At 40.9% G+C, this 51820-nt stretch overlaps 7 protein-coding genes and 1 pseudogene across 10 annotated transcripts; 5 read left to right on the top strand and 3 right to left on the bottom strand.

Moving 5' to 3' along the window:
• Positions 1–21801: 21801 nt before the first annotated feature.
• LOC120903709 (alpha/beta hydrolase domain-containing protein 17B-like) lies at positions 21802–24359 on the top strand. Of its 3 annotated transcripts, XM_040313307.1 has the most exons (6): positions 21802–22580; positions 22643–22664; positions 22735–23110; positions 23364–23738; positions 23816–24162; positions 24243–24359. In XM_040313307.1, the coding sequence occupies exons 3-5, from the start codon at positions 22833–22835 to the stop codon at positions 24030–24032; spliced, it is 870 nt and encodes a 289-aa protein (XP_040169241.1). In that variant the 5' UTR covers positions 21802–22580; positions 22643–22664; positions 22735–22832; the 3' UTR covers positions 24033–24162; positions 24243–24359. The 3 variants fall into 3 exon arrangements, with proteins under 3 accessions (XP_040169241.1, XP_040169239.1, XP_040169240.1); XM_040313305.1 differs by having other exon boundaries at positions 22643–23110; XM_040313306.1 differs by having other exon boundaries at positions 21802–22664.
• Positions 24165–28681, top strand: LOC120901070. The gene is made up of 2 exons (XM_040308776.1): positions 24165–24182; positions 24323–28681. Exons 1-2 carry the CDS (start codon positions 24165–24167, stop codon positions 26090–26092), a joined length of 1788 nt encoding a protein of 595 aa, XP_040164710.1. The 3' UTR covers positions 26093–28681.
• Positions 28682–28834: 153 nt separating this feature from the next.
• Positions 28835–31835, top strand: LOC120903701 (senecionine N-oxygenase-like). Its single transcript, XM_040313289.1, has 2 exons — positions 28835–29109; positions 29198–31835. The coding sequence occupies exons 1-2, from the start codon at positions 29107–29109 to the stop codon at positions 30527–30529; spliced, it is 1335 nt and encodes a 444-aa protein (XP_040169223.1). The 5' UTR covers positions 28835–29106; the 3' UTR covers positions 30530–31835.
• Positions 30672–32480, bottom strand: LOC120903700 (annotated as a pseudogene).
• A 948-nt stretch (positions 32481–33428) lies between these two features.
• On the top strand, positions 33429–35711 carry LOC120903703 (senecionine N-oxygenase-like). The gene is made up of 2 exons (XM_040313291.1): positions 33429–34652; positions 34724–35711. Exons 1-2 carry the CDS (start codon positions 34103–34105, stop codon positions 35425–35427), a joined length of 1254 nt encoding a protein of 417 aa, XP_040169225.1. The 5' UTR covers positions 33429–34102; the 3' UTR covers positions 35428–35711.
• A 568-nt stretch (positions 35712–36279) lies between these two features.
• On the bottom strand, positions 36280–39957 carry LOC120903702 (senecionine N-oxygenase). Its single transcript, XM_040313290.1, has 3 exons — positions 39774–39957; positions 37227–37785; positions 36280–37162 (listed from the first exon to the last, which is right to left on the bottom strand). The coding sequence occupies exons 1-3, from the start codon at positions 39786–39788 to the stop codon at positions 36459–36461; spliced, it is 1278 nt and encodes a 425-aa protein (XP_040169224.1). The 5' UTR covers positions 39789–39957; the 3' UTR covers positions 36280–36458.
• Positions 39958–42917: 2960 nt separating this feature from the next.
• LOC120903693 (kinesin-like protein Klp68D) lies at positions 42918–48013 on the top strand. Of its 2 annotated transcripts, none has more exons than XM_040313272.1 (4): positions 42918–43133; positions 43742–43929; positions 43996–45700; positions 45793–48013. In XM_040313272.1, exons 1-4 carry the CDS (start codon positions 43098–43100, stop codon positions 46318–46320), a joined length of 2457 nt encoding a protein of 818 aa, XP_040169206.1. In that variant the 5' UTR covers positions 42918–43097; the 3' UTR covers positions 46321–48013. The 2 variants fall into 2 exon arrangements, with proteins under 2 accessions (XP_040169206.1, XP_040169207.1); XM_040313273.1 differs by lacking the exon at positions 42918–43133 and adding an exon at positions 43300–43455.
• Positions 48014–48157: 144 nt separating this feature from the next.
• LOC120903712 (N-terminal Xaa-Pro-Lys N-methyltransferase 1) lies at positions 48158–49176 on the bottom strand. The gene has a single exon (XM_040313309.1). The coding sequence runs from the start codon at positions 48973–48975 to the stop codon at positions 48178–48180; it is 798 nt and encodes a 265-aa protein (XP_040169243.1). The 5' UTR covers positions 48976–49176; the 3' UTR covers positions 48158–48177.
• Positions 49177–51820: the final 2644 nt, after the last annotated feature.

Here is a 51820-nt window from a genome sequence, read left to right as displayed (position 1 = left end):
TAAAACATGGTTTTAAGTTTTGTGTCGGATGCACGGGGATTAAAACAATTCAAACAACAACCAAGACTTAAATGCATCGACACACAAATTATTATAAAATCTGTATTCACTATTCCTAATACTACAACGGGCCCGCTTATCTTAGCCTAGCTCTACCGAACGAATGTGTATGCTCTCTCTTTCTTCGCTCCCTTATTCTCCCTTCTGCTCCTCTGGTCAGCGACCCGGGAACTCACGCACATCCTTTCACGCACACATCATACGACAGCCGTCGACTGCTGTCGGCGAGTGGCGCGTCCCGGTGGACAGAACTGCGTAGTCAGGTTGGACCACAATATTAAAGAATATGTTAAACACTAGCGTTTTCTCTTCATTGCTGGTCTGAACAGGGTTTGCATACGTTTTGTAAATTATTTTCCTTTTTTTTGCAGTAATTTTGATACATGATACACTAGGGGGTTATCATCATCATCATCATCATCATCATCATCGTCAACTCGTGCGACTTCACAACATGTCCGTCATGGGTTCAAGCGCAGAATAGACCGTACCCCCATACGTAGGAATGACTATCCTGCTACGGGTAATAGATAAGTGACTAGAGGCCAAGGCCAGTAGTGGTGTACAGGCAGGCCTTGAACGACAATGATTGTTGTGCCAAAGAAGATTCGTCATCGTCCACTACCGGATGAGAGTGTAGCATGTCTGCTATACAAAATTATATAATAATAGAACCATGTGGAAACTATCACATTTCACAGATCAAATTACACTTAACCAACTTTAACACATCCAGTCAGCCACAGCTACAGTAATAAAAACCCATTTTGAGACATACCAGATAAATGCAGCACATGCAAAGATAAAATCGAACAGTGATTTATCGTACGAATTCATAATCGCTGGCCGAAATAAAAATAATTTTAGAACGGCCTATTTTATCGCAGCAGCGTTTGTATTGTTGACATATAGTGCAAAACATTTCATGAAACGTTCAAGTATTTTTACGATCCTACGATCGTTGAAGGCTTTCCGATGAGTACGTAATATGCATAATAAAAATGTTTAGCCACAAAAGCGGCTTATATTGATCATGCTGAAACCCCCCAAATGAACATTTTTTTAAATCGTGACAAAGGGAATTATCTGGATTCACTCTAATCCCTAAACAATCATTTTTTTAGCCTCAGCAAACATAAAACTTTTTTGTTATAATGGAAACATAATCATTTCAGGGTGCTAAAACAATATCGAAAGAGTTACTACACCACATACGCTTACATGAATAAATAAACAAATTCATCGAACTAATTTGTAACATAACAAAATTATTATGTTTACTTATCTTCGTAAAAGATACCTGCATTGATTGTACGTTTATTCTTTTGTTTTAGTCATGGCACAGAACAACAATACGATGAAAAGGAAAAATGTTCCAATTACCACCGCATCTTCCAGAGGAGATAGTTCTCAGACCGCCTTGAATGAACATATTCATATAAGCAAATCGGCAATACATGGAAGTTTATATCATCTTCACATAGCAGCAGTAATCCTGTTACGGGCATATCATACACAACAAAAAAATAAAGACTTCAACTTCAACATTACCGTGGAGGATCCTCATGCCGGAAAATTTGACGATGTAGTTCTACGTTACTCCTCTCAACAGGTAAAATATGGGGCAGTTTATCTGCAAATCAAACATAAAGATTTGTCGAATTCTAAACACCCATTACCAAACAAAAAATCGAAAACTACGCCAACAATTACCAGAGCCGCTTTGTTGGATAAGGGAAAAACTTCAAATCCACCGTATTCGATACCCGTCTATTTTTTATCTTTTGTTGAAAGTAATCATAAGATGGAACAACAAAATTATTATTTCTTATGCACCAACGCGCAGATCGACGATGACATCATTCAATACTTTTCTCAAGTAATTCCTAGTGAACATTATATTCTTCAATGTTATCAAGATCTTGATGCCACTTTTTATCAATTCAATCCAGATAACATTTTTGGCCAACTTGAATTAACCATTAAAACAGTCAGTCTTGACAAACTAGGCAAGCTGTTGGCGAAATCAATTTATAACAAACAGAAAATAACTCTTGATAATCCGCTATACAACATGTATGCCGCATTGATAAGTAGAATTGTTGAGCAGTCTAATACAGATCTGGCATCTCCACAGCACAGTATCTATAAATTTAAAAAAGAGTTTTTAGAAGCACCAGAACAATCAACCTTTGCAACGCTACGTACGGCTTTAGTAACAGAATATAAAAAAAATCTTAAAGTAGGAAAAGAGGTTTGGTCCGATGTGGATGAGAAAAAAATCTGGTTGGATCCTAATTTTTCGATAACAGCAGTCAATGATATGTTCGATATGATAAACAAAGATGAGTCGGAATACGCAAAGATTGATGCAAAAATAAAGGAGTTTTATGGAAAATTCATGTTAGTTTGTAAAGCAACGAATGAACTTACGCTTGAAAGTAACGCTAAAAAAATATTAGCAACGTTAACTGATACTGAGCTAAATGCCACTTTTAATAACATGCATCTTTCAATATTGGACGCTATGAAAAAAGCAAACGGCTTACAACTTGACTCGATTTATTTAAATAACATATTCAAAAATATTAAGTGCAACACTTGTTACATTGAATGGGCTGATTCCACTAAACAATATATAGAGTGCCTAAACATAATATATTCATTTGTTCAGATTAATCCTACGTGGCTGCAAAAATCGTGTTTCTATAGTTATATTGATAAAAAAATTACTGACAAAAATTATTATTATTTTAGCTCGAAAAATGTACATCTTAGTTCCATCATTATAATCCAAACTTTACAACTGTTGCAAATCGATTATTTATTTATTGACACTTCCAAATTCCATAATACCGACACGCTGGAACAACATCTCCAATATATTCTTAGATATATCAACGAGGTAAACTATGCTTCACATAGCATTATCATCATCTTAGAACAACACAATTCATCAATAAGTGAAATGTTAAACAAATATCAACATAGATTGATATTACTGGCTAAAACTACAGAAGATAAACAAACACCTGAGGAATGTTTGCTCGTCCAAGATCTTACGCAGGAATCGTTAAAAATGCTATTCATGCATAACGATAAGTTAAATCTTTTCGGAACATCAACTTCTCTAACCAGTATTGTCCGCATGACGGATGATCTATCCGTCTTGCTGGATGTATTAAATTTTGCAACATCCACAGGTCGTGAAGAAAGCAACAACATAAATAATCGAAGCTACAATAAGATTAAAAACAACTACATTCATCGTCATTTACAACATTATCCAGCATCTATAATACAGGAGACTCAAGTAAAACATGATTTTAATAAGTCTTTTAATGCCCTAAAAAGTTGGTTTGCTCATAAGACACTTAGTTTTCATGACATTTTACATAAATATCAGAATGAACCTATATTTCATGATATAGCCGCATCCATTACAAATAAAACCCATTACCTTGAAAATGCCCCTGACATGGAGCACAAGTGCAAATTATCAGTTGTTCTGGATGAAGCCGGATCAGGAAAATCAACCTATTTTACTTGGCTAGCATGGTACTTATCAAAAGAATACCCGTCGATGTTTGTAGTTAAATTAAATGCCATCGAATATTCTTCCGAATTTGATCGATTGTCTAAGGGCAATGTAAATGACCTAAATGATATTGAGGTGATTAGAATATTGTATCAATTCATTTTTCTAGCCGTTACTGATTCAAGTCAATACAAGCAATCGGAGGGAGGGATATACAATGATTGTGCAAGCAGTGCATTTTGTTTCGATTTACAGCAATTTTCTAACGGTCAGATCAACCTTGATGAAAGCAACACTAAGAAGCTTAAATTAGAGCAACTAATACAACTACGCCTTTTTTGCAATAAATTCAACACAAAAAAAATAGTATTATTATTGGATGGATACGATGAAATAGTGCCTAACTACTCGGCAATCGTAATCAAGTGCCTGAAATCGTTTGCTTCGTATGATGGAATAAAAAAAATGTTTTTATCTAGCCGTCCTCATGAATTTCAAGATGATCTTAAAACATCATTTGAAGATTTTAAGATGTTTCAATTAAAGCCATTTTCGCGAAACGACCAAATACTTTCGTTGCATAAGTTTCTTTTGGATCAAATGACTGAATATTACCAGTGCGATGAGGACCATAGAATAGTATTGCTTGGGATTGCCTATCTTATTTTGGATAACTGTTTGAAGGATTTAGTTATTGCTCCGTTGTTATTGCAGATGAGCATAGAAACATTTTTACCAGTTATAAGACAACATGTAAATTTTCATTCAAAAACTATATCTGGGAAACTGTTTTCAAGCGAAAAATTTGACACGCTACAGTTGATGAAGTCTTTTGTAAGTCGTAAATTGGATATACTAACAAATGAAAAATCAGGATTATCAGAGATTTCTTCCAAGACCGTAGTTGCAAGGTGTAATAGAGATATAATTATTCAACTAATTCTACGACAACACTCTACACTAGCTGCATACGTTATCTTTGATAATAGTTTCACAAACGATTCGCTGCGAAAACAGGAAATAAAAGAAATAATTGCTCAGAATGTGGAAAAAACTGGAATTATAAATGGTGTAATATATGGTATGCCAATGTTTGTTCATAGAACTTTTGCTGAATACTTTGCAGCTACTTGGTTGTACGAAAATAAGGACAAACTTCATAAAGAAATCTACTTCAGATCGCAAACATTTTGGATGCGACATTTGAACCAAACACGAAACTTTTTCGATCGAATGATCGTTGCCCAATTTCAGGAAAGTGAACACCAACACGAACGAATTGCACATAAATTTCACTTAGCTGTGCTCAACAAATCTAAAGTACAGGTAGAGACGCTTATATCGATGGAACCTACTCTTATAAAAGCTAAAGATGCTGCTGGTCGAATTCCCTTGCACTTAGCTTTGCAGTACGATAATGATAAAATTCTGCAGTTACTGTTAAACAAAATGGATACCCATTTGGTGAATGTGAAGGATAATCTTTTTCGCTGGAGTGCACTAGATTATGCATTCGTTACAACCAATAAAAATGCAATCAAATCTCTTTTACGTCACGGTGCCACTGTCAATATCGACAACTTATTCCAACAACTTTTTTCAAATGACGTTGAAAATTTGATAATCAATACTTGCTGTTATATCAACCATATACCTTCTGCTGACGACGCCCGACAATTAGCAATTAATGTTGTTCAATATCTGTACCACAACAAGCACGTCGACATTCGGGTTAAACGCGCGAATTTGAAAGGCTTGTCAATTTTGGAATATTGTATTACGAAAAAGATGTTCGAATTATTTAAACAGTTTATTCTGCACCACGTAGATGCACAGAACTACTTGTGTAGTATTTCCAACCAATTGATGATAACAGCAATCAATCATAAAGCTTACGATATCGTATGCTTTGTAATTGATAGTCTTGATTACTATCCTCCCGAAATAAAGAATACTTCATATATATTCACGGCAGTTATCACTGCTATCAAGTTGGGTCTAATGAAATCATTCAAGATTTTTCTTGAACAGTTATGTTTTCGCTTGAACATTTCCTATGCCGATGATAACATAGACGATACCTTTACGGCAAATAGCACTGTATCCTTTCACGTAGACACTGCTAGTTTCCCAAAGGGCTGTTGTGTGCGCACCTCTAAAAAAGTTCTTTTACCATTGCCAGAATATGACGAGCAGAATACTTTAAATAAAAATTATCTTTTCGAAACACTCTTGGCTAGAGCAGTGCAAGAAGGAAACGTTCAAATGATAAGACACATTATTGCAAAGCATGAAATGATTGTCACTAACAGAACTATTGTAATGGTAATGCGCTTACTACCTAAGGGAAAACGCGTTGTTCATGACAAGTCTTACGTTGCTTTTAAATATCTATTAGACAGGACAGCCGATCTATACACAATCGATAACGAGGGACGAAATCTTTTACACATGACCATTCAAAATGGTTGTTTCTTCATGGTACTCTGTTTAATAGATGCCAAATTTGACCGAACATTAATCAACACTACCAATCAGTGGAATGTGTTTCATTACATCGCTTCAAGTGAATCAAGTTACAATAATAGGGCGCTTCAATTGTTTAAATATTTTATGCTACTTGGCGATACTGAGCGGTACGACACACAGGATGTTTTTGGAAATAGTGTCTATGAAACAGCTATAATCAATGATAATTTTGATATTGCTCGAGAAATGGTAGAAACAAAACTTACAAATTCTTCTACACCAGAGCGAATTGTGTTTTTGCTTGATACTGTAGAACGGCTTGTGGAACTAGATAAATTAGGCAGCGTTACGGAATATTTTAAATACTTATTTGAATATGGAGATAATGTGTGGAAAGAAGTGTATGATACTATCTATAATCGTATACCTATAGTTTGAATTATGTATGATTTTTAAACTAAATGATGAAGTACATATTGATGGTTTCCAGGCATTTTAATAGGTGCCCTTTTGGCAATGAAAATCAGTAACCAGTAAAATTTGTGTAAAAAAATTGGCATGTTTACATGATAATTTATCAGAGAAATGTTCAAATCCGCCAAAGTTTGATTGTAAAATTTAATCAAAACACCGTGAGAATGGTTAGTAAAAATAAAATATAGCTTTCTTTTACAGCTGTAACAGCCAAATCGTATTGTAATAGTATTTAAGTAAAAAATAAGTAAATAAATAAGCAATAAATAAAATAATGATTTATAACTACATAATGAACGTTGCTCTCTCACTCTTTTATGTATTGTAATGTTGTAGGTGTACGGACGTGTGTTCAGTCGAACGTCCAAACGGAAAAAGAGAGTCCGCTCGGGTTTATTAATTTCTTTTATACAAATTAACACTAACACTTACAGATTAAACTTAACGCATCTAACTTAACGAATCTAACTTAACGAATCTAGCTTAACGAACCTAAATGACCTAATTAGATAAGAACGCGGCTACACTACAGTATAATTCTTCACCGTGTTCCGTTTTTTATCAGGGCAATGAAACAATTTTATACTAAGATTTTCAAAGAACACGCAAGAACACAAAGTACAACAAAAGAAACAAACCAGGGATGCATAATAATTTTGTTGCACGTCATTTACCGAGACAGTCGCCAGAAGTGAAACATGGATTGGCCTCTAGAGGGGCGGATTAAGCAAACCAAGTAGCCGCGAAAATGGAACCCCCCCCGCTCACTAGTTAAATTGCTACTCAATCTGCCTCTGGTTGAGAATATTTGATTCAATCCCTTGTTCGACGTAAAAGTGTAAGTGAAATTCTAAACGTCAAGAATGTCGATTTTCCCCGCGAAATGACACAACTGTGTTTTTTTTTTTGCTATCCGACAGCAAATCTTGTAGACATGAGATAGCACAACAATTGATACATGGTAGTTTTTCTTGCTCCAATTGTTGTGTTATTTTTATTTAGCATTTTTAAACGATGAAAAACTGTGCTATTTTGGTGTTAATGAATCATAATCGAATTTTCAACATCATTTGGTATAGGTTCTGTTCTCTAGTTTACCTATACAATCATATTGAATGTTGGGCGGTCTTTTTTCGGTCATCGATAAGCAGTTGTTGAGTTTTGGACAGTGATAATAAATATAGTGATTATTTGATTAGTTGATCTCCGACCGATCTCCGACAGGTCTCGCTTCAGCTGGTTCAGCCATCGAGCTTGCTGTGTCTTCTGCCCCTGTTCAGGAACTGGCGATCGCTGTCGAACACCTTCTCGATGAGTCCGACATCCTATAACGTACCCCAGCCATCGTATCCTGTCAGCCTTCGCTTCCATCAGGATGCTCGGTTCGCCGTACAACTCAGCAAGCTCATGGTTCATCCTTCTCCTCCACGCTCTATGCTCGAACACACCGTCAAAGATGGTCCGGAGGATGCGTCGCTCCTTGTCGATGATGTCGATGTCATCCGCGAAGCCAAGAAATTGGAGAGGCTGGTAGAGGATCGTGTCACAGATGTCATTGTTTAGCCCCGCGCTTCTAATGACACCTTCCAGGGTTATGTTGAAGAGAAGACAAGAGAGTCCGTCACCTTGCCTCAGACTCCTATGAGATTCGAACGATTCCGTCGTCAAGTTCGATACTCTCACCTTGCATTGTACCCCGTTCATGGCAGCATCTAACAGCCGGATCAACTTCCCAGGAAAGAGGTACCGCTGCATGATGCTCCATAGCTCCTTCCGGTCTATGGTGTTGTAGGCCGCTTTGAAGTCGATGAACAGGTGGTGCGTTGGGATCTGAGGACGTCACCTGCTGTCAACAGTGAGCCCTCAGGATGAGGCAGCGGTCTGTCCACAACAAGGAGATTTCCTTCGGCATCCCGGCACACTCGCACGGAGCGATTCAATCTCCTGTAGTACAAGCGGATGTCCCCCGACTGGGCTAGCTGCTACAACAGCTGTTCGTCTGACTATTCAAAACGGAGCTGCTTGGCCTGGAAGATCAGGGTTTGCTGTTTCCTCAGTCGTCTGTAGATCTCCACGTGCTGACGGGTTTCATGCCGTAGCATGCGGGCGCGCGCTGCATTCTTCTCGGATAGTGCTCGTCTGCACTCTTCGTCGAACCATTCCTTTTTCACTCTACGTGGTAAGCGGCCGATCTTGTGTTCGGATGTAGTGCTGATGGCTTGTTCCGATCCGAGGGGCATCGCGTCGATGTTGTAACCGGTCGGAAGCGCTTCCCCGAGCGCTATCGCGTATCCCTCCGCCAAATCAACACACTTCAACCTGCCCAGGTGGAGCCTGGGCTGACTCCGTTGGTTGTTAACCACGGAGAGTTTCTGGCGCAGCTTTACCATGATTAGGAAATGGTCCGAGTCGATGTTTGCGCCTCTATAAGTTTTTACGTCGATAAGATCCGTGAAGTATGTACCTCCCGTCAATCAGAATGTGGTCGTTATGGGACATTGAATTACCGCTAGGGTGTCTCCAGGTGTACCTATGGCGGCGTGTATACTGGAAGAAGGTGCTGCGGATGCTCATGTGCTTAAAGGGGCAAAGTTTATCAGCCTGAGGCCGTTGTCGTTTGTCAGCTGAAGCTGAAAGCTGTGTTCAGCGGGCGCTGAATGTTTTGGACGACGGTCATACTCCCTCTCCAGCTGCGTATAGAAGGCCTCCTTCTCGTCATCGGTGCTCCTAAGGTGCGGACTATGCACATAAATAATGCTCATGATGAAGAATCCGCCACGAAGCCTCAACCTGCACATCCGTTCGTTACGGGCACCACCCGATCACTCTCTGCTGCATCGCACCTAGCACCATGAACGCAGTATCGAGCTCGCGCGTCTCTCCATCGCTCTGGTAGATTGTGGTGATCAGCGCCACCTACATGTGAAACACCATGCGTCAGAGCTTTAGAGCTTTAGCTTTAGGTTGAGAGCTTTAGATTAGCGCAGGCGTAAGTAGTACAGGTGTAGGTATAATATGAGTGTCAAGGAATGAGAGCCTAGACAAGCGAGTTAGGCTAGTTAAGAAAGTCAGGAGAAAGGGATCGCTCTCTTTGTGCTAGACCGCCAGGCTGAACGGACGCGAGTTAATAAAATAATAGTAATTTCCTCCGTATCGACACTGGAATATTACATTGGTGACCCCGACGTGATCTCGCGTGATAAAAGTGTAAGTACGAAGTGCAGTGATAAGTGGAAATCGCCCCGAAATAGTGACTGCAGAAGCGCAGAAGGTTTTTTTTAACCTCAATGGGCATCCCCTAACGCAACGCACAGCACCGTACTCGAAACGAACACCCGTTCGCCATCGCTAAATTGACCACGCGGTCAAGCAACAGCACGAAGAAGTTCTGGAAAGTGCGGCACCGCAAACCTTGCTGACGTCGTCACACATCGTCAAGCAACATCCACACGAGTGCACTATACACTACGATCACCGTGAGAAGTGCATTTGGTCCGGTGTTCCGCAACAGCATAATCAGCTGAATTGTGACCGTGCATATGACAGTGCTGCGTCGGAGGCCTTGCCTTGTCGACCAAACATCACTACAGCGCAGCGCGCAACAGCAGCGTTGTAACCGTTTCGCTATATTCGTCAACCACCAATCCGACGAACTTCGGCCGCAGCAGTAGAGAAGAGAAGTGTGGTTCAACGCCCGCACGGCCTCTCACCAGCACGCAGCAACAGTGAAGAAACGCCAACTCTTGCACTCGTTGCTCCAGCACAGGGCAAATATCATCGATAGCGGCATATAAGACGTATTCGCCCGTATCCCATTTCGGACCCAGGCGTGTGCATTCCGTAGTATCGCGGATAAACGACAGCCGGCGTGCAGCCGCTGGATCAGCGCAAGAAACCACGTGTACCATCGCCATCGCGGTACACTCCATCGCAGGAAACCACGTGTACCATCGCCATCGCGGTATACCTCATCGCAGTTTGGTCGCAGCCATCGCGGTACATTTGCATCGCAGCCTCATCGAAGCCATCGCGGCACGTGCATCATCCCAGAGGAGTAAGATTCCCTTCATCATCATCACTTTCCGTGACACGTTTTTCACGGGCATCGGTACGTAATCGAACATCCAGAGACGAGGACCATCGCAGTGTGCCAACCGTGAAACCCATCAGCTGTGATAGACATCGAGTGCACCGTTCCGCGGAAAGAGGACAACGATAGAGACCGCGCACCGTACACGGTGCGCACAGCATCCCCGAGCAACGTTTCGCCAGGGGGCGTCAACCATCAGCGGTGAGCTCGTTCCAAAACATTTTTATTATTATTTTTTTTTAAATTTGTAAAATTATAAATACAACCGTTCAGCTGGCGAAGGAGTAGGCGATATAATATTGTACACCAACACATATATTCTAAACATATATTGATTCACAACATTACCATTATATTCACACAAAAACATTTTTCAAATATTACACGCATTTATTACCATCACATACACATTTATAATAAGACACACACCTTTATATACACGTATTATTTCATTTAGCATTTTTTTTCTCTCATTTCGAATATTTTTCTATTCATATTTTACAAATTACTTTTTACAAGAACACATTTGGTAGCGTTTAAGAATACGTAACGCGAAAGATTGTATAAATTAGAGATATTTTCAATAGGAATTTTAGTAGGCAGGTAGTAATGTTGCCAGTTGGAGAAAAAAATCTTGCTGAAGCTGGTGTTTCGGGGGTTCGGTCGGCCCCAGACTCTCCTCCGGTGGTGGAGCGCATTTCAACAAAACTACCGCAATTTTGGGAGGAGGTTCCAGAGGTTTGGTTCGCTCAAGCGGAAGCGGAGTTTGAGCTTTCGAAAATCACTCGGGAGCGTACGCAGTATTCATACCTTATTGCTGCACTCTCTAAAGAGGTGTTGGGGAAGGTTCTCGATATAATAAAAAATCCAGATCCGATCAAACCATATTCCAATTTAAAGGAGCAATTGTTGAATAGGTTGACAAGCAGCGAGGAGACTCGTTTATCAAAGCTCCTATACCATGTTGAAATTGGTGATCGAACTCCATCAGAGTTCTATCGCCATATGATTCAACTCGCGGGAAATTCGACAGATCTATCCATGGCACTTGTAAAAAAGCTGTGGAAGTCGAGGTTGCCCAAATCTATCGAAGTTGCATTGATAGCAGTTGATAGCAAAGATCACATCGAACAAATGCGGATTGCCGATAGATTGTGGGAGTGTACACACGGTGAGGGAATATCCGAAGTGCACGCTAGAGTTTCAGTGCCACAGGATTCTCTGGCCAATATACTTCGTCGTGAAGTTAACGAGCTAAAAGATATGGTGAAGAAGATGACATTCAATTCCAACCAGGGACCTCGCAACCGCGGGCGGAGTGTTTCCAGGACAAAACAGAGCATCCGACAAAGAACCCCATCTAACGTAAGGAAGCACCCGTTTTGTTGGTATCATTTCCGTTTCGGAAATGCCGCCAATAGATGCTTGGAACCCTGTAATTTTACAGCGTCGCAAGCAGCTAATGAAGCGCGGAACAAAAAAAACTAAGTGGCTCACGGGAGGTGGCGGATCTCCCAAGGGCAAACAACAGTTTTTCCTCCACGTCTATTTATAAATGATGAAGTAACTTCATTCACATTCCTAATAGACACGGGAGCTGATGTATCCGTCATACCAGTTAGTTTGGTCGGAAAAGCATACAAACCAACAGACATGGTACTGCAAGCAGCCAATGGTAGTACTATCGCGACATATGGTACGAAGCTGTTTCAGTTAAGTCTCGGTTTAAAAAGACTTTTCAGCCATGTTTTTATAATTGCGTCCGTTAATCGACCTATCATGTTGCTACGGTACTGGCACACCGTTAATTGCTGAAAAACTGAACTCCAAAGTGAACCATCAAAACTGATGCAAGGTCAAAGTCTCTAAAAAAAATGAATAATAAAAAAACTGAAGCAAGTGAGATTTGAGTAATGGTCGATGGTGTTGATACCCGCGTATCTGACCACATGCCCATCCATATAGATTTTTGCTCGGAATGTTTGAAGGGTAGATAGGCCATGATTAGATCAAGTCAGTTGAAATACATTGCAAGAAAAGTCAGAATTCAATAGTTGAATGTGTTGTGGGCAGCCGTGCGTGCCGACCGCTGGACTTGCCGTGGCAGTTGCGCTGCCACCGGTCAACGTCCAGGGGGACGACAGTGTGTACACGCACACTGTCGTACACACTAAGCGCGCAAGGCTTAGTGTGTGCCGAGCGCCGAGCAGAGTGTGCACGAAGGCCGATCGAGCAGGAGCTCTCGGCAGAGGCGCTCGGTGCGGCTGGCGCGCGGCCTACGTTTTAAAGTGTTTGTTCAGTATGTATTTTATTTATATCGTATGTTTAATATGTGTTTAAATAAAGTCAAAGAAAGCAGTTCATAACAGAATGCTTTTTAGTTGGCATGCTATTTGCTAGTTGGACACTCAATATAAGGCTGACAGTTTAATTAAAAAGCATGCGTTTTTGTGGAAAACCCGGTTAGAATTCACTAATGGCCTGCCGAAACAAATTTCACAAAAAAATATATGGAAAAACGTGCAAACTAAAAAGCACATACTCAAAAGTAGGCAGGGAATCGAAGTTCAACCAGTAAGTTCATACTGTGCAGTGGAGCGCCGTTTATCCAGGCTCATTGGAACACGACCTCTTCCGGATATGCGAATAACACGGATAATGAGTCAAAGGATATATTTCAGCACACATTTATGATTTTTTTTTTGAATGCCAAAGCTCCCGACCACGCTGGCTTTCGCTGGGAAAACATCAAAGAAATACAGACCATTTTCGGGGATAGTGAACACACGTGAAGGACAGTGGCGGATTTAGGCCCTAAGCGGTAAAAGAAGTTGAGGCTCCCTGTTGGGTTCGAGCGAAGGGGGGGGGGGATATTGCATTTGGCTTTGTTTCAAACTCACCATAATGTTTGCTGGCGAGGAGGGGGGGAGGGGGTTATGATCCCTCGACCACTCATAAAATTAAATTATTTATTTATTTACTTATTAATAATTTAATTTATTTATTTAGGTATTCAATACCTAATCCCTAACTTATTCCCCTAAAATCTGCCTTAATCCGGTGTCGCCAAAATTGGAAATTTAAAAAATATTCTTTAAATGTGTTGGTCGTTAAATTGAAATCAAATTGATAAGACCATGTATTGAATTACCTTGACATAGCTGGTAACAGCTTATTGTATCCGTGTAAGGTATGCCTGCTCTCACCAAGCAAATTATGAGAGCGAAGAGGTCTCGAAGGCACGTAGATGTTGCTCTTCTCGAAGAAACAACGTCGAATTACAACGGGTTTACGGGGTTTATCGGTATTTTATTATCACCACGTAAGAGAACAGGATGGTGTGTGTGCCGAACCGATCACTTCGGTGTCGATCAAAAAAGAGAGAGAGCCGTTACCACATTGCCACTACTTATACGTGCCTCGCGCAGGCACTCCCTAGCTTCGGTTTTGCTATAAACTAAAGCATGCGTTACACTACACTAAGCTAAACATGCAGAACCCATAACAACGCGAACGATAACTTAGCATGGTTGTAAGTCCTCTGAATTGGTCGCATTATAAAGCAAGTCTTGCAAACTTCCGTTGTATTGTCTCTATTGTGTTGAGCATCGTAGTGCAATTCGGGAACCAAAGTACTGAGCAGTACATCACCAGCACAAAAGACAAGTAAACAACGACATAAGACTTAAGACATAAGACATTATCGGAATTGTCGAAAGATAAAACCTAGCATCTTGTATGCCTTGTTAACAATGTTGTCAACGTGTAAATGGAAATTTAAACTAGAGTACAGTGTAACACCTAGATCACAAATTTCCTGATGATGATCTAACACACTGCCTAACAACGAATGAATATATTTGATCGTTTTTCGCTTGGGGAGATATTTGATTGCGCCAGTCTTAGACACTTTGACAAGAGCCACCTTGTACCGATGCATTAAAAAGCTATGAAGTTCCACCAAGTTCGGCACACCTTCTTAACAAGCCTTCAAGTTCCTTCGTAATTCTAATACATCAGGCTAACCAGCCACAAGGTTCCACTGCGTACGGCGTGCTTGTTAAAAAGCGCCATAGATCGGCAAAGTACTTTGTATCTCCTAATCAGCCAGAAATTACGACGATTCGGAACGATTTTTCGTTAAACAGCCCCAAATCAGCTATAAAGTACGAGCGAAATAACAAATGATGATGATGATGATGATGATGATGATGAGTCCCACCTCTTATCCCGATAGTATTGAGAGGAACGATTGTATCTTATCGATAATTGTGTTGTTGTGAGTTAGTAATTAAGCAAATAATCAAATCATAATGCAAGTAAGTATTTCAAGAACGTAGTGGCTACAAAACTTATATTCCTCTTTATGAAGCAGTCATGGTCGTGTCGTGATTTTCGCTCATTTTTACATTTTATTTTTTTCGTTTGCACTTGCCGATCTATCCTCTACGCAATTAATCACAAGACTGCCTCAACTCCTCCTGTCAGATTCCGCGCTTTTTTGTTTTCGCTCGCTTCTCTCTCGGTCTCTTTCCTTTTGTTTGGTCTCTCTCTCTCTCTCTCCGTCTTTCACCTCATTTCAAATTTCTATGCGCTGCCCGGTAGGTAATACAGTTTCCTCCCGTCTCCTATTTTCTGACCTTTCCGCGACGCTTGGATATTTAATTCCTGCTATACGCCTCTCAACTCCTACAGGTCGGTCTCAATACATGGTACCTGCTTTCGTTTTTCTTGTATAGCCGGTTCAACCTACAACCAGCTAATGGCGATAGAGAACCACTTTCAAAACTATCTCACAGCGTACTTTTTCCTTAATCCGTTACTGTACAATTTATGACGATTCACGTTTCGGGTTGCATTGGACCAGACCACTACCCCCAGGAAAGTTATCAAATTATATATACTACTAGCTGGCCCGACAAACTTAGTTATTCAAAAAAAATTAAAATATTCCATTATTGATTTGTTACTGATTATTTACTTGGGATAGTTGTATCGTGCCCGTATCCCCTCAAGATTCGATCATCGAGTGTAAACCACCAGGCACCTCACACCAAGTGTCAAAGTGCCGCATACAACACAACAACAATCCTGCTCTTTGTATGGGAGTTAGGGTTAGGTTATGGGAAATCATTATTAAATTATGTTTAGTGTAACATCTGAACGATTTTTAAGTCTTAAAACCTATTCTCATACTACCATAAGATGTGTGCAAAGTTTCGTTGAAAATGATCCAGCCGTTTCGGAGGTTGCTCGCAACAAACACCGTGACACGAGATTTATATATATATATAGAAGATTTTTCGTGCGCGTGTCTCAATGCTATATCGACTCATTCTTTTCTTTTATTTTTGTTTTTATGTTTACTTATTTATTTATTTTAACTTTTTTTTAATTTAATTTTAAAAAGATATATAGAAAGAGATAAAAGCAAAAAAAGCTAAAATCATCATCATCATCAAAGCTGGTGATGACAAGTGAGGTTTACACAACAAGTGACTAAAACATTTATTTATCAATTTATATTTCATTCACGCTTTCGCGGATTTCGTCTTTTCTAAATTAATCTACTTACTTACTATTGTCATAACAGTCATACTTCATACGATAGTGGCCTTGATGTGAGTTGCACACAGTCTCTTAAATTGGGGTATAGTCTCTGCATTACAGACCACTCTGGGCATCATATTAAAAGTTTGTATGGCTTTGAAAAACAAAGAGTTCATTGCTGATGCTGTCTCAACCTTAGGAACTCTCGGGTCTGCTGCTCTTCTTGTGTTGTAGTCGTGCACATTTAATCCTCGAACAACCCGATCACAAAGATATTGAGGCAAGTGACTGTTCAGGAGTTTATAAATAAAAATCATTGTTTGGTACATTACCCGCTGTTTCACCGACATCCATTTTAGTGTATCCAGCATAATCAATGACGACGTATACCATCCGCATCCTAGAATAGCTCGCATTGCTCTGTTTTGCAGTTTTTGCATTCTTGTCATTTGTCCTGCATTAGCCATAAAAATAATTGACGGACAAAAATCCAGATGTGGAGCCATAAGAGACTTGTAAAGCTGTATCTTTGCAAAAACGCTTAAGTCTTTTTTTACTCGACAAATAATCCCACATTTTTTCGCCATTTTCTTAATGATATTATCAATGTGGCTTTTAAATTTCAGTTCTTCATCTATTGTGACTCCAAGATATTTTATTTCTTTAACTCTCTCTATGGCCTCGTCATCAATATTGATCTGTAAGTCAAAGAGGGTCTTGGTACGGGACAGCACTAACATTTTAGTTTTTTTTTTGCATTTTATTTCAATTGTTTGTACTTCAACCATTGATCTAGCGAGGCCAGATCCTCATTCAGATCCGTTGTTGCTTCTTTTACAGAGCTACAAACAGTGGCGGGTCAAGCCTCTTCGAGGCCCTAGGCAATATGATAAACGGGGCCCCTTCACCAAATTCTTTGAGGGGGGGGGGTTTGGTTTATGAATCATACACTGAAAATTTTATAAGTTGGCTGCAGTTACATTTTTACAGAAAGCTATTGAGTAATACATGGTTTTATCGTTTCACTGAGTATCAGTAAAACAAATTACTGAAAATGCAGCTGATGGATGGGCTTAGTCCTATTCTGACAATCCGAACAAATCTGACCGGCCATGATCGGAGTCTATACTCAAAAGAAGTTAAAGGTCGAAAAGTTATCGTTTTCGCTAAGCTAGTTACGTTTGTCTTTTATTAACAAGAACGATGGTTCTAAACGATATTTTCTTTCCTACTTTAGGCCGAAAATACACGGACCGGAATTTCGCGGCCGCGGAATTCCGCTTGCTGAAAAATGTATGGATATGACAGTTCGGGAAAGTTGCTGTTGACACTTTGTATATGGGTTTGACAGCAGGCGGAATTCCGCGGCCGCGAAATTCCGGTCCGCGTATTTTCGGCCTTACAGTTTCCAGCTCGTGTTTCATAATACGGACGATTTGATTTAAAATCGTCATCGTGAGCATAACATGAAAACAATATTTTGCTTTTACGTTAGTGTTTACCTTTACAATGAATACTGAAGTACCGTCTTGCTTCGAATTACGGCCACTTCATTTTCAACCGGTCAGAGCAATAACTTCTTGCACGCTGGAAAAAACAATATTTTCATTCGAAAGTAACTGGAAATACCTTGTATTGCAATATGTTTGTCTCAAGTACTCCACGGACCACAGGTTGGAGACCACTGCTTTAGATCAGCTGCTTTCAAAATGATCGAGCGGTGAGGGCCAGGGGAATGCATTTTTTTACACATATATTATTATATTATTACAGTTAAAACACAAAATAACTGGTTTATGATATTAAACAATGCGATTGGTTATTGGTTTTCTTAAATTATTATATCATCCAAGCAAGTTTCAAATTCATTTTATTAAATTACAATAACTAAAATTGATTGTAAAGATTCTTCAATTAAGAGTCTGCAGCATAGTGTGCAAAAGTCATAAAAAGTTCAAAACAATTAAGCAAAATCGCAATATTGCTTCTTAATGTACCCTTCCTTCCATGTTGCAAATTGTTTTCAGGATATATCTGAAGATGGTACAAAAACCTTAACAGCTGAAAAATTATCGAGACAAACGTACAATCGTTCAGTACTATTATGAGGCCACGGACAAGTAAGGCCAGGTCAGACCAATTGATAGTGCATTTCTTTAAAAAAAAAAAGAGCTCCAAGAAATCGTTGCATCCTTAAAAGCAATAGTGTGTAACCATTGTTCTCGTAAAATCAACAGTCAGGTTTTTATGGAATTATTCGTTTCTATTTTCTAATTTCTCCTCAAATTTGACCATATTGATTGGTCCGACAATCCATGTTATGATGATCAAATTTGGAAGAGTTCATATTCGATATGAATTGTCTTATTAAAATATGTTCAGTTAATTTTTAATGAATAGGATCTTCCTATCTTTCAAAATCGCGCAAATATTTTCTCGGGCCTGACTGCATATTGTGGCGGGCCGGACTTTGCCGACCGCTGCCGACAGCTTAATTAGTTCAAACTTTACGCGATCATTTATATCGATTTTTCTTTTCCGTCGACCCTTGCCGATTTGACCCAAACCCTTCAACAGCTTGCCTTTCCACCATCACTTCGTCCAGACCACAATTTTGACTGGGGCCCCAAAGGTTAGCCGGGGCACGAGTTCTTAGTTTTTGCGTGATAACATAGACACAGGCCAAATTAAAGAGCGCACACATCGACATCGGAATCGATTCTTGAATGAAACCTCCACAGATAAAAAGAGCGTGCTTGGTGTCAGCCAATTTTTCTTGCTAATTTCTCCGGCTACGAACCGTTGTGTTGAGATCGGTTTCGGAGCCTTTTAATGTCGTATGTGCATGTAGTTTGCGTGAGGCATCTCTTGTAACGGATTTCGTTTTATCCAACTCGCGCGTAGCGTTCAATGCATTTGATCCATCGCGTTGGGCCAACGATGATGAAATGATATTGTTTTGAGCTGTGGGCATGTATCGCAGCGTTCTACGCTTCCAACTAAAGTGCACATGTTAAACAAAAATATTGCACATGTTAAAAAGGCAAATGTTTTCTGCCTCTGATAGTAAAATGCTTCTGAAAAATAAAATAAATATGCTTCTGATAGGTCTGGCAGTAATAGTAAATCTGATTGTAAACATAACCCCCGGGGGGAAAATGGGGGTATATTAGGTTGACAACATCAAATGGAAGGGGCCCCTCAATCGACGGGATCATCAACGGGGTCCCAAATGGCCGAGGCAATGGAGATTGTTCTTCGTATTATGACTGTGTATGGCTGTATGTAGATGCAGCTGTAACGGTTTTTGGTCTTGTTGTATTCGCAAAAATTGAAATAGTCGATAAAAACCATATATAAATGAACATGGTCCATAGGTTCCTTGAGTATTTTTATACCCTTCCCCCCTTCCTTCTGGTTGAAACCTTTCCCATTTCCCCTTCTCTTCGGTCCACAAACTTGATGTGTTCCATTAGGGCCAAGAATGAAAATTTTAGTTTTTGCATTAAAAGACATACACAATCCACTGTCCCAGGCCAGGAATGTGAATACCATTTTTCGCGTGAAAACAGCTGTCTGCTTTCGGCACAAAATCGCAAAGCGGTAGCAGGGGCCCCGTATACAAGAACAATACGGTTCATCCCAGCCAAGAGCGCACACAATGACATCGATTTAACCATTTCTCGAGTGAAACCTCAACCCACTGAAGCACCGTTGACCAAACGACCTTCCTAGGCTTTTTAAAGCGACGCGAGCTTGGTGTCAATTTTTCCTGCTAATTTCTGCGGCTACGAGCCGGTGTATTGAAATTTTGTGTAGGGTCCTTTAAATTTGTGTCTGTGTATGATGTGTGCTTGTGGCTGTTGTAACGGGTTTTCTTTGATGTTAAACGCAGCGTTCTGTTCTGTGTTCTGTGCGTTGGATTTTAGCAGCAAGTGTCTCCGCGTTTTTTTGGTGATCTCGTGCACCGACCATCCACACCAAGACACCAAATGCACGGGGCCCCTTATTGACGGGGGCTCCTTACCGACGGGGGCCCTTACCGACGGGGCATCCTTACCGACAGGGGCCCTTACCGACGGGCCCCTTCATCGAAAAGTCCACATAATCGTTGGGGCCCCGTAAACCACATTTGAGTTTGGCTTCAGTATAGCTGTAACGGTTTTTGATCTTGTCTTCACGCAAAAAATTGTATGTAAATAATGATAAGACATCATTTTAATATTAACATGGCCCAGTTCCTTTTTGGACATATGAATACCACCCCTTCCCGATTTCCCCTATTTGTCAGTTGACCACAGAAGTTGAGCAGGACCCCGCGTGAAAATTTAAGGTTTTGCGTTAAAAGCAGGCACGCCACGATCTCAGGCTTGAGATGTGAATACCATTTTTCGCGTGAAAACAGCTGTCTGTTTTCGGCACACATCTGCAAAACAAGTATAGGGGCCCCCAGCCAAGCGCAGGCACGTTTCATCCAAGCCAAATTGAAAAGCGCACACATCGATATCGATGGAATCGTTTCTCGAATGAAACCTCTACCCACTGGAGCACCGTTGCTTGCTTGATATTAGTCAATTTTTCCTGCTAATTTTACCGGCTACGAGCCGGTGTATTAATATTGTGTTTCGGGGCCTTTAAATTTTTTTTGGGTGTGTTGCATGCTTGTGTTGTGTAACAATACATAATAAACAAAATAGGACCAAGCACACTTCCTTGGGGGACTCCCAATGAGTTTTCAAGAGATTCCGATGTTGTGGTTTTAAAACGAGTTCTCTGAGTTCTTCCTTCTAAATAATTTCTAAACCAATTGTTGTGGACAGACCGCTGCCTCATCCTGAGGGCTCACTGTTGACAGCAAGGCTGTCATCCTGTGACGTCCTCAGTGAGGATCGCGGCGCGAGAAGGACCAGTCGTCCTCTCCCCGCATTGCGTGTGTGTGTGCGTTGTTATTTATATACGTGTTAAATGTATTACCATACCAAAGAGTAGAATAAATCACATATTCTGTTTGTGCCGTACAACCATCTACGTCTCATTTGTGCGGACACAACACCAATCAAGTTCTTGTCCCACAATACCGAAGTTTTTTAAGGCATTGATTAACACGTTGTCTGCCACGTCAGCCACTATGGGTTTTTTTCCGATCGGGCCACGTCAGCCACATAGTGGCTGACACATTACACATTGTAAAAGACGTGTTACAAGACAATAGGTGTTCTTTCACAATGCTTTTCTTTCACGGTTATTATTTCTCAAAAAAATGATTCAAATATCAAAATGAGTTTCTATTATGTTTTCATAAATAAATGAGAATGAACAATAATTAAAAGATCTTGGAGTTCATTTATTCATCCTTTACTTTTGATGCACAATCTTAAAACACTCATCACAAAGTTGAGGTTGATCGGGACAGCTTGGAAAGTACGTAAACGATCTTTTCACAGTTTCACGTGCGTTTCATCGGCCCATGCTTTGCCTGTCATTGTTGTAGCATCGTTTGCATGCGCGTACCAAAGCGTTGCAAAGCGTTGGAGTCGGAATGTCACCGACTTTTGCGAGAGGTAAAGAAAGGGAAGGGAAGGGAGGGGAGGGGGGTTCCACGAATGAAATTCCATGGAATAAGCCCAACAACGACATTGTGGAGCGACTGAGACAACAAAGAGAATTGGTGAATTTGATTTAAAAGGGAAAAAATGCAAAAGCAAATGCATTCGTTTCAAAGAGTGATTCCGTGGCCTGACTTGGCAGTTCAGTGGGCATGTATGGTGGCAGACAACGTGTTAACAAAGGTCTCGATATTGTTTCAAATGCTCTTTTCAAATCTAAAAAGACAGCTAATGTTATATGTCTTTTGTTTAAATTGGTTTTCCACTTCTCAAGTACAAGGTTCAGAGCTGTTTCACAGGAATGAGATTCTCTATATCCGTTGTAAGGATATAGAGGATATAATACATTTCCATACATTTTACATATTCGATTTCCTGCTCGATTGATGCCAGAGCGCCGGCTAATGAGGCTTCATTGAAACACTTTGTGTGTACTGTCCCAATCTGTCGGAGTTTAGAAAGGGTTTGTCGGTGGCTGTCATGTGTCAAAGACGACAAGAAAAAAAAATACTTGGATAACAAAAAACAAGAAGTTTTGATTGCTCGTCCGTATCATTTTCGCTTTACATCTGTCGATCGGTGTTTAACTGTGTTGGGTGAAAAAAATAAATAACAAAAACAATTAAAACTTCTTTCGGTGTTCCACATTTGTAAACAGTTGTTCTGACGCGAGACAAACATATCTTAAACTACATCCGTTGTGTGTTTCTTTTCGTATTTAACAAGTGTGATTTGAGAAATAGTTCATGGGTCCATACCCTCTTCAATAATCTCCCCCACCATTAGTGTTGTTGTGAGTGAGAAAATTGGGCGAGACGCAACATTTGAAGAGAGTTAATTATCCTTCTCCACCAGGCCTACGACTAACCATCCAAACGTAATAAACACAAACGCCAAACTGGAACGGGATAGGAAAGCTAAAGTTAACAAAAGTTCCTCTACCTCAGCAAGAGTCGAGCGGGGCAGATCGGCAGTGTTGGAGGCGTCGACGACGACGACGACAGAAGAAGCGGATACAAACGCTACGAGCGTCGACAAAAAAAAGATGAACGGGTTAAGTTTCAGTGAACTTTGTTGTTTGTTTTGCTGCCCTCCGTGTCCAGGACGCATTGCATCGAAGCTGGCCTTCTTACCGCCAGAAGCGAGCTACGATCTGAAACCGGAAGCGGATAATACTAACAGCAAGTTTACCCTGACGCTACATGATAAGGCCGACTGGCAGTATACCGATCGCGAAAAAGAATGCTTCGAAGTGTTTTACGCACGATCTGCTCGCGGGAACAGAATCGCATGTTTATTCGTCAAATGTAGCGCTAACGCACGGTACGTAAAAATATCAATTCCGACATTCGTATGCACGAGATATCTATGGATATGGTTAACGAAATGTGGAATAATAGCTATCATCAAACAAAACATTAATGTTTCATTTCTGTAACATAACATTTCTCTCGATTGAGGATTATACAATTCAATTAAAGAAAGTATCATGACCATGATTGCATCGTCACTGTTTACTTATTCCATACTTGCCATACTTCATTCCTGAGATTGAAACACTTTATCTTTATTTTAGATTTACACTGCTCTTTTCCCACGGCAATGCGGTAGATCTTGGGCAAATGACTACGTTTTTCATCGGATTAGGTCAACGGATTAATTGTAACATTTTTAGCTACGATTATTCCGGCTATGGTCAAAGCTCCGGAAAACCGACGGAGAAGAATCTTTACGCAGATATCGACGCAGCGTGGCACGCTCTACGAACACGGTATGGCATCAGTCCTGAAAATATAATTCTTTACGGACAAAGCATAGGCACGGTTCCCACGGTAGATTTGGCCAGTCGCTATGAGGTTGGTGCGGTCATTTTGCATTCCCCTCTGATGTCAGGTATGCGAGTAGCCTTTCCAGCTACAAAACGTACGTGGTTTTTCGATGCATTTCCCAGGTATGGTTTGCTGTAATGTACCTACAGTAAATGTTCACATATATTAATGAGCTTATTATGCATTTCCTTTCTTCTAGCATTGATAAAGTGCCGAAAGTAACATCACCCGTTCTGGTAATACATGGTACCGAAGATGAGGTGATCGATTTTTCCCACGGTATGACCATTTACGAAAAGTGCCCCCGAGCAGTGGAACCATTATGGGTGGAAGGGGCCGGCCACAATGACGTGGAAATGTACAGCCAATATTTGGAACGGCTAAAACAGTTTGTGTCCGTTGAGCTGGTCAACTGACAAAAGCTGAACAAACGCACCAGCGGCAATAGCAGTGGAAAGCGAACCAAAGGTGATGGTGACGGCCGAAAGGTGGCAGAAAACGATGACGATGATAATGAGGAAGACGAAGAAGAGGATTTAAATACGGGTATGTCGTTGCTCATGATTGTAAGTGGTGTTTTGTTAAATGTTTTATATCGTTATTCGTTCTTCATTGACCCATAACAGATGATGAAATATTGAATGCATCAATTACATTAAGTTCAAACTCTACTAATGATGCATCCGCGATCGAAAAGCTTCTCTAGCATCAGGAGCCTGGCGGGGAGAGCGAATTTAATTTTGCTTCCTCCGCCCCGACAGCCCCTAGCGTTAGTATACCAGTCACTCGTTCCGACGGAGATGGCAGAGATACGGTTGAGGATCAGCTGCCCCAAAAGCCGCCGACGCCGCCTGTTTCTGCTCACGATCAACAAAAGGCAAGCCAACCACAAAATGGTGCTGCGAATGACCATGTTGTAGGAAATACGAAAGCGACCGTGCACATCAATGGTGTGGCGGTGGATCACTTTCATCAGAACTCCGATGTAGATGAGGATCGACGGTCGCTGTGTCAGAATAGTGATGTGCATGGTTTCATTTCGTACTCATCCGACAGCAGCATGATCGAGTTAAATCTAAAGTTCCGCAAGTGTGCTTGCAATGAAAACATTATCAACACCTCCAAAGAAAACCTGCAACAGATGCAACGAACCAGTCCAACTGGAGCGGCAGCACCAATTGATGGCTATGACGTTGTCAATGCTGCCATTGCTGGTACGGAGAGCAGTATGGTCGGGAAGGAACCTAAAAGCAAAAGAATATTAGCATTAAACAAGGATAATTTGAATAGATTAGTGCGCAAACTGAACGACACTACGAATAGCTCATCCTCATCTTGTACAAAGTGTAGATTATCATTAGACGTCAAGAACATTTTAAACGGAATAGGTAATGTAAAGGCAAAACACGCCACAGCAGACGCCGTTGGGAGTGACAGTGTCGGTCGGTCGCCTGGTGGAGAAGATTCTAACTCCCGCCGTGCTGCGCTTCCACTAACCATCGACGATTCAATGCTCGGACTGCGTGCAGACGACTCACTGCTAGGAAGCTCAGCTTCCCCGCTACCCTCGCCACTACCTTCGCCTAATTCGCCGTTACCGATCATCGGTCCGCTTGAGCGACGTCATAGCGAAACGGTCGAACGGCGATCAATTGGCATACAGCACGCATCGAAACAATATCGTAAAAAACCGCCATTATTGCGAACACATGGCCGTAGCATAGCACAAGCAGAGGAAATTATAATCATTTCCGATGAATTCAGACGACAATCGTTGCGCGATCAGCAAACCATACGGGTACAGAAGAGTCCGAAAACAATTTCCAAATCGATGGAAAGCATAGACAAGCGAAATTCTATGTCACTGTCCCTTCGGCCGGTGGCAATCAGAAGCTTTCAACTGCCCAACACTGTACGTGGGATAGATCCGGCCGATGAGATGCTAACGATAGTGGTCAATGCCGCCGAGACAACGGGCGCCAACGATACAAAAACAATCTCAAAATCAGTTGATGATATGGCACTCGGCGGAGGACAGGGAGTAGAAGACTCCGCTCAACCGAAAGCATCTGAACCTGCTGGAGATGACGTCGAGTTAATCTTCATTTCGGATGAGTTTGTCAAACGAAAATCAAAGTCAAGCTCGGATGTTATCATCGTGGAAAATGCTGCTGATCGCAGGAGGGAAAGCAGCAGGCGTAAAAAACCCATCAAAACCTTGTCGGTTGCTGGCGTCGAAGGCAGCAACGCGGAAAAGAAAAGACTTTCCTCCAACACGGCCCGAGCCTCTAGCACTGAAGGACGGATTGTGAAATCCGCAACCATACCGGTAGCCGCGTCTAAAGTGAAAAACGTCCGTCGCAAAACAACTATATCCAACTCGAATAGTTTCCTTACCTATGAGGAGCCTTTCTCTCCAGAGACGCTTGAAAGTAAAGACATTGGTCAACTATTTGCAGATGCATCGGTCGAGTAATCTTAAAGAAACATGAATGATTGTAATAGAGTAGAGCCTGCAAATTTAGTGCAACAAACGAATCCTCGCTAGTTATACTTCTTGAAGTTAGCATGCGTATGTATGTTTGCAGATTACTGGTGAAGGATGTTGTTAAACATGTCTGTGAATCTTCCATTAATTATGTATCCTTTGTTATCGCACAAATTTAAATGGTAGAAAAAAAGCAATTATAATGATTGTTATTTAATTGCGTTTAGCCAATCGAATAGACTATGCTCATTGTTTACAGATTAGTATTACTTACACTTTCCTATAGTTTATCTCAATGCTTCCCGGAATAGAGCCTTTCCATTTGGTGTTCGTTTGTTGCAATGTTGTTTTGAAGCAAGTATAGATTAACTCCCTCAGACAACGTTTCTAAAACGCTTTATTGATTTTACTGCAGTGCAATTTGTGGGTTCGTATATGTTGAGCACATTGTATCATTTATTACTCAGTTCACCCAATCATATTCCAAAGGGACTGATGATATCGACTGATAAATGCATGTAAAAATACTAAGTATAAATCATCCTGTATGAGGAGTAGTAAACAAATCCGATAAAACAAAACATTCGAAAAATATGTAAAAAAAAAGTAACACAGCAATAGGTGGAAAGTTCTCACAACGCCATCATCCATCGTACAATAGTAGTATACAAAAAACAAAACAAAAAAATACCAAACAATAACAATCACACACGCACATACGCAGCCTAAAAAACAACGTATAAATTAAAATGACTGTAGAAATTGGATCTGTGAGCACTTTAAATTAGTCTGACGCTAATATTGTTTTACAAGACCCTTTTTTCAGATTTGATATCAATGTTAAGCACCGATAAAGCCGTCCTTCCATTTTTGAGTTCTATTTGTTGTTTGTTGTGCAGGCATGTTTGTTACTATGTCTGACACACGAATGCAGGTTAAGTTGTGCAACTATCACGGTTAGAACGTACAATTCAAGTTAAAGTGGAGCAATTGAACATTTGTACAAACAAATCGTTTGCAAATCGCTATTAATCCTGATCGCTCAAGCACACGTACACTGCAAGTAGTCAAAAGTTCGAAACATAACGACAAAAGTATAAAGATAACTCATTTCGAATTTGTATTTTTTAAATTTAAGTGCATTATTTAGGTTTTCATAACTTGTGTGTCTCGTGCAATGATATGCAAGTGTTATTTATAACACTGAAGCGTTACGTTTATAAAGCAAACAATTTCTCGGTAAACTGAAGCGGCGATACACACGTTATCTGTAGCATCTTTTCGAGATAACCTATGCGTTTAACAGCTAAAATGAACCCATTTTGCATAGTAACAGACGTATTACGAAATCTTCCATTCTCCCCGAAAAACTTCCACTTCTAGCCAGTTCTACATCGAACCAGAACAAGAATTGGCCAGAAAAGCAACAATGCGTAAATTTGATAAGAATACATACGCAAATGAGGAAACATTTGCAATGAAAGTACTCTACACCATCAAAAACTTCTTAGATATGAATATATAAGCATGTACACTACTGAGATTAAGTGGTTTATCTTCATGCAACGTTTAAACCAATGGCGAGCCAGCCACCAAAGACTCCTAAAGACACAAATAATAAGAAAAAGCTCCCCTGCGTGTCGTTTCTTCTGTAAACTATTCGGCTCTCGTGTGATAAGTGATGTAGATTTTGGATCGTTTGTAAGAATACCTTGATACGATTGTATGTTGTGACTAAATAGCCGTGTTAGCTTGAAACAAACAAGCTAGTGTTTTTTTTTTATTGTGGAGAATTTTTAAATTTTTGATCAGTGTTTTAAAGACTTTATCTTATGAGCGAAACGTACCCCATACATGTATTTCAGGTGTTGTAAAATTCTAATTAGAGAGATGAAGGGTTACAGTTGTTGGAGAACAAATGAAGATAAACAGTGCATAGACTCATCATATTATCCTTATAAAATATATACATTTTCTTGTTCATGGTGTGTTTCAGTTTTACAAATATCCATTAGCTAAAGTTTATGAAAAACAGCTCTAGATGAGTGCGCAACAGAAGCTCAATGTAGTAGGTAAATAAAGTAATTCAATGAGAAAGAATACGACACATGTTAACAGAAAACAAAACGAACATGCTTTCACATCCACCGACAGGACGTTCAATTAATGAATCCAACTTTTGGACTAGCTCTGGTGGGTCTACCTGCCATATGAATCAAAGAGAAGTTAAATCTTGGCGTAAAATGCGCGTAATTAATTCCCAAACATGATGTAGTGAAATTTTGGAAGTGATGTATAAAGCATGTAAAGAAGTTTCACACAATTTCACACAAGGCACAGCAATCCGCATGGTTTAATCCGACGAATGTACAGTTTTCAATCCGAAGCGTGCACTCAATTGATTTTCTTGTAGTGAGAATCGATTGTTTAATAATAAGAACACACTGTTAACAACCTAAGACCAACGCATACAGCATTCGTCCAACATAGAAGGAATAATTATATTCTCTTGAACATGGCAATCTCGCGCACACAATATGGAATCACAGTGAAATCAAATTGTTATAATCAAACCAATGAGTATTGTTTTTTTTTCATTTGCATAGCAGATCAGATCAAATATCCGAACAGAGCGTATGAAAATTGCATCTATATGTTTAAACCAACGTACCACACGTATTAAGTGAGATCAGCATGAATGCATTAAACTTGTCTATTTCATCGGTATATTTTATAAAATATATCTTTTGGCTACATTTGGCCAATGCTATTACTTTGTCCCATAGTGAAAATCTAGAAAAGAGATTGTGTTCCCAAATCAGCTGTTTCGTCGTCTTGCTTGCCGCTGTGTCAAAATGAGCCAGTCTGCGCTCTTCCATATGTTAGTGATAGTGATAACTCTGTCGTAGCAAAGACCTGCACGCAATATACACCCATAATTAACGAGTGTCCGTTTGTTAAAACGAATCTCAAATATAGCTTTTTATTGTATTATTATAAAAATGGTAAGTTCCTACTTGTGGTCAAATTTGTATGCGATAAGATTAATTATTTTCCTTTCTTGTCTATGCTATCTCACTGATACGATGTCAGACAGGGCAGCCGAAACGCTACTGTGTGATAGGAGCTGGAAGTTCTGGTATATGTTCGGCTAAAACGATTCTGGATGCTGGTGGCAACGTAACGATATATGAACGAACGGATCAAATCGGTGGCACCTGGGTGTACACAGATGAAGTGGGCAACGATCGCTATGGTTTACCAGTACATACCAGTATGTACGAAGGGCTGAAGACAAACCTTCCGAAAGAAATTATGGGCTTTCCAGGCTATGAGATGCCGGCACAGCCCGCCTCATACGTGCCCTGGCACGAGGTGCTACAATTCATTCGAGATTATTCCGCGCATTACGATGTTACCAGAAGGATCGCGTTTGAACATTTGGTCGAAGAGGTGAGACCTGCTTCGGATGGAACCGACGGATGGAGTGTCACCGTGCGACAGCTGACTAGTGGATTGAGAACAACTGAAAGGTTTGATTTCGTGCTGGTATGCAATGGACACTACCATACACCTGCCATTCCGACGTACCCCGGGGGTGAATGTTTCCTTGGCAAGCAACTACACAGTCATGACTATCGCAAATCAGACATTTTCAGAGATCAGCTCGTACTTGTGATCGGTGCTGGGCCAAGTGGAACAGATCTAACGCTTGAAGCAGCGAAGATGGCAAAAACCGTATACTTTAGCCACCACGTACCGGAAAAACTGAAGCAACTAACTTTTCCTCCCAACGTGCTACAAGTACCGGATGTGCTACGGATCTTGCCAGAGTGTGTGGAATTCGTGGATGGATCTCAACATCCCGTATCGGTCATCTTCTACTGTACAGGCTACCGATACAGCTTTCCCTTCCTGCATCCTGACTGTGGCGTGCAGGTGGACGATAATTGGGTGCGACCGCTCTACAAACACGTTTTAAACATAAATCATCCCACGATGGCTTTCATTGGCTTACCTTTTTACGTCTGTGCCACGCTCATGTTCGAGCTGCAAGCAAGATTCTGTGTTACGTTTTACGGTGGCCGTCTGCCTATGCCGGACAGGGCCGAAATGATGTCCGACCATGATCGTGAAATGAACGGCCGATGGGTCAAAGGGTTGAAAAAACGACAAGCACACATGATGGGAGCAGAATATCAAGGGGAGTATTATCAATCCTTAGCGCACCGAGCGCAAATCGAACCCATTCCGAAGGTCATGACGGATATGCACATTGATAGTGGAAGGCGAAAGAAAGAAGATTTACAAAACTATCGAAATGATGTGTACCGCATAGTGGATGAAGATACGTTTGTCAAGTATGATATTTCGGAAGTTGTATGTGCATCAAACGAGTTAACTGTAGAGAGCCACAGTAGCTAACCGAAACCCAGCGGCGCAACCATGGCGCAACCATCCGCGGTTCATATAATTTGCGCGGATGGTTGCGGATGGTGAGGTGTGTAGTAATGCACACACATATATACATATAGAGGTAAGAAATTATGAAACGATTTACGCACAATTCAATTGTAGATGCATTTATATTTTTGGATGTTTCCAATAAAACGTATACTTTTTGATAATATCTAGTAAAGCATTCGTAGTACATCAAGAACCATTTTCGCAATATTGACTCATACATGTTTAATTGTGCGTTGCTCAACGGGATAGTTTATCGAAAATCAATTTCTAAATTTGGAATACATCGACTGAATTTTGAATGCTCTGCAAGAACAGTACGACGGTCATCGCTCTGACCCATTAAATCTCGATCATCGTTGCGATTTTAGCTCATCGTCGGTGTGGGTGGTATTTGAACCTTAATAAAATGTTCATCGTCAACGATACGATACTCAAAATTACGAAAATTAACATCCTCCTTTTTACTGTTGATGCAATCGGCGTGCATTTTCGCGAGCACGGGCTTGAGTGTTTCTATCTCGGCAATTCGCGCAATATCGTCATAGTACCGTTGCTGTAAATCTCCAGCTAACATGTGAGATAGCTTCCCACTTAAACCACGCTCCTTTCGTTCCTGCTGATCTTTCTGCCACCACTCTAGCATTTGTTGCTTGCCCGGCAACTGTTTTTGACCGGTAAAGAATTTCAGGCAAAATCTTGCTTGCAGATCCATCATAAGCATAAGACAGGCGTTGAAAGGCAGCCCGTAAAGGCCATAGTCGGTTGGTTGATGTTGATGCAGTGATAATACAAGGGACTGATGGTGTTGTCTTCTAAAGACACGCCACAGTCCACGGAGAGAAACGGTGTCGAGTAGCGATAACCCGTGCAGTAGATAATGGTGTCGAATTCTTCCCGTGTGCCATCCACAAATTCTGCACCAGTTTGCGTTAGGCGCAACACTTCCGGCTTCTGTACCACTCGATCGCCGGTATGAACGGGATCATTACACCGATGACTCAGCACAACCTTATCGGCATGTAGAGCAATGGCCGGTGCTATATCCATTCCACTGTGTCCTCCACCTACAACAAGCACACGCTGATCACGATAGTTTTCTTCACGGCGATAATCTTTGCTGTGCAGCTGCTGGCCTCGGAATATGTTCCGTCCCGGGAAAGATGGAATTATTCGTGAACTGTAATGACCATTGCATACCAGTACGAAATCGAACTGATGCATGGCATATCGATTGGCGGCAACATCTTTCACCAGTACCTGCAATGTGAGTAAAATTTAATATAGCTCCATCAACGCGATCGCCTTTTGGCATATCATACTCACGTCCCAGCGATCGGTACTGAAATTTCGGGTCACTCGAACAACCTCGCGTTCAAATTGAATCACCTTCTTCAATTGAAACTTGTCGACGTACCCTTCTAGTTGCTTTATCACATCGCTAATCGTCACGAATGTAGGCGCTTGTTCGTCGATGGGATAGTCCGGATATCCCATGCCCTGTTTGACGAGGTTTGTGCGAAGGTTCGCGTACATGCATGTAATATCCAAGCCATTTGAATCTTTTCCAGTGTCATCAGTGTAAGCCCACAAGCCTCCAATTTGCTTAGATTGTTCAAACACTGTCACAGTAGCATGGCTATCGAGTGCTAGCGCCTGTTTGGCGGTGCATAGACCGGAAGGTCCAGCTCCGATAATACAATAGGTAGCAGCAGCAGGTGCCTAAAATTGTTGTACGATTTCAATGTCAGTGTTCAATGTTAGTAATTTTTCTTTGTGATTATTGCGAATAAAATGCCTTACCATTGGAAGCGGGGAACGATTCAACGAGCGTGCGTAACGGACCGTATCTGAGATGATACTGGCATACAGTTTCATGGCATGATAAGAGAACCCTATTCGATGCACGGGGCAGAATAGGTGTAATACGTGGGATTTCCATTGTATTTAAGGAACAGTACATAAAAAATATTGTTTTTTAACAATCTTATCACTTCTACTTGGCGTAAAGCGAACATGCCGGTCTATGCAGATTCTTGAGACATTATTCAGTACCACGCAGCTGGATAGTCAGTTCTCGCTACGGGGGGGGTGGGAGGACGGTCCGTATGAGGCTTGAACCAATGACGAGCATGCTATCAAGTGGGACCGCCCGTGTGATAATCTTATCACTTACCAAATGCAATTAAACAAATATGTTTGGAGGCATCATACAAAAAAAGAATAACTTTTAGGCATGTGGACGACAAATCACAGCGCATGCCAATTATTAACGCATTTTGGGATTATCTATAAATTACGACACGCAAAAATGTTCCACTGCGTACTGTAACAAAATGTAGTGCTGGAACAATCCACCTTATATTATATAAGAAACGGGTTTGTTTAAACAATGCTACAATAATTATGTGAAAAGTAGAGTTTTGAATGTAATATACGGTGGGACGCCGTTTATCCGGGTACCTTTTATCCGGCTGTCGGTATAGCCGTGTTGTTAAGAAATGACAGTTCAATACAGAGAGGCGTGCTGAGGAGAATATTAAAAAATGAACCATTATCATAGTTTTTTTTTCTTCTTTGCATCGTAAAAGTGTTTCAAATTTTATGGATGACTACCGCTGGGGACTGGCCCTAACGGCTAATCAGTTGAGTTGTTTCGCTGGTCTAGCGGTAAACAGGCTTGATCTGATACGATCAGACGACAATAAGTTACGAACATAATCAGCAGCAAACAGTATCTTCTTCTTCTTCTTCTTTTAGCACAACAACCGTTGTCTGCCAAGGCCTGCCTGTACCACTTGTAGGTTTGGCTTTCAGTGACTTATTGATTTCCCCTCATAGCAGGATAGTTAGTCCTACGGCGGCATGGGCCATTCGCGGCTTGGTCGCATGACGGGCATGTTGTTAACTCGTACGAGTTGACGATTGTACAACGAGACCGGCTTAAACAGTATAACCACATTAACTATAGCACATATCGTGTGAATGCTGTTCCTGTTATAATTGCAATTATAAAAAATATCTTAGTTCAAATTAATTCATTTATTACGGAAGGAAAAGATACCCTTGCATTTGGTACAGGATTTTTTGCTGTAGCAGTAACAGGAACAAAATGTGTTCTTTATATGTGTTTACCAGAGCAAAAAAAAAGTATAATTATTCTAATGCGGTCATTAGCCTATTGGCCTTACCCTTTGCACGACACCCCACCCGTGATGTTATGCTTTGGCCGACTTAGTGAGAGACAACAGCTAGCTTGGCGGTATCAACGGACGACGCCGTCTCCCGGTATTATCTGATCGTGTTGAAGCTGACGCCTGCATCCACCGATGATGTATTGCATACGACCGTGAGAGAACGCTTGTCCGTGGGCAGTAGGGCGCGATTGAATGATGCGTTATAAATGTGTTGAACAAGCTGAACGCAGTCCCAGTCATCTGTAGCGTTGTCGTGTTGCGTGCGTTAAGTGATAGAATTCTGGGTGTACGTTTGAATTTAGTGTCGCCGTCCATAACCAGTAAGAAACAAGTGAACATGAGCTACTGCATCATAGGCGCCGGCATGGCAGGATTGGCTGCCGCACGACGTGTGCTCGAGATCGGAGCACAGGTTACAATTTTTGAGCGAATGGATCAGCTTGGTGGAACATGGATCTACACCGATGAAGTTGGTGTCGATCGTTACGGGCTTCCTGTGCATACCAGTATGTACCGTGGATTGCGTACGAACTTGCCCAAGGAGGTAATGGGATATCCGGACTTCCCAATACCGGCACAACGCGATTCGTACATTGTTTCGGATGATATTTTGTCATTTTTACGCCTGTACGCCGATCGGTATCATATCAAAGACTGTATCAAGTTCGAGCATCATGTCGTGCAAGTCCATCCCACGGACGGTGAACGCTGGATTGTTGAAGTAGAGAATCTAGCAGATCATCAAAAGGAGCAGCATGTTTTTGATTACCTGTTTATCTGTAACGGTCATTATCACACTCCGAACGTACCGACAGTGAACGGAAGCGAAATATTCCAGGGACAGCAACTGCACAGCCACGATTATCGTTGTACTGAACATTACAAAGGTAAAACAGTTTCCATCTAATGCTCCTTCTTTGTGCGCATTCTAAATACAGCGTTTTCTATCACGTTATAGACAAAGCGGTGCTCGTTATAGGCGCAGGTCCTTCCGGTATGGATATAGCACTAGAACTGGCAAAAACAGCGCGCCGTGTAACGATCAGTCACCACATGGAGCGACTGACCTTCCCTTTCCCTTCCAACTTGTCCCAACAGTCAGACGTTTCCATGCTTACGGAAACCGGAGCAAAGTTCACGAACGGAAGTGAGGAGTCATTCGACGTAGTTCTATACTGCACAGGTTTCCGATATAACTTTCCCTTCCTTGGTGCGGATTGTGGAATCGAAGTGCAAGATAACCACGTACAGCCGCTGTACAAACATTGCATCAACATTAACCACCCGACGATGGCGTTCATCGGACTACCGTTCTACGTGTGTGCGGCACAAATGATGGATCTTCAGGTTCGATTTTGTCTGGCATACTTGACGGGTAGACAGCATCTACCACCAGCGCACGAGATGCTGGAAGATGCGGCGCAAGAATTTGAGGATCGTTTACAGCGCGGATATAAGAAAAGACACGCACACATGATGGGACCGGAGCAGGGCCGGTATTATGACGATCTTGCAAAGACGGCCCAAATTGAAACCATTCCCCTGGTAATGACCAAACTGCACAACGAAAGCAGTCAACGGTTTGTGGACGATTTAATACACTTCCGCAAGGACGTATTTAGAATCGTAGATGACGAATATTTCGAATATGTAAAGGAATAATTGGTCAACAGGTCGATGCATTTTATCTTGTGTCAAGCAGGAACAGCCTAACATATAAAATGATAGATATTTTTCTATAACGCAGAGTAAATCGCAAACCGTTTGCTTTTAATTCATTAACGTTCATTTGCGCATGTGAAGCCGGAAGTTTACTCACAGTCACGCTCTTTGGTTTCCATTTCTGCCCGTTACGTTAAAATCAATAACAAAAGACAGAAACACTTTTGTTTACGTAAATGTTCGACAAGCGTTTATATAAAAAAAATAAACAAACAAACATTTTCTCCGCCTTGCTTTATCACGAGCAAAAACTGATTAAAAACAAATTCACGCAGGGAAGAAGAGTCAGCAAACAAAGCAAAATTATTAACGTCAAATAATATATAAATACGAATATGAAATATCCATTAATATAAACGTAAATATAAATATAAATATAAATATGATATGTAAATTAACGTCAAAATGAATAACAAAAGGCAAATAAACTTTTGTGTTTACGTAAATTCTCTTCTAGTGTTTGTATGAAAATTAAAAAATAATAAAACATTTTCTCCGCCTTGCTTTATCACGAGCGAAACCTGATTAAAATCAAATTGACGCAGGGAAGTAGAGTGAGCAAACATAGCAGTAAACAATGCATTCACGTGAAACTAACCGCGTTCGTTGAAAGTGGTAGAATTTTCTAGATTTTACATCTGCCTATGATTTGTTTTGATTAAACGCTACAAAGGAAATAATAAATTTTCGATAAGCTTCTAGAAGTTTAATTTAAGTTAGTTGTCTCTATATCTAGCTCTATTATATTACATTTGCCAAGTTTGTGTTTCGGAACGGTAGAGTAAACAACTGTTGATTTTAGAGCTAAAATAATGCTATATTTGGTTCGTGTTTTTCTATTACGTCCCTCTCCACCTAAGATGTACTGATTGTTTGCTGGTATCTTATTCTATAATAAATCACATTATCTCTAACATTGTGTTTTCATCAATAGGTCGCCCTAGTTTACCTTTTTTTACCCACCAACCGCTCTAGTTAACCTTCACAAACGTTTCATCGTCTACTAACCGAAATTTATCGTTTCGGAAATTCACCAAATCTTCCGAGTAACGCATCGCACTGATCTTATGGAGCTTCTTGATCACTGGCTTGATCGGGTCGATTTCAGCAGTCTGCGCTAGATCATCGTAGTAACGATCCTCTACCGGGCCCATCATATGTGCTTGCCGTTTCTTCAAACCGCGCTTCCAACGTTCTTCCATCTCAGCAGCCGTATCGGCACTCATCTCCTCCTGGGTGGGTAGAGTTTTGGCACCGCTGAAAAATTTAAGACAAAACCGTGCCTGCAAGTCCATCATCTGCGCCGCGCACACGTAGAATGGAAGTCCAATGAATGCCATCGTAGGGTAGCGGATGTTAATGCAGTGCTTGTACAGCGGCTGCACGTAGTTTTCCTCAACCGTGATGCCACAATCGACGCTTAAGAATGGGAAGGTGTACTTGTAACCGGTGCTGTAGCAGATGACACTAAAGTCTTCACTGGTACCGTCAGCGTATTCAACGCCGGTTTCGGTAAGCCTTGTTACGTCCGGCTTCAATGTCACATTGCTCGGAAACACCGTTTGGGGCTTATCCTTCAAATGGTGGCTCAAAGTAACACGGATCGCTTTCTTAGAGATCTCGTATGCCATATCCATTCCTGACGGGCCCGCTCCGATAACGAGAACTGTTTCACCTGTAATATATAGAAAGATGAATTTTGAATGAACTATTTTGAGCCTTTGTACACGTTTCTATACCTTCAAATGGTTCGTTGCTGCGATAATCGTGACTGTGCATCTGTTTGCCCCGGAATACGCTCATACCGGGATACTTTGGTAAATTAGGCGTATGGTAGTGTCCATTACACACGAGCACGTAATCGAACGTTAGCGTCAGCAGCTGATCGTTCGGACAGTCGCGTACAATCACTTCCCATCCTTTCTCATCAATCGTCGGCTTCACCCGCACTACGTAGTGGCTGAAGCGAATGTGCTCCAAAATTCCATACGATTCGGCAAATTGCTGAAAGAAGGTTAACATATCCTCCGCCGGGATGTAAGAACTTTCTTGTTCCGGTATGGGAAAGTCCGGATAGCCCATGATCTCCTTCGGCAGATTAGTTTTCAATCCTTTGTACATACTCGAGTGCACGTCGATACCGTATTCGTTTTTGCCCGTTGCCTCATTAAACACCCAGGTTCCGCCGAGCTGTTTGCCCATCTCAAACACGGTAACAATTCCACCTGCTTGCAATGCATGCCGCGCAGCACAAAGCCCAGCGGTGCCCGCTCCGATAACGCAAAAGGTCCGTTTGGTCTGGGTAAGATGAAATAACAAAAAAAAGATAATGTAATTAAATTTAACTGAAAACAGGTTGATAGGTTTCTTGGTTACTGATAACCTGTGTTTCGAAAGTAGATTAAACCAGTTTTAATGTCGCTAACAAATTATCAAACAATAAGAGGAAGAAATGGGAAAGGATAGAGGCGTTTCCCCCTGATTCAAGAAGTCCATGTAATTGCGGTGTTTGCTGTGTGTTGTATTTGAACGACATCTGTGGATGCTTGACCTACAAGTTTTGTTCCGTATTCTTCGCTTTTCAAGGTCCAGTGCACGATCAATGCGCAGGTCAGAGTGCTTCAGCTATTAGCCTACATGACGTGTGCTCTCATTGTGCGGTGGGTGCCCGTGCGGATGCGTGCAGCTCACTTCCTTAATCATTCGCTTAGTAGCACATAACACTGAAGCTGATAAGTGAAAGCCATGCGATGGATTCCTCACTGGATGCGAAGATTCGAGCAACAGGGGCCTGTACTGCACAAAGTACAGTAACGTGCTAGCGTAGAATCGTCATGAATGGATAGTAACAGTACCATCGCTCATGCTCCAGTAAAGGGCAATGTTCACCAAAAAAATATTAACCGATCCTTCATTAAACACTGCGTCTTAGGTTATCGGTTCCGGACTAACAATCCAGCGGCACGAGCATTGCCTCTGTTGCTATGTTTCAGGTAGCATAACCGGATTTGCTGATAAGCAGCTGTTAGTGCTGTGGAAATCGGTACCCCATCTTTCCGAAACCTCATTCAGGCAAGACTTGAATGGTTCGACCACACGCAAGGCAGAATCATCGGGGATGTGTAAAGAAATGCATGTGCAACGCTAAACAAAAAAAAAAAAACGAAATTTATCGAACAGACACAACAGTTGCGATAACAACGCCTTTCGTTATCTATTACAAAGGAAATCCTAAACTTGATCCTTAGCTAATGAATTTTGTACTGAAAAGGGAATTCAAACGCTTAAGTCGTTCCACCGCGAAGGCTCTCGAAAACTGAAGAATAGATAACAAATGTGTCATCGTACTGTGTTTCTGTGCAAAACTGTCTTCTTACAGGATGGCTGACGCCAATTGTATTAACGAAACGGATTTGTTAACTAGACGATATCATGATACCATGTCAAATATAAGTTTACATAATTGGGAACGTACGTCAGTCGCTAAGACACGTCGCACATAGCGTGAAACGTACAAAAATATTACCATACTATATTAAAATAATTTAATAAAAAAAACCTAGCAGTAAAAACCGTAATACAATTTTAAATAAAATAAATGAAAGACTTTTACCTACTCACTCGACAACTGTTATCAATTACGTGTAATCGTAAAAGCAGTGTTATGTTAAGTATGCCCTATTTACAGAGTAAACTATCAATAGACATAGTTTTTTGATAATACAGTAGTTTTGAACGCTCCCAAAACGACATTCAAACATAAGCATTGCTATTGAGTACCAAAAGCCAACTTATGATAAATCATGCAAACTAAAATGCATTCATTGGTTGAATTTTAACTATAAAGTTTAACGGTCGTGTAAATGAAATTCAACAATAGTCCAGACCAGGGAAATAAACTGAAACAAATCATCACTCTCGCTTCTTGTCCTTTAGATTTCTAGCTGTTTATATCCACTACCGCCAAATACCGCTTGATAACAGTTCATGAAACACGTGCAGTAAAGTAATGCAGAACACTATCGCAGATCAAGTAATTTGACGATGTGAATTGTTAAACACGAAGGTACGTTCCACTCCTCATACTATACTAATCAAAGTTTGCCACATCCTCTAACCGTCGAATGATGAAATCCGACTTTCAATCGATTATGTAGCCGATGACGAAATTGATTGCACTCCTTTTAACGATCGAGGTCAGACCGAAGAGATGTTTTCATCTCCCACCTCTACCATTATTAATACTGAGTAGTCCATATGCCACATCACACCATTCACCAACTCACCTTTTCCATCACCATAGTTATAACAATCTATGAAAATTCGCTTAATTATCACAATATGTGTCGCAAATAACAACTGTTTCACACCAAGACTTCAACTGTGAAGTGCACTTTTGAGCGCTGCGATCGAAAAATAGCAGATCGTTCTTTACCGTTCCACCACCGCTGCTATACTGCCGTCCTTACACAGAGCCTTATTTATATTATGCTCCCGGTCGTGTCGATTTTCCATCCATATCTGTGAGGCTTCCGATCTGATCTATTGTAGTAGTATTTTTTACGCTCACAATTTACCTCGCGTGTTCATGGGTTTGACGCCGGTAGTAAAGCTCGTAGAAGAATGTCGTTCATGCACATACACACAACCCCACCCCCCTCCTCGCCTGCACACTCATACACACAACTGAGTAGATGGATGCATTCTAAATGATTGATATGTTTGAGACAATTGCACCGATCGTTGATTTGTCATCTTTCTAAGGGGCTTTCCAAATAGGGTAAATTATTCTCAAAACGAAGAATCTTTTAGCTGAGCACGTCATTCAAAATTTCCAGCTGCGATGTAACTGTTTAATCACTAATGGTTTTTTTATTTATTTATTTGGTACACTTATAGTTGGTCGCAGTGTCGCAGTACCGCAGGGGACATGATCATACGTTGTAAATCATGAATAGCGCATCGTGATACGAATGCACTATATTAAGATGATTTTTTTTATGTGCGTAACATTTTATTCAGAAAGTACTTTAATTAACTGTATAAAAATAAAATGTTTTTTTCATTGTTTGTGCTCTGATTCGTTTTCCAATGAAATCAACACATCAAAGTTGATTTCATTGGAAAAAGAATCAGAGCACAATAGATGGAAGTTCAACTATTCCAACTATTCCATCGGCTTTATCCTACGGCAATCTTTGGATCCTTCATCCTAAAAAACATAAAAAAAGAATTTTACTACACTATAATAAAAGGGGTTTTTTTTAATTTGAAAGGTACGGTCGCAATAAGGCAAAGCCGTGCTTCCTGAAAAAGAAAATATAATTATTAAAACATAGAGTATTTTCGCATACTCTTCAAATGAAACAATGAATCATCATAGCTGTATAAAAAAATAAATATTATATGATTGTGTATTAATTAGAAAATTACGCGTTAGCTTCCTCGATCGTGTTCTAGAGGATTTTGTTTTACTTTGTTTGTATAAGTTGCTTTGTTTGAACGAAGCAAATGTGGTTAGCAATGACTTTGTTTGTACAACCGTCGCCAACAAATATTTACGATTGTTTTGATAGTGTCGATTTGATTTCGTTTTTATTGTACCTGTGAATAGTTTTTAATTATTATTATTATCGATGATTTTCCTGCGTGATATCCCTGAACCATTTGTTTTGGGGATAGTTGGCGATGATTGGTGCATAAGGATAGGTAAATAGGGGAGGAAAATTGATTGTTAACATCCAAGTTTAAATTGAAATACAGGATGTACGACGCGTAGATAGAAGAACCAACTTGGGAATCGAAGCATAGACGCGATAAGATGTTTAGTGATTTGATATAACGTCATTGTACATTCAGATGATCAGCGTCTTGATAGGTGTACGCAGACGGATGAGTTTAATATGTAGCAGAAATAGCTGAGAAGGCAGATTCCTCTCTCTCTTCTCTTCTCTTCTTTAGCACAACATCTGGTGTCGGTAGACCTTGCCTTTACCACCAGTGGGCATGGTTTTCAGTGACTTATTGATTACCCTTTAGCAGGATGATCATCAGTCCTACATGTGGGGGGCATGATGATCCACTCGCGACTTGAACCAATGACGGGCATGTTGTAAAGCCGTGCGTATTGACGACTGTACCACGAGACCGACGCAAATGAGGCGTGGTGAATCGATATTATCCAAAAGGATTGTTGAAATACCAATGTGTTTTTATTTGTATTATTATTGTATTATTGTACAAACCCAAGTAGTTAGGTGTATACAAGAATTATTCTTTGTATATTGCGTTAGGTATTTTACAACAGCGTATAATTTTCCGTATAAAAAAAAACTACAGTAGAATGTCGATTATCTAAGAACGGATTAACCGGTGGAAGGCCTAATGCAATCGTAGCGAATATTTGCTTCGATATCCAAGTGCAGCTTTTTTGTGTAGCTATCTACTGCCTAGAGATATTTTCGAATCTTATTTTTGTTCGTGAGCAGTTGTTAAACCTATAGTTATTAATTAAAATAGCATTTAATTAAATTTAATTAAATTAATTTAATTAAAATAGCGATTGATTAATCGAATGACTCAAAGTAAACTGTTAGAAAAACGAGTGAATGATATCATTTCACATACCTGTACACACCTAAAAGAAAAAATCTGCTTTCAGTTTTTTGTTTTACCTAACGTTTACTTGTTCTCTTCAATAAAATTCACGACACTTTCACAGATCAGCTGTTAACGTCAGCGAGGATTATTGGTCTATGGTTCATATGAGATTTGAACCAACATAATGTTAAATCGTGCGAATGGACGACTTACCACGGGACCGCCAATGGGACAAAATTAGATACATTGTTTAATTTATTGCTATATATCTCTACTTCTATTTCCTGACAGACTAAGTCTGCGAGGATAAAAAAATTAATACTGCAATAAAGCTAACTTTTTGTAGAAAACCCCCGAATGATTGATAAATTAAAAAGATATTTTTGTTATTTTTTTAACATTTTTTATTATGAGCATATAATTATGCAGATGAATATAAGTGTTTACTCACACCCGTAATATTTATAACTTATTTTTATTGTTTTTAAAATCTAATTTGTTCTTCATCTTTTGGCCAGGTTGTGGACTTACAGTAACATTTATCCTGGACAATAAGTGTGAAAACTTCATTTGATCATTTAATTATCATAAGCAATATCCACCATCATCTTTAACATCTCCATTATTTTGATGAATGAACTATGAACACCGATCGCAAACCAAGCTTAAACCGTTATTATTGCAATTTTGAATTGGTCTAATTAATTTGGTGGATATTATACCAGTCCGATCTATGCAGTATTTGACGTTTCTCGATTGCTGCCGAAGTTTGACAGTACCGTTTTCTGGTGGTGTGCGTAAATTACGGACAGTGTACAGCTCTGTGTGCATTGTTGTGAATGTGTACGTAGGAACATACAAGGAGCAGACAAATAACTTTTCGTTGCTAATCGATAACGCAAACAAATCTTTTCCATCACAGAATGGGCCATTCCATGTGAAAAGCAGAGTTGTGGGTGAAAAATTCAGGTGCTTTTGTTTCAATTTGGGTGCAATATTAAGAAATTACAATGGATCGTACCATCAAAACCAGAAGTAACCTATCGGTAGGTTGAAAGCATTAGTTGTGAAAGTATGGATGTTTTTCCTTGAACCGTCCATGTTTCCTTGAAAGGGGTGGTATGGCATCATCGTTTGCATTTGGAGATCGCTTGGTTGTTGGAGTTGTTTTATTGCATTCATTCAAAATCGCTCCGAGATGTGCGTTGGGGTGGGTGTGTAATCTCTGCGTCACTGTCTGCTCGCTTTGTATGATTTCGGGCATAGAAGAACAGGAAACGGGGAACTGTTGCACAATTCCATTCTGTTTATTGAACCGTCTAGTCCAGGTGGGCTAGATTAATCATGCACGCCTCCATCCCGCAGAAGGTGTGTTTTTGAAACGAACATACAGGGGTCCTATAAGGGGGCCTCCTGAGCCCGTGAGCAACATAGTGGAGCGAAAGAGAGGCACCGTCGTGGTGAATCGAAGTGTGACTAAAAGCTATTAAAATCGAAAGTGTCGAAATGCTTATGCGAGACGCACTAAAACGCAACGTAACCGATGGTGCCAATTTCACGTGATGGATAGTCGTATTTTTGGCTAATTTCATGCAAACGTGTTGTGTAAATATATTGTTCTAATTATTATGCTTTGCTTCCTGCATTTGTCTAGAACACAAAAAATGAATGTGTCCAGGTGGTGGTACGATGCCGGCCGCTGAACAACAAGGAATTGACTGGAAACTTCCAAAAAGTGGTCGACGTTTTTCCTAGTCGAGGTGTCATCGAAATCCTGAACTGCAATGAAGCTTCGAGAGAAAACAAAAAGATGTTTACGTACGATGCTGTGTACGATTGTCTGTAAGTATAGTATCCTATAGTATCCGCGTTGCAAACCTTACAAAGAAGATTTACACCCCGTTTTAGCTCTACCCAGCAAACGATCTACGATGAAGTGGTACGTCCGCTGGTTTCATCCGTTATGGAAGGATTCAATGGGTGTGTCTTTGCGTACGGTCAGACTGGCACGGGCAAAACGCACACGATGGAGGGCATCAAAAACGATCCCGAGCAAAAGGGTATCATACCACGGGCGTTCGAGCAGGTATGGGCACACATAAATCGCGCACAGAACATGAACTTCCTGGTGGCAGTTTCGTATTTGGAAATTTACATGGAGGAATTGCGCGATCTGTTAAAACCGAACTCAACCTCCTCGCTGGAACTGCGCGAGCGGGATGGCGGTATCGTGGTCCCGAACTTGCACTCCGTGCTGTGCAAAAGCGTCGAGGACATGCTGCACGTGATGCACCAGGGCAACAAAAACCGTACGGTCGGGTTCACCAACATGAACGAGCACAGTTCCCGTTCACATGCGATTTTTCTGATTAAGATTGAAATGTGTGAAGCGGGGTCGACTCTAGTCAAAGTGGGCAAGCTGAATCTGATCGATCTGGCCGGCAGTGAACGGCAGTCGAAGACGGGTGCAACTGCGGAACGGCTGAAGGAAGCAAGCAAAATCAACCGGGCGCTCTCATCGCTGGGCAATGTAATTTCGGCGCTGGCAGAAAAATCTCCCCACGTCCCGTACCGCGACTCAAAGCTGACGCGCTTGCTTCAGGATTCGCTGGGAGGCAATTCAAAGACTATCATGATAGCGAACATTGGTCCCTCCGAGTTCAATTACAACGAGACGCTGACCACGCTACGATACGCTCATCGGGCCAAGACGATCGAAAACAAACCGGTGAAGAACGAAGACCCGCAGGATACTAAGCTGCGCGAGTACCAGAACGAGATAGCGGAACTGCGTAAGCTTATCAGCGAAAGGCAGAAGCGGGAAAGAACGGTACACAGGGAGAAGAAGGCTAAAAAGAAAGCGACGCGTGTCAAGCGCGAACCGAGCCTGACGCAATCAGATGAGAAATCTGACTCGGAGGTCGAGGAGGAGGAAGACTGTGAGAAGGAGAACGAGCAGGATTTCAACGAGCTGGACACAAAAGCCAAAGAAGAGCTGATGAAGGAACGCGAAGCAACCGCAGCATTGGCCTCAAAGCTCCAAGAGCTAGAGGGGCAACTAGTCAAGGGTGGCAAGAATATTTTGGACACTTACACCGAGCGGCAGTTTGAGTTGGAGAAAAAGCTGTCTGAAATTGCGGAACGAAAGAAGAGGGAAATCGAAATGCAGCAACAGCTGGAACTGCAAGAAGAATCTACGATGGAAATTCGCGAAACGTTTACCTCGCTCCAGCAGGAGGTAGAACTAAAGACGCGTAAGCTAAAGAAGTGCTATGCCAAATGTATGGCACTGAAGCAGGAGCTACAGGACACCCGCGATGAGCATAACCGAGATAGGCGTGAGCTGGAAATGACACAGAATGAGCTGATCAAGGAGCTGAAACGTTTGTTGCTAATCATTGACAACTTTGTACCGGCTGAGGTGAAGTCACGATTATACACGCAGGCCAAGTACGACGACGAGGCCGAAGAATGGTTCCTTAATGGAAGCATGATGCTGAACAACCACCAAATGCTGACACGCCCAGTCGCTGATCCGAGCCGGAGACGACCGATGAGTGAGTATGCTCTGCAGATGATTAAAACGAAGTCTAGCGATGCAATCCGCTATAAGGTAAGTGTGTGTGTGCGCGCTACAAAACTATCCTTATGGAATGTCATGAAAACCAGAGATGAACAATATTTTGTATTTTTTGTATTTTGTAGGGAGAGAACATACTTGACTACGAGCTGGACATGCCACTCAGAACAACTTACGAATACTCGAATCCGAAAGTGTCGGCTTCATTGCAAGCGGTCCTGGCAGAAGCAATGCAAACCGAGGATGATATCGACATCACCGATCAGTCAAACTATGCGAGCATGATGAAGATGCGTCTCGATCAGATCACCAAGCGAAACGTGCAGGAACACGCAGCAAGTGCTACAACAGGTAGTGCTGCCGGAAGTAGTGGTATCATGGGCGGCAGTACTGGCAGCGTGGCAGGTGTGAATGGCTCGACTGGAAGTGTCCATATTGGCAGCGGAATAATGACCGCTGGTGGTAGTAGCACTAGCCGTGCCCGGTCCTCGGTATACAACCGTGGCAAATCAGCGGCCCCTGCATTCGGTGCGCACTCGGCGGCACCGGTAAAGAAAGTATCCACGTCGGCGCTTACGTCAAGCAGCCATGGAGGCACCGGTGCAGGAGCGGGCCATATGTTCCCGAAAGCACGCGGTCTCATACCAAAGTAGAGACTGCGCCACGGTGAAACTGAAGTACTCATCTAGATATCACCATCGTCATCATCCATCATCAAAACATAGAACGGATCATCGTTTAATCCCTCAATCTAAGAATATGATAGATGATTTCGCTTTGCTATGCTTTAGTGCTTCAAGTGGTATTACTGTGTCTGAACGTACTCCAGCTGTCGGAGTATCGACTCAAGTTTCCCACAATTAATTTGTTTAGTTTGCACGAAACGACGGATGAAAGATGATTGCAGGAAAGTTTCACTCACGCGCGCGCTTGTAACATTACACAAAACTAGTAATATGACACTGAAAAAAAGGTTTGAAAATACTCGAAACAAGGATATAAAAAAACGGAATGAACGGTACTGTACAAGGTATCTTGCAAAAGTATTGCACAGTAAGAGATTGCCGAACAAAGTTAAGCCAAAACAGCTGTGTGAAAGGAAGCAGAAAACGGTCGATTGGTATTGGAAGAAAATATGAGCGAAACATCATACGCAATTCAATTTAATCAAAATGAAACTAAATCGTAAACTATGGCAGTGTAAGATTACGCAAAAGACGCCACTGTGTTATGTTGGAAAGGTATTAAGAAAAGCTGTGCCTAGGAATATTGTTAATTTACGTTTCTTTTCTTAATCTCTTAATTTTGGGACAACTAATTCGTTCAAATCACTAAACGTAATACGTGTTGTTTGTATTCCGATTAGGATATAAACCTATTTATGTTAGTTACTTAATATTTAGTTCTAATTGGTGTTGATTTCAGTCGGCTTTGTATTGTGGAAAGTGTTAAACCCCTTTGTTTTGATTTAGTTAACTGTTAAGTTACTAATATTTGGTATCGGTTATGTTTACAATGCAAAAAGATTATTATGTTTTTTGTTTGTTCATTTGTGTTACTCCATGTTCTGTGTGTTTGATGTTTTCATTGTAAATACGTTCAGCTATTGTGTGCGCGATTTCCGCTGTACTTTCGAAGAAATAGTAAACAATTGTGTAATTTTGTTATTTTTTGTGAATTGTGAATTATATCCACCGAGAATAGAACGCGTATTTCTGTCAAATTACAGTAAACATTTTTGATTGATTTTGGAAAGGAGTGTTGTAGTTGACTCACTTTACCACCAAGGCTGGATAAAAACTGTCACATGTAGTGCAACAAAGGCTTTTAAAAATTGACCGATATGTGCTGATATTCTTCACAATCATGATATCAGCTACTAACTAAAGGTATGAGCATTCAAGAATAGAAGGAACGATGTTGCAGGTGTAGCTCCCCAGACTTTAGCTCACTGGGTGCAATTAGTTTATGATACGGTATCTTGCATTACGGCAACATACGCTATTTTAATGTGATTACTTTTCTTAGGACATCAACCTTGAATTCATAACTGAATGCTATTGAAACTTTGTCGGCTCGTTCAATCCTCCCTTTAACCTTAAAAATGCACCAACGAACCTTTGAATTTTATGTTAACCATCTACTTTTGATACATGCTCCTTCTGAATACTAGTTGGATTTCCTTCCGGAGATTAATTCAATCCTATCTCATATGCAAGGTCATTTTTCTAAAGATCACAATGCATGCAATGTTGTGAATTGCTTTGAGAGTTTGGCAGAGTAACTGATGATATGATGAAAAAAAACAAGTGAAACAGTGTAGCAAAATAAAGATAATAGTGTGCATGATGTTTGTAAGCTTTTTCAGGGGTTTCTCTGGATGCTGGTTTTACTGGGGTAAAGCACGGAATTATAGTTATCATCAAAGGATAGGGAAATAAAAAGAACGTATTATTCAAAATATAAAGAAAGCACTAAAAGATATCTAAAGACAGAGTTCACGGGAAATTTTAGTTCTTTATTATAGGCCTTAGCGCCAACATGTACACGGGATAGAGTTCTTTGGGAAAGCTTGTTTGACGTTGCTCCTTGACGACGCGCATATTACCTTGCTTTAGCAGTTGTTTCATCTGTAACAATGGTCTTGTAACTGATGAATCGGTTCGGTCCACGTCTACTACATTGCTCGTCGTAAAATTTTCCTTTATCACTATCATTCCTCCGCGGGCGAGTCCTTTCGCACAACGAACAAAAAATTGGACCGCGTCTTCATCCGTCAGGTGGCCCAGTACCCACTGTGCCCAGATTATATCGTATCGTCCTTCCTCCGGGATGAAGTCTTGCAATCCTGAGTTGAATACGGTTCCCAATTTTGAGGTAAAGTCTGCTAATTCCTTACGAGCAGTTTCGCAGAAGTGCTCATCCTGCTCGACCAGATCCACTTGGTCAAACCATGGCAGAAGTAGGTTTTTGCTAATTCTACCGATGCCGGCACCACAGTCCAAGGCCCATTTGCGTCCGGGAGCAGGTTTTTGTTTGTAGAGCTGCTTTAGAAACTGTTCCGAGCCACGAATATCGATGAACGATATACTGCCGAATCCGCCTAGCATCCCATCTACCGTGGGAGACACATTCGACCAGTATTTTTTAGCGTTATTGTAATAACTAGTACTATCCGTCAGAAGATCATCTAAGTCTGAGCATTCTGGATCGTTTCGACTTTGATCGTTGTTTTCAGCTGGTACTGCAGGAATATTAATTTCGGTGGAACTATCCATGCAGTTTTCGTCACTCTTCTGCGATGCCATGGGACTAAGATATAAGGCACACTTGGTTGATTGAGTGTAGAAATTATTTTCTAACGGTGGGTCTTTTTTCTATTAATTTGTACAAACACGAGGTAGCGGCGTTTAGTATTGTTATTCTCCCAGAAAGAAAAACGAAAAACCAAAGGCGAGTTTGTTTGTCCGATGCGTTGCTGGTTTTCAAACCTACTTGAACGAATGCCGAACCCGTCTTAACACGGTTGTAAACGAACGTGACAGCCGACTTGTTGTAAAAAAAATAAAACAAACAAACATACAGGCTGTCTCCGAAATACGTTATTCATCTTTTGAATGCTGTGTAAAATTTAGCCATTACTTTGGGCAAATAGGGTAATTATTTTGGTCTCGATAATTGATCAATCAAATCAGTACCATTTGCTAAAAGAACTATCAAATTTAGAAAACCGCGTCTCCGAATCCGCGTATTCGAGATATCGCGTAACACGAGGGCTACCTGTATTGTTCAATCGCGCAGAGTGGCCAGAACTACCTTCTTTTCTTTAATTTCTATTTTTTGTTGTTCTTTGTATTTTTGGTTATTCATGGTTCGGTAAAGGAGTCCAGCTTCTTGGGCCTTCTTGTGCATTCTCAGTAACCGTCCAAATAGACATAGAGCGACAACGTCGCGCGCGACGAGAAATAGCTCAAAATTTCACTCGGTGTAGATCAAAGTAGCTCATTTGACTCAGTCAACCAACTTGTTTTTTATTAGAAAACAGACAAAAATAGGTTAAAATGTGTTCAAATCTATTTTTTTGCGTTTGGCATTTATCTGGCTTTTAAAAAAACTAGATAATTCGATTATTTAGGATGAAGCAAAATTGTCGCGCGCGACGAGTAGCTCTGTTTGCAAAATTGAGCTACTTTTTTCGCGCGCGAAGTCGTCGCGCGCGACGTTGTCACTGTATGTCTATTTGGACGGTAATGCAGCTTTATTACGGACGTCACACGAAGCGTAAACTTTGGCGTAAACTGGATTTTAGCCATACAACCCTGAAATCTTTTGACAGGAAGTTTACGCTTACAAATCAAGCGTAAACTTTTTGAGTTTACGCCTCGTGTGACGTCCGTATATCTGCCCTCTGCACTGTTATATGGTTTCGCTTGAAAATATCCCATATAACCAAAAATGCCTAACGGCGGTGGCAACGCTTTTTCGCATGCGATTTTATCGGACGCCCTGTCAAATTTTTGTATGGGATTTGACAGATAACGTCGGACGACGAAATCGCACGTCTGACGTTATCTGTCAAATCCCATACAAATCTCGTCCGATAAAATCGCATCCGATGAGCGTTGCCACCGCCTTAACCTTTAAGTTGGCAACCGGATACCCGGGTATTTTTTTAAACTTTAAACTGAAATATCTTTTGATCCATTACTTTTATTGACCTGAAATTTTCCGTAGCCTCCTAACTTTTAATTTCCGATTTTTTGGTGCATAAATTGTAATTTTGAACAGTCTGTAAGTATTTTATTTTGATTTTTTTTTAACTTTACCACGTAAGTTGGCAACCAGCATACCCGGGTATTCCATACATTTTGTATGGAGAATGACGTTTCTCTTCTTCCTCTTTTCGTATTGTGCTTATTTTCGAGTCAAATTCAAGCGATTCCAAATTTCAATTTGACCGTTATTTTTATAATAAAATGAAAAAAAAAAACTCAATGAATAAATGAAATAGAAGAGAATATATGGTCGGCATTACTTGCTTACAGCATTAAAATATAGAAAGCATTGTTTACCTATGAAAATCGTTAATTTTTTGCATCAAAACGTGTGGAATACCCGGGTATGCCGGTTGCCAACTTACGTGTGTAAATCTGGTTGCCAACTCTACGGTTAAGCAGCTAATTTAGGCATGATAAAGATCGCTACTTGAATTCGCCTTTTGCAATAGATAAGGTTCCAGGTAGCCTTCTAAATAGCGCCTAAGCAGCTTCCTTATGCTGCATTGCAGGGGATTATTTTTCCTTGTGTGTAATGCACAAGCAAGTGGTCATCATTGAAATAAAAAACACATAATGTTTTTGTTTGTGTGCATGTTTATCAGGGAATTGGAAATATTCAAAACGTTGACACAAATTTAAATAATTTAGCTATAGAGTTCTATTCTATTCTATAGAGTTCATCGCTAGAACAATAGCGACGATACGATTGTTTAAATACTAAACTTCAATACAGTTATAACAGCACATAAACAAGTGAGAATTGAATGGTGGTCGATAATGTTAATACTCGTGTTATTTATTGTTCTTTTTTGCTCATAATTTAGGAAGACTATAAGACTAAGATCGGTTGAAGGTTGGCGAATCTTCATGGGTCGGACTGACCTCGCTGCACCAACGGGTCGGAGTCGTTTATGCTTTCACGCAACTACTCAACATCCGGGTTGAACCGAACTCGCTGCAACCATGGCCCAGTTTTTCCGAAGGCGCCCCGTGTAAAAAAAATTTACTTTAAGCTTTCCTTAAGTTTTTACACTAGCAGCAGCTAAAGTAAAAACTTTCAGCACGGCACAAACCGACGCACACATTCAAATGCTTGGATTGCTGGTCCTGCTTACGCATACATTTGTATTTATCCCTCCCCTTATATTTTCGGATTGCTGGTTGTAGTAGTGACGCTTTTTCTTTTTGCTTTATGCACACTTTCGCATGCTGTTTATTGGTGTTACTCTTTCCACATACGTTTTGGAACACTCACACTCTGTATACGGCAGGATGCTTCATCCCTTCCAAATGCTGCGGTTGCTTTCTGTTACCCTTCCTCTCGTTCTTCCTTCTTCCCCTCTGCGCTAGGATATCCTCGACTGGTGCTGCGCGT

The sequence above is a fragment of the Anopheles arabiensis genome, chromosome 3 (genome assembly GCF_016920715.1).
Source record: "Anopheles arabiensis isolate DONGOLA chromosome 3, AaraD3, whole genome shotgun sequence".
NCBI classification, from domain to species: Eukaryota; Metazoa; Arthropoda; class Insecta; order Diptera; family Culicidae; genus Anopheles; species Anopheles arabiensis.
The sequence above is the reverse complement of the archived record's forward strand: the minus strand, read 5'-3'. Positions and strand labels throughout refer to the sequence as shown.

Bases quoted from the DNA above. Each gene is read 5' to 3' on its own strand.
- LOC120903709 (XM_040313307.1), top strand. From the start codon at position 22,833: ATGAACGGGTTAAGTTTCAGTGAACTTTGTTGTTTGTTTTGCTGCCCT. The intron at 23,111-23,363 runs GTACGTAAAAAT...TCTTTATTTTAG, and splicing joins AAATGTAGCGCTAACGCACG to ATTTACACTGCTCTTTTCCC. The intron at 23,739-23,815 runs GTATGGTTTGCT...CCTTTCTTCTAG, and splicing joins TTTTTCGATGCATTTCCCAG to CATTGATAAAGTGCCGAAAG.
- LOC120903703 (XM_040313291.1), top strand. From the start codon at position 34,103: ATGAGCTACTGCATCATAGGCGCCGGCATGGCAGGATTGGCTGCCGCA. The intron at 34,653-34,723 runs GTAAAACAGTTT...ATCACGTTATAG, and splicing joins TTGTACTGAACATTACAAAG to ACAAAGCGGTGCTCGTTATA.
- LOC120903702 (XM_040313290.1), bottom strand. The intron at 37,163-37,226 runs GTATAGAAACGT...TATATATTACAG, and splicing joins CAGCAACGAACCATTTGAAG to GTGAAACAGTTCTCGTTATC.
- LOC120903693 (XM_040313272.1), top strand. From the start codon at position 43,098: ATGGATCGTACCATCAAAACCAGAAGTAACCTATCG. The intron at 43,930-43,995 runs GTAAGTATAGTA...ACCCCGTTTTAG, and splicing joins GATGCTGTGTACGATTGTCT to CTCTACCCAGCAAACGATCT. The intron at 45,701-45,792 runs GTAAGTGTGTGT...TGTATTTTGTAG, and splicing joins GCGATGCAATCCGCTATAAG to GGAGAGAACATACTTGACTA.
- LOC120903712 (XM_040313309.1), bottom strand. From the start codon at position 48,975: ATGGCATCGCAGAAGAGTGACGAAAACTGCATGGATAGTTCCACCGAA.